The following is a 61991-nucleotide window of genomic DNA, read 5'->3' on the forward strand; positions in this document are numbered from 1 at the left end:
CTCTTGAGAGTCCCTTGGACTGCAAGGAGATCCAACCAGTCCATCCTAAAGGAGATCAGTCCTGGGTGTTCATTGGAAGGATTGATTGAAGCTGAAAACTCCAATACTTTGGCCACCTGATATGAAGAGCTGACTCATCTGAGAAGACCCTGATGCTGGGAAAGATTGAGGGGAGGAGGAGAAGGGGATGACAGAGGATGAGATGGTTGGATGGCATCACTGACTCAATGGACATGGGTTTGGGTGGACTCTGGGAGTTGGTGTTGGACAGGGAGGCCTTGCATGCTATGGTTCATGGGGTTGCAAAGATTCAGACATGACTGAGTGACTGAACTGAAACTGGAGTCAAGCTGCCAGAATTTGAATCCTAACTCCACCTGTGACCTTGGCAAGACCTACAATTGCTTAGCACTCTTTGCAATTTCCTCATTTGTAAAATGGCGATGTTGCAAATTAATTGTAATATACATTTGCTATACTGACCGAAAATATTCAAGTTTGCCACAGGAAACAAGAAAATAAGTGGGAGAGATGCAATTCATACATTTGTTAAGCAGAGACAAATAGATTAGTAACCCATGAGACATTTTAGACATAGAGTAGATATATGTGTGCAGAACATAAATCAGAAGGGACGAAAGAACAAGGTAGGCACTAAATATTTGTGAGGCACAGGGGGCACCTGATATCCATGATACAACAACTATACATCAGGCCCCTGAGGGGTTCACTAAATATTCATGGTACACTAAATATACGAGGCATGCAGTATTCATGAGGACCTAAATCAGCCACCCACAAGTGTAATGTGTTCTGCACCCATGTATCCTCTGGCCAGAAAATGAAAAATTAAAATCCCACCTGCTCATTGGGTTATAGCAAGCTTCAGGTTGCCTGTACAACTCTCCTATAAAGTATGTGTGTATATTTGGCTTCAGGCTTCTTTCATCCACAAAGCCCCTTTGCTCAAACTTCATCTCTGGTTCTCCTAACCACACTATCAGCGGGGAAGGCTAATGTGGATGTGAGAAACAGGACACGTGAAGATTGCATAACCCTGGTGTGGTTCAGTCTCCTGGCATCCTATCCTGAGTGTGTTAATATACTGCAGTGTATTAATATATAATTTATACTAATATAATTAATATGTCTCTTCTCTAGTTTCTTACTGTAAATATTGATTTAATAAATCATGTGATTTGAGTAATCTGAGACTTATCTGACTTTCTAGGAGCTCATTCATTATTCCTCTCATGCTTTAGTTTTTTTTTTTTAATAGCCTTATTTAAATATAATTCAGGATCATATAATTCAAACCTATTAAAATGTAAAATTCAATGTTTATTGGTATATTATACTAAGCTTTTTAAAAATTACATATATATAATAAAATTTGTCATTCTAATTGTACAATGTAATGTCATTAATTATTGATATGTTCACATGTCATCCAACTATCTCTATTTTCAAAACTTTTTAATAACCCCTAAAAGAAAATTTATAACGATTAAGCAAGAACTCCCCATTCCTCCTTTCCCCAGTCACTATAACCTTTATTCTACCTGTTTCTATGAATGCACCTGACCTAGATATTTCATGTAAGTGGCAGCACACAAAATTTGTCCTTTTGTATTTGACTTTCACTTAGCATGTTTCCAAGGTTCATCCATGTTGCAGCATGTATCAGAACTTTGTTTCTTTTTATGATCAAATAATGCTCCATTGTATGTATATACCATCTTTTGTTTACTCCTCCATCTGTTGATGGACATTTGGATTGTTTAAACCTTTTGGTTATTGTAAATAATGCAGTGGTGAACACTGGAATACAATTATCTGTTTCAGTCCCTCTTTTCAATTCTTTTGAGTATGTATTTAGGAGTGAAATTACTGGAATACATAGTAATTCTATGTGAAACTGTTAGAGGTTCCACCACCAAACTATTTTCCATAGCACTTGTGCCATTTCACATTCCTACTAGTAAAGTACTAAGGTTCCAATTTCTCAACATTCTGGCCAAAACTTATTTTCATTTAAAAAATTATAGGCATCCTAGAAGATGTGTAGTTGCAACTCACTGCAGTTTTGATTTGCATTTCTCTTTGACTGTGGTTCACAATAAACTGTGGAAAATTCTGAAAGAGATGGGAATACCAGACCACCTGACCTGCCTCTGGAGAAACCTATATGCAGGTCAAGAAGCAACAATTAGAACTGGACATGGAACAACAGACTGGTTCCAAATAGGAAAAGGAGTACGTCAAGGCTGTATATTATCACCCTGCTTATTTAACTTATATGCAGAGTACATCATGAGAAACACTGGGCTGGAAGAAACACAAGCTGGAATCAAGATTGCCAGGAGAAATATCAATAACTTCAGATATGCAGATGACACTACCCTTATGGCAGACAGTGAGTTCAGTTCAGTTCAGTCACTCAGTTGTATCCGACTCTTTGCGACCCCATGAATCACAGCACACCAGGCCTCCCTGTCCATCACCAACTCCCGGAGTTCACTCAGACTCACGTCCATCGATGAACAGACAGTGAAGAGGAACTAAACATGGCAGACAGTGAAGAGGAACTAAAAAGCCTCTTGATGAAAGTGAAAGAGGAGAGTGAAAAAGTTGGTGCATTTTTCTGTTTATTGAAATATATTCAAAAACTATTTACTAAGTACCCACTATATCTGTGGCTTCCAGATATAGTCAGTACTCTGTGGTGCTAGCGGTAAAGAAACTGCCTGCCAATGCAGGAGAGGTAAGAGAAAAGGGTTCTGTCTCTCTGTTGGAAAGATCCCCTGGAGTAGGAAATGGCTACCCACTCCTGTATTCTTGCCTGGAGAATCCCAAGGACAGAGCAGCCTGGCGGGTTACAGTCCATAAGGTCGCACAGAGTCAGACACAACTGAAGCGACTTAGCACTCACATGTACGCAGGCACCCACTATATCCAGCATATGCTAGGTGCTGGGTATACAGTAGAGAACATAATGCAGTTCTTGCTCTCAAGGAGCACTTTCGAAAGTTCTGAGACCTTTTGAGTGAGATGACTTTTTATTATTTTTCTGATGCAATTGAACATATAGCTCTGCTATAGAGATATTATGGTTTCATTACAAAAGGGAACAACAACAAAAAAAGTACCGCACAATTAAAGGTTTAAATTCTCTGGGAAAAGTCTTGACTCAATCCATTTGTTCATTTGTTTTATTTGTTTTTAAAGTCACGCTAATTATTTAAGAGAAGAAGAGAGGCTCTGCTGCTGCTGCTGCTAAGTCGCTTCAGTCATGTCTGACTCTGTGCGACCCCAGAGATGGCAGCCCACCAGGCTCCCCCATCCCTGGGATTCTCTAGGCAGGAATACTGGAGTGGGTTGCCATTTCCTTCTCCAATGCAGGAAAGTGAAAAGTGAAACTCAAGTCGCTCAGTCGTGTCCGACTCTTAGCAACACCATGGACTGCAGCCCTCCAGGCTCCTCCGTCCATGGGATTTTCCAGGCAAGAGTACTGGAGTGGGGTGCCATTGCCTTCTCCAAGAGAGGCTCTAAGCCCATCTAATTTTCTTGACTACTTTTACACATAAATTTTAAATTTCATGTGTTAAAAATAAGTATATTTTAGGATGTGAAGCTGATAATCTTTTAGAAATTCTTCCATGTTTAATCCTTTCTGTTACCCCTCTCACACTCAATGATGTCACTGAGGTGAATAAAAACTGACTCTACAAAAGAAAATTGAAAGGGTGAAAAGGACAAAGATCAATAGAGATATGAATAGAGATAATCATGTTTTAAATCTTATAATTAATTTAACATGTACAGTCCACAAAAAGATGTGGGCAGCAATAGAATCTCCCTGGTTTAAATCAAGAGAATTTGGGGATTAGAAATGACATTTAATAGAATTATTATTATAAGCATATCTTATTATTAAGATGAATGAAATTCACATTTTATCTGAGTTTCTGAACACATACTCAGCAATTACAAGAATGTTTAAATAAATAAATCATTGAAGTCCTCTACTCAAGTTAATCCCCTTTAATTAGGCAAGAGCTTAGTAGAAAAGATTAGTCTTTACAGAGCTATCAGTATTTGAAAACTAAATTCAATTTGACAAATTAAAGAGATTAAATTCAAGGCAAAGCACAGGGTAAGAATCTAGCAATCAGAAGATCTATTTGTGCATCTAATTCCTTGAGTAAACCTGGGCAAAATACTTTAAACCCTAAGCTCTAGATTGATGGGTGGATAGAGGGATGGATAGGTAGAGGAATGTGTGATAAAGCAAGTTAAATAAAATGTTAATTACAGAATATAGATGCTGACAGAATATAGATGCTGAGAATATGGATGTTCACTGTAAAATTCTTTCATCTTTTCTGTATGTATGAAAATTTTAGTAATAAACTATTGCAAATAAGAAAACTCCTCAGTTCCTTATAATTAGTGACAACAGGGTCATAGTCTCACTTTGACCATAAAAGATGGTTGTGTCTATGTGTGTGTGTATTTTACCTGACATGCTAACCAACTTGCAGTACCTGCACTACATTTCCCACATATTCCATTATTTTATCTCTAATTTTGGATGTTGGAATAGAAGAGACAGTGAAGATGGTATGGTATTCCTTCATTATTTTCATTTATGCCCACTCCACTGCAATTAGAGAGCAACCACAAGAACAATCAGAAGCTCCATGTCACGAATTTTATGAAATGATTCCAAGGTTATTGCTGTCAGTCCATCCCACCAGAACAATAGCAGAGTTCACAATCTGTGTGGAATATGGATGAACCATATTTCTTAGGAGAGAGGGGATAATGGAGAAAGAAAAGTTTCCTAAAACAAATACTCCTTAGTATTTAGTTGACAACTTATCCAATTTTATGTTTGTATTATCAAGGGAAACTGGGGTCTTTTCTCAAAAGGGAAATTCTATTACTAATTCTTAATCACTAAAGGAATTAATACTAGGAAGCAGGCTAGCTAGAAAGGTAGAAAACAATTTTAGTGTGAGTTAGGTGAAGAGGGCAAACCATGAGATATAGCCAGGTATGAAAGCTTCTCTGTGAGGCAGAGACTTTTTGGCTATTTCTGCTCACTATTAGTTCCCTAGGTACTAGAACAGAGCCTAGAATGCAGTTATTGTTGTTTAGTTGCTCAGCGGTGTCCGACTCTTCGTGACCCCTTGGACTGTAGCCCGCCAGGCTCCTCTGTCCATGGAATTTCCCAGGCAATACTGGAGTGAGTTGCCATTTTCTTCTCCAGGGGATCTTCCAGACTGAGGGACTGAACCTGCATGTCCTGCATTGCAGGTGGATTCTTTACCACTAGCCACTTGGAAAGCCCTAGCACACAGTAGGTACTCATTAAATACTGAATAAAGGAATTCTCCCCAGTTGACTAGATTGTAAGCCCATTTACAGCATATACCAGAGCTTGCCATTGATTATATTAAAAAGAACCAGGGAGTCTAGCCCGAAACTAAAACACCATAGTTTAAAATTAGAATGTCAGTAGGATGCAGCGTTTCTTATCATTCTTGTAGTACGACTCTTTCTTTTTCTCTTTCTCAGCTTGTTCATTCAGAAATTTTAACAGCTTAACACTTTGCATGAGATGAGGTATGTATTTTGAGAAAGAAGAAAGGGAACTTTTACTTTCAGCTACTAAGAGGACTAATATTTCCTAGTTGCAATTTTAAGACATTTAGGCAGTCATGTGTACATTACAGTTAACTGTTTTCTGTAGAATTTGCCTACCTTTATGTTGCTGTGAATTTTGGATGACTGGAAGAACTTTTATGAATCAGGAAGTATTAATGATTGCTATTCCTGAAAAACCAAAAAAGAACTGATAAATTTGTAAATTTTCACTGCCTGTTTGAGATAGAGCTGGTAATTAATCATCTATTCATTCAGTCAATCAACAGGTACTTAATGAGTGGCTATAATGCTTCAAAAGAATTGATTCCTTTGAATTGTGGTGTTGGAGAAGGCTCCCGAGAGTCCCTTGGACTGCAAGGAGATTAAGCTAGTCCATCCTAAAGGAAATCGGTCCTGAATATTCATTGGAAGGACTGATTCTGAAGCTGAAACTCCAATACTTTGGCCACCTGATGTGAAGAACTGACTCATTGGAAAAGACCCTGATGCTAGGAAAGATTGAAGGAAGGCAGGAGGAGAAGAGGATGACAGAGGATGAGATGGTTGGATGGCATCACCGACTCAATGGACATGAGTTTGAGCAAGTGCTGGGAGTTGGTGATGGACAGGGAAGCCCGGCCTGCTGCAGTCCATGGGGTTGCAAAGAGTCAGACACGACTGAGTTGATAATGCTTCAGGCGCTGAGCTAGGACTTAAGGATATGAAAACAGTGAGAGTGGATCCATCTCCTACAGGAGCTCACAGCCTAGTTGGAGAGAGAGAGATGAGGATATAAATCAACAGAGTGTAGTGTAATAGAAAAGTACTACAAAAAAGCAATAGAGAAATGGGGAACTTGACTAGTTTTCTAGTGTAACTGACTAAACAACATTAACTAATAACAGAATCATTTTAAACAATAATAGAATCATTTTTATATCAGAAGAGTTTTAAAAACCTATGAACCAACTATAGTATTTCACTTAAAAAAATAAACTAATTTTACATTACTATTTTGTTAGTGTGTTGGTACACATGGTCTTTAAAAACAAAACATGAAAAATGTGAAAAATGAATTATTATACAGGAGTACAAGCTTTAATAAATAGCATAATTTTTATACAATTTTGAGATAGAATTCACATACCATAAAGTTCACCTTTTAAAGTGTATATTTCAGTGTTTTTTTTGGTATATTCAATGAATTTATAGCCATTATAACTATGTAATTCCAAAATAACTTTACCCTGAAAGAAACCCCATTCTCATTAGCAGTCACTCCCCATTTTTTTAAAAACTCCTCCCAGCCCTAAGCAACTACTAATCTACTTTGCTTACTCAGGACATTCCATATCAGTAAAATCATATATATGGTATTTTGTGTGTGGCTTCCTTCATTTGGCACAATGTTTTCAAGATCTATCCATGTCTAGAATGTATCAGTAGTTTATTCATTTTCATGGCTAAATGAAATTCATATATATACACACACACACATATATATATGATGGTGAACATCTTCAGTTCAGTTCAGTTCATTTGCTCAGTCGTGTCTGACTCTTTGCAACCCCATGAATCACAGCACGCCAGGCTTCTCTGTCCATCACCAACTCCCGGAGTTCACTCAAACTCATGTCCATCGAGTCAGTGATGTCATTCAGCCATCTCATCCTCTGTTGTCCCCTTCTCCTGCCCCCAATCCCTCCCAGCATCAGAGTCTTTTCCAATGAGTCAACTCTTTGCATGAGGTGGCCAAAGTATTGGAGTTTCAGCCTCAGCATCAATCCTTCCAATGAACACCCAGGACTCATCTCCTTTAGAATGGACTGGCTGGATCCCCCTGCAGTCCAAGGGACTCTTAATAGTCTTCTCCAACACCACAGTTCAAAAGCATCAATTCTTCGGCACTCAGCTTTCTTCACAGTCCACCTCTCACATCCATACATGACCACTGGAAAAACCATGACCTTGACTAGATGGACCTTTGTTGGCAAAGTAATGTCTCTGCTTTTTAATATGCTGTCTAGGTTGGTCATAACTTTCCTGCCAAAAGTAAGCATCTTTTAATTTCATGGCAGAAATCGCCATCTGCAGTGATTTTGGAGCCCACAAAAATAAAGTCTGACACTGTTTCCACTGTTTCCCCATCTATTTGCCATGAAATGATGGGACCAGATGCCATGATCTTCGTTTTCTGAATGTTGAACTTTAAGCCAACTTTTTCACTCTCCTCTTTCACTTTCATCAAGAGGCTTTTTAGCTCCTCTTCACTTTCTGCCATAAGGGTGGTGTCATCTCCATATCTGAGGTTATTGATATTTCTTCTGGCAATCTTGATTCCAGCTTGTGTTTCTTCCAGCCCAGCGTTTCTAATGATGTACTCTGCAAAGAAGTTAAATAAACAGGGTGACAATATATAGCCTTGACATACTCTGTTTCCTCTTTGCAACCAGTCTGTTGTTCCATGTCCAGTTCTAACTGTTGCTTCCTGACCTGCATATAGGTTTCTCCAGAGGCAGGTCAGGTGGTCTGGTATTCCCATCTTGTGATCCACACAGTCAAAGGCTTTGGCATAGTCAATAAAGCAGAAATAGATGTTTTTCTGGAACTCTTTTGCTTTTTTGATGATCCAGTGGATGTTGGTAATTTGATCTCTGGTTCCTCTGCCTTTTCTAAAACCAGGTTGAACATCTGGAAGCTTGCGGTTCACGTATTGCTGAAGCCTGGCTTGGAGAATTTTAAGCATTACTTTACTAGCGTGTGAGATGAATGCAATTGTGCAGTAGTTTGAGCATTCTTTTGCATTGCCTTTCTTTGGGATTGGAATGAAAACTGACCTCTTCCAGTGAGCATCTTAGTAGTTGTTTATTGGTCATTTGTATGTCTTCTATAGAGAAATGTCTATTTATAACCTTTGGTGGTTTTTAATTGGATTATTGTTCTTTTATTATAGAGTTATAAGAGTTCCTTATCTATTCTAAGTACCTTATTATATATGAAATTTGGAAATGTTTTCTCCCGTTCTGTGGGTTGTCTTTTCACTTTCTTGATGGCATCATTTGCAGCACAAAAGTTTTAAATTTTGGTATAGTCTAATTTATCTTTTCCTTTTGTCACTTGTGCTTTTTTAGTGTCATATTTAAGAAATCACTGTTTTAATCCAAAGAACAGCACAATTTTTAAACAACAGGTCAAATATAATTGAGTACTCAAAACAAAGGTATCTTCACAACTACCTATGGTTGTTGGCTGCCTTGCTATCTTTAGATCATATTTATTTAACACTTTTATCTTTTTCAAAGTACTTCTTACCTGGAGACTCAACATAGCATTTAATCCAACAAATTATCACAGGGGCTAATATCAGGCCCTCTCATCCCCATGATTCAAGGATGATTAAAATAGTGTCTCTGAGAAAGACACTGAATACTTACCTACAGTATCTTGTGTATAAGTATTATGAAGAGGCAGTATACATGATGCTATCAGAACACTGATGAAGTAATTCTACTTGGCGTGGTATTGGGAGTCAGGGAAAGTTCACAAAAAGAGTTTAGCCAACTCAATAAATACTTATTGACTATCAATTCTATAGTAGATATTGTGCTAGGTTCCAGAATGTAGCAGTGAATAATTCTGATATGGTTGTAGCTTTCAAGGAGCTGACAGTCTAGAGCAGATGTGGCCTGTGAATGACCTGTAAACTAAGAATAACTTTTACAGTTTTAAAGAGTTATAGCACAAACAAAGAAGGATATAATAGCAAGAAAAATAAAACAGATATGCCCAGATGGTCTAAAATATTTACTATCTGGTCATTTATAGAAAAACTTTCCTGTCCCTTGGTCTTGAGCAGTGGTTCTCAAATTTGGCTACATATTGGAGTCACTTGGGAAGCTTTAAAAAATTACATAGATGCATGAGTCCCAAGCTGAGATTCTTACCTAACTAGTCAGTTGAATGGTCAGAGCCACAGGAATTTTTAAAAGCTTCCAAGTGGATTCTAGCATAGAGGTGATGTTGAGAAAAACTGTTCTAGAGCAGTGCTGTCAACAGAGTTTTCTGCAATGATCAAGATGTTATATAGAGTCAGTCCTCCCTATTCATGGATGCAGAAACTGTGGGTAGGGAAGACTGATAGTACTATGCCATTTTATAAAAGGGACTTGAGTATCCACAGATTTTGGTATCCATGGGGGTACTGGACCAATCTCTTGTAAATACTAGCCACAGCTGTACTATTCTGTCCAACATTGTAGCCAGTGGTGACATGGATACTAAGCACTTGAAATCTGGCTACAGTTGTTGACCTAGGAACTGAATTTTTAATTTTATTTAATATTAATTAATTTGAATCTAAAATAGCCACATGTGGCTATTGATCACTATATTGGCTATGGCAGCCGTAGAAGGAAGGCTGATATGAAACAAAGATCAAATGATAGCCATGGAGAGGTTATATGTTCTGTTCTAATTGTTTTACATATGACAACTTCTTTAATCCCCACAACAACTCCCTGGGCTAAGTATGATTATCTTCTCCATTATCCAAATGAAGAAACTAAGAAACAGAGAGGTTTAACTGAGAGTTTAAATAATTTGCTCAAGGTCTAATTGTTACTAAGTGGTAGAATTAACATTAGAACCCAAGTTATTTGGCTCTAAAACACATGCTCTTAATAATTCACAAAACCCATCAATTAGTTAAATAATATGTACACAAACATAGGAACCTGGAATGTTAGATCCATGAATCAAGGCAAATTGGAAGTGGTCAAACAGGAGATAACAAAAGTGAACGTCAACATTCTAGGAATCAGCGAATTAAGGTGGACTGGAATGTGTAAATTTAACTCAGATAACCATTATATCTACAGCTGTGGGCAGGAATCCCTTAGAAGAAATGGAGTAGCCATCATGGTCAACAAAAGAGTCCGAAATGCAGTAGTTGGATGCAATCTCAAAAATGACAGAATGATCTCTGTTCATTTCCAAGGCAAACAATTCAATATCACAGTAATCCAAGTCTATGCCCCAACCAGTAACACTGAAGAAGCTCAAGTTGAACAGTTCTATGAAGACTTACAAAACCTTCTAGAACTAACACCCAATAAAGATGTCCTTTTCATTATAGGGGACTGAAATGCAAAAGTAGGAAGTCAAGAAACACCTGGAGTAACAGGCAAATTTGGCCTTGGAGTACAGAGTGAAGCAGGGCAAAGGCTAATAGAGTTCTGCCAAGAGAATGCACTGGTCATAGTAAACACCCTCTTCCAACAACACAAGAAAAGACTCTACACATGGACATCACCAGATGGTCAACACCGAAATCAGATTGGTTATATTCTTTGCAGCCAAAGATGGAGAATCTCTATACATTGAGCAAAAACAAGACTGGGAGTTGACTGTGGCTCAGATCACGAACTCCTTATTGCCAAATTCAGACTGAAACTGAAGAAAGTGGAGAAAACCACTAGACCATTCAGGTATGACCTAAATCAAATCCCTTATGATTATACAGTGGAAGTGAGAAATAGATTTAAGGGACTAGATCTGATAGACAGAGTGCCTGATGAACTATGGACAGAGGTTTGTGACACTGTACAGGAGACAGGGATCAAGATTATCCCCAAGAAAAAGAAATGCAAAAAAGCAAAATGGCTGTCTGGGGAGCCCTTACAAATAGCTGTGAAAAGAAGGGAAGTGAAAAGCCAAGGAGAAAAGGAAAGATAAACCCATTTGAATTCAGTGTTCCAAAAAATAGCAAGGAGAGAGGAGAAAGCATTCCTCAGTGATCAATGCAAAGAAACAGAGGGAAACAATAGAATGGGAAAGACTAGAGATCTCTTCAAGAAAATTAGAGATACAAAGGGAACATTTCATGCAAAGATGGGCTCAATAAAGGAGAGAAATGGTAGGAACCTAACAGAAGCAGAAGATATTAAGAAGAAGTGGCAAGAATACACAGAAAAACTGTACAGAAAAGATATTCATGACCTAGATAATCACAACGGTGTGATCACTCACCTAGAGCCAGATATCCTGGAATGTGAAGTCAAGTGGGCCTTAGAAAGCATCACTATGAACAAAGCTAGTGGAGGTGATGGAATTCCAGTTGAGCTATTTCAAATCCTGAAAGATGATGCTGTGAAAGTGCTGCACTCAATATGCCAGCAAATTTGTAAAACTCAGCAGTGACCACAGGACTGGAAAAGATCAGTTTTCATTCCAATCCCAAAGAAAGGCAATGCCAAAGAATGTTCAAACTGCTTCTCAATTGCACTCATCTCACAGCAGCACACGCTAGTAAAGCAATGCTCAAAATTCTCCAAGCCAGGCTTCAGCAATACATGAACTTTGAACTTCCAGATGTTCAAGCTGGATTTAGAAAAGGCAGAGGAACCAGAGATCAAATTGCCAACATCCGATGGATCATCAAAAAAGCAAGAGAGTTCCAGAAAAACATCTATTTCTGCTTTATTGACTATGCCAAAGCCTTTGACTGTGTGGATCACAATAAACTGTGGACAATTCTGAAAGAGATGGGAATACCAGACCATCTGACCTGCCTCTGGAGAAATCTGTATGCAGATCAGGAAGCAACAGTTATAACTGGATATGGAACAACAGATTGGTTCCAAATAGGAAAAGGAGTACGTCAAGGCTGTATATTGTCACCCTGCTTATTTAACTTCTATGCAGAGTACATCATGTGAAATGCTGGGCTGCAAGAAGCACAGGAGTCAAGATTGCTGGGAGAAATATCAATAACCTCAGATATGGAGATGACACCACCCTTATGGCAGAAAGTGAAGAAATAAAGAGCCTCTTGATGAAAGTGAAAGAGAAGAGTGAAAAAGTTGGCTTAAAGTTCAACATTCAGAAAACTAAGATCATGGCATCCAGTCCCATCACTTCATGGCAAATAGATGGGGAAACAGTGGAAACAGTGTCTGACTTTATTTTTATGGGCTCCAAAATCACTGAAGATGGTGAAGTGCAGCCATGAAATCAAAAGACACTTGCTCCTTGGAAAAAGAGCAGTGACAAACCTAGACAGCATATTAAGAAACAGGGACATTATTTTGCTGACAAAGGTCCCTCTAGTCAAAGCTACGGTTTTTCCAGTAGTCATATATGGATGTGACAGCTGGACCATAAAGAAAGCTGAGCACCAAAGAATTGATGCTTTTGAACTGTGGTGTTGGAGAAGACTCTTGACAGTCCCTTGGACTGCAAGGAGATCCAACCCGTCCCTCTGTCTGACTCTTTGCGACCCCATGGACTGTAGCCTACCAGGCTCCTCCCTCCATGGGATTCTCCAGGCAAGAGTACTGGAGTGGGTTGCCATTTCCTTCTTCAGGAGATCTTCCCAACCCAGGGATCGAACCCTCGTCTCCCGCATTCCAGGCAGATGCTTAAACCTCTGAGCCACCAGGGAAGCCCAAAGGAAATCAGTCCTGAATATTCATTGGAAGGACTGATGCTGAAGCTGAAACTCCCATACTTTGGCCACCTGATGTGAAGAATTGACTCATTGAAAAAGACCCTGATGCTGGGAAAGATTGAGGGCAGGAGGAGAAGTGGACAACAGTGGATGGAATGATTGGATGGCATCACTGACTCAATGGACATGGATTTGGGTGAACTCCGGGAGTTGGTGATGGACAGGGAGGCCTGTCATGCTGCAGTTCATGGGGTCGCAGAGTCGGACACGAGTGAGCGACTGAACTGATACTGATGTGCACAAAGCATAACCTTCACAGCTGAAGGTAGCATGTCTAAGACCTACAGTGGACATTGTTAAATTTATCCACTGGCTTTGACATAATGAAAGGGAAACTAAAGAGAGGTAGCTTTTTCAAATTACTGTAATTTATTATGGAATTACTCAACATAATAAAAGAATTTCAAATACAAATTCTAATCTAAATCAATCTTCCAATTAAAATACACTACAATCAGGAATATATTTTAGTAGTAGAGGAAGAAGAGCACAGTATCTTAGCCTTTACAGGGTGCCTGCAATGGTCCATTAGTTGCTTTGCAGGTATGGATGTGCTCTCCATTTCCAGTGGTTAATTAGGTCATCAGCTTGGAGAGGCACTTTACAAAGGCTCTTTTCAAAGAAAGTTCAAGTGTCTGCAGACAGACTATTATGAAAGGCATGAAATAAATACTGGAGAGGATGTGAAGAAAAAAAATCGGGAAAGAAGAAATCTACCCTTGTGGATTCTTCTGGTTCTTCTAGGAATTAAGTTTACATGAGACAGGGGAAAAGTTTAATAACAAGAATACATGGGAGAGACACAGGAAAACAGTAGCATTTACCAGAGGGAAAGGGGGAGGGCAAAATGAATAAAGGGCGTCAGCTGTATGGTGATGGATGGAAACTAAACTTTTGGTGTTGAGCATGCTACAGTGTACACAGAAGTTGAAATATAATGTAAAATGTATACCTGAAATTTATATAATGTTACCTCAAAAACAAAAAAAAAGCCTGAAACTGAGCAGGACCCTGTGAGGCTCCTAGTTTTGGAAGCCTTTCTAGGTTCCCTGTTCCGTGTAGGGAACAGACTCCAGCTCCCATGACCTTCTGCTGCTGCTAAGTCGCTTCAGTCGTGTTCAACTCTGTGCAACCCCATAGACAGCAGCCCACCAGGCTCCCCCACCCCTGGGATTCTCCAGGCAAGAACACTGTAGTGGGTTACTGTTTCCTTCTCCAATGTATGAAAGTGAAAAGTGAAAGTGAAGTCACTCAGTCGTGTTCGACTCTTAGCGACCCCATGGACTGCAGCCTACCAGGCTCCTCCAGACCCATGGGATTTTCCAGGCAAGAGTACTGGAGTGAGGTGCCATTGCCTTCTCTGACCATGACCTTCACTGAGTCTCAAAGGGTAGATTCAGTTCAGTTCAGTCGCTCAGTCGTGTCTGACCCTTTGCAACCCCATGAATTGCAACATGCCAGGCCTCCCTGTCCATCACGAGCTCCCGGAGTTCACTCATGTCCATCGAGTCAGTGATGCCATCCAGCCATCTCATTCTCTGTCGTCCCCTTCTCCTCCTGCCCCCAGTCCCTCTTAGCATCAGGGTCTTTTCCAATGAGTCAACTCTTCACATGAGGTGGCCAAAGTATTGGAGTTGCAGCTTCAGCATCAGTCCTTCCAATGAACACCCAGGACTGATCTCCTTTAGGATGGACTGGTTGGATCTCCTTGCAATCCAAGGGACTCTCAAGAGTCTTCTCCAACACCACAGTTCAAAAGCATCAATTCTTCAGTGCTTCTCTTTCTTTATAGTCCAACTCTCATATCCATACATGACCACTGGAAAAACCATAGCCTTGACTAGACAGACCTTAGTCAGCAAAGTAATGTCTCTGCTTCTTAATATGCTGTCTAGGTTGGTCATAACTTTCCTTCCAAGGAGTAAGCATCTTTCAGTTTCATGGCTGAAATCACCATCTGAAGTGATTTTGGAGCCCCCCAAAATAAAGTCAGACACTGTTTCCACTGTTTCTCCATCTAATTCCCATGAAGTGATGGGACCGGATGCCATGATCTTCGTTTTCTGAATGTTGAACTTTAAGCCAACTTTTTCACTCTCCTCTTTCACTTTCATCAAGAGGCTTTTTAATTCCTCTTCACTTTCTGTCAAAAGGTTGGTTTCATCTGCAAATCTGAGGTTATTGATATTTCTCCCAGCAATCTTGACTCCAGCTTGTGCTTCATCCAACCCAGTGTTTCTCATGATGTACTCTGCATAGAAGTTAAATAAGCAGGGTGACAATATACAGCCTTGAAGTACTCCTTTTCCTATTTGGAACCAGTCTGATTTTCCATGTCCAGTTCTAACTGTTGCTTCCTGACCTGCATATAGGTTTCTCCAGAGGCAGGTCAGATGGTCTGGTATTCCCATCTCTTTCAGAATTGTCCACAGTTTATTGTGATCCACACAGTCAAAGGCTTTGGCATAGTCAATAAAGCAGAAGTAGATGTTTTTCTGAAACTCTCTTGCTTTTTTGATGATCCAGTGGATGTTGGCAATTTGATCTCTGGTTCCTCTGCCCTTTCTAAAACCAGCTTGAACATCTGGAATTTCATGGTTCAAATAGCTGCTAATGAGGGAAGGGAGAGGATGCAGACAAAAGGGAGGATCAGCCAAGAAACAATATTGCAGCCTTGGGCAGGGTCTTGGTTCCACCTCACAGGAAACACATAAAATCTTTGAGCTCTGTACAGAACTAAAACCTAACAAATGGAAGATGCCAGTATTCTCATTCCAGAGAAGAACATTTGAGGCCAGATCAAAGGAACCAGAAGAGCTCATCAAGCAATTACCCAAGACCAGATTAAAGGAGATTAAACTGAACTGAGTTTAAAGGAGGGCAAGTCCTGCACACACCCTAATCTTATTAGTAACCCCACCCTTGAACCACTGTATAAAGTTCAGTTCAGTTCAGTTGCTCAGTTGTGTCCAACTCTTTGCAACCCAATGGAGTGCAGCACGCCAGGCTTCCCTGTCTATCACCAACTCCCAGAGCTTGCTCAAACTCAAGTCTATCAAGTCAGTGATGTCATCCAAGCATCTCATCCTCTGTCATCCCCTTCTCCTATTGCCTTCAATCAGGGTCAGCATCAGGGTCTTTTCAAATGAGTAAGCTCTTTGCATCAGGTGGCCAAAGTATTGGAGTTTCAGCTTTAACATCAGTCCTTCCAATGAACACCCAGGACTGATCTCCTTTAGGATGGACTGGTTGGATCTCCTTGCAGTCCAAGGGACTCTCAAGAGTCTTCTCCAACACCACAGTTCAAAAGCATCAACTCTTCAGCACTCAGCTTTCTTTATGGTCCAACTCTCACATCTGGACATGATGACTGGAAAAACCATAGCTTTGACTATACAGACCTTTGTTGGCAAAGTAATGTCTCTGCTTTTAATACACTGTCTAGGTTTGTATAGCTTTCCATCCAAGGAGCAAGTGTCTTTTAATTTCATGGCCGCAATTTAATTTTTGGCTGCAATCACTGCAGTGATTTTGGAGCCTAAGAAAATAAAGTCTGTTACTGCTTCAACTTTTTCCCCTTCTATTTGCCATGAAGTGATGGGACTAGATGCCATGATCTTAGTTTTTTGAGTTAAAAAAACAAAACTAGAATAAACCACAGTCCAAAATATGTGTGAGTTTTAAGCCAGGTTTTTCACCCTCATCAATAGGCTCTTTACTTCCTCTTCATTTCTGTCACAAAAGTGGTATTATCTGCATATCTGAAGTTGTTGATATTTCTCCCAGCAATCTTGATCCCAGCTTGTGACTTATCCAGCCCGACATTTCGCATGATGTATTCTGCATACAAGTTAAATAAACTTCTGGCTATAGGTTTTACAAATAGGCAAATTAGGAAACCCTAATATTGATCCTGATTATATATAGTGAGAATTTCTAGGATATGGAGGCAGCTCTTGTGTTGATACTGATCAGACATTATGACCATATCTAAGACTCAGAATCATAATCATAATACTCTTCTCTTCTCTCTGTCTCTGTCTCTCTCTCTCACACACACATTATAATTACCAAGGGAGTATAGGGTTGAGAGAAGTAGGTAGTTGATATATATGAAATTAAAAATGTGGTAGTTCCAGCATGTAGTTTTTTAGATTGTGAATCATACCCACTATAGTTAAAAAAAACAAAACTAGAATCAACCACAGTCCAAAATATGTCTGAAGACCACTGTGTAAACAAGAGTGGTTTAGAGACCTTCAAGACCAGCATCAGTGATACAAAAAGCAAGAAGGAGGTTTTGGGAATTTCAACATAATTAATAAAGAGCTGTATTCAGAGCATTTTGGATAAATGTGCCTCTGGGGGTCAGTGCTTACACAATGCTTTAGTGTGGGTAAAACTTTTGCTGCTATCTTTTGCTCAGAGCAAGTGTAGTCAGCTGCCACACCTAAAAGATAAACTACTGGCACACTCCATCCAGAGCATATTATGATTCTTCCCATAATTATCAAAGGCAGGGTTTGCTTTACAAAACAACATCTATAGATGAGCTGCTAAGGGATCTCAAAAACAAAGATAAGGACACAAGCAAAAAACACGGATTAATATTTAAACAACAGTTATCATGTAAAAAAACAAAATTAATAAACAGAAAAGTTAACATGGAAGTAATAGAATAAATAATAGCAAGTTAAAAATATTTTAAAATAACTATAACTAATATTCTCAGAAGAAAAAGAAAAGTTATCAAACCCATAAACAAGGAAAATGCTGGCATAAAACAAAACAAATGATAAGTCCTGGAAACTACATGAATAAAAGGGAATAAAAATAAGGAATGCCATGGATATCTGTAGTAGCATTATGCAACAGAAGAAAAGAAAAAAATGTGTGTTAATACACTAAACCAAAAGATTCTCACAAAAAAGTACAAAATGAAAAAGAAATAGAAATTTTGATAAAGCAATAATAGACATGGAGACTATATCCAGAAGTTCAACATCCATGTAGCAGGAATCCTATAAGAACAGAAAGGATAGAGAAGAGCAAGTAAATAAATCAATAATAGAAGATAATTCCTCCCAAGTGATAAAGATACTAGTCTTCAGATGGAGAGAGAAGTGCTAAACCAGGTAAACAAAGAAGACATATATAAAATGCATTGGAGTGACATTTCTGAACACAAAGAATTTTAAAAAGGATTAAAAAAAATCCCAAAAGTTTACATAAAGAAGAAAATAGCAAAACAAACAAACAAACAAACAAAAAACCCAGTATGTTCAGTTCAGTTCAGTTGTTGTGGAAACCAAAACTCGAGAAACCAAGCACCATACTCGGAGAGTTGGAGAATTCAGGTTTATTATGCCGGCGGGCCCAGAGGAGTTAACACTCCAAGCTCTGAGCCCTGAACAAAGGGATTACAGAGTTTTTATAGACAGACTATAGTGGACAACACTAGCTGTTAATAGGCTGGTTTAAACTAAGGGGTTTCTCATGCGAGGGAACATCAGTCAAGATGTCAGCCTGGACAAGCATGATTAAGCAGGTTTGCAGGGGCTGGGCGATTGCAAACAGCAGGACAAGGGTTAGTGAGATAAACTCCAGTTCTGAGTATTGCAAGCCCCCACTTTCTGAGATTACATGACCTGCATGACCTACGTGATCTAGACTTAGCAAGGGGCAAGCTGAGTTAAAGAGGCAGAAGAAGAAGGAGGTTATGTAAAATTTTAACTTTTCCTCTTCATAGTTACTCAGTCATGTCTGACTCTTTGCAAACCTGTGGACTGTAGCACGCCAGGCCTCCCTGTCCATCACCAAGTCCTGGAGTTTACTCAAATACATGTCCATTGAGTCAATGATGTCATCCAACCATCTCATCCTCTGTCGTCCCCGTTTCCTCCCACCTTCAATCTTTCCCAGTATCAGGGTCTTTTCAAGTGAGTCAGCTCTTCACAACAGGTGGCCAAAGTACTGTAGTTTTCAGCTTCAACATCAATCCTTCCAATGAACACCCAGGACTGATTTCCTTTAGGATGTACTGGTTGGATCTCCTTGCAGTCCAAGGAACTTTCAAGAGTCTTCAACACCACAGTTCAAAAGCATCAATTCTTCAGAGCTCAGCTTTTTTTATAGTCGAACCATCACATCCATACTTGACTACTGCAAAAACCATAGCTTTGACTAGATGGGCCTTTGTTGGCAAAGTAGTGTCTCTGCTTTTTAATATGCTGTCTAGGTTGGTCATAACTTTTCTTCCAAGGAGTAAGCATCTTTTAATTTCATGGCTGCAGTCACCATCTGCAGTGAATTTGGAGCCCCCCTCCCCCAAATAAAGTCTGTCACTGTTTCCACTGTTTCTCCATCTATTTGCCATGAAGTGATGGCACTGGATAAGATGATCTTAATTTTTTGAATGTTGAGTTGTAAGCCAACTTTTTCATTTTCCTCTTTCACTTTCATCAAGAGGTTCCTTAGTTCCTCTTTGCTTTCTGCCATAAGGGTGGTGTCATCTGCATATCTGAGGTTATTGATATTTCTCTTGGCAATCTTGATTCCAGCTTATGCTTCATCCAGAGCAGCATTTCTCATGATGTACTCCACATATAAGTTAAATAAGCAGGGTGACAATATGCAGCCTTGACATACTCCTTTCCATATTTGGAACCATTCTATATTTAGTTTTAAGCATAGACTCTTGAGAGTCCCTTGGACTGCAAGGAGATCCAACCAGTCCATTCTGAAGGAGATCAACCCTGGGATTTCTTTGGAAGGAATGATGCTAAAGCTGAAACTCCAGTACTTTGGCCACCTCATGAGAAGAGTTGACTCATTGGAAAAGACCCTGATGCTGGGAGGGATTGGGGGCAGGAGGAGAAGGGGACAACCGAGGATGAGATGGCTGGATGGCATCATGGACTCGACGGACGTGAGTCTGAGTAAACTCCGGGAGATGGTGATGAACAGGGATGCCTGGCATGCTGCGATTCATGGGGTCGCAAAGAGTCAGACATGACTGAGCGACTAAACTGATTGAACTGAACTGATAAACCCAGTGAAGTTTACACTTAAAGGTAAATAACAGTGGATACATAAGGTCAAAATAATTTTTATGATTATTTAGAACTAAAATTTTTGGAGATATAAAATTGAGATACAAAGGAAAGTAATTGTAAAGTTGCAAAGTTATTGTCTAAAATAAAGGAATATACAGATTCTAATGAAATTTAGATTTTGATTTTTATAAAAGGATTATAAATGTCTGTATTGAGAACCAACCAGATACACAGAAAGAGCATATTCACCTTTGAAAATACAAGAAGAATAATAAAAGAACAGATCAAATCATCAACACAGGTAAAAGGAAGCAAAGAAAAATGACAAATAGAAAACATAAAACATGATAGCAGCACTAAGGAAAAAATGTACTAGTAATTACAATAAATATTAACAGTTTATTTTACTCTAATAATAGAAGTCCCTGTGAATGAAAAAATTTTATACTTTTAATTTTGAAATAATTTTAATATTACAAAATGTTTCAAAACTAGTTAAATAATTCTCTTATAGATTTACCAAATGTTAACATTTGAAACACTTTGGTTTTTCTGTCTCTAAGTTTTCCCTGAAATGTTTCAGAGTAAGTTGCAGACAGGATGATCTTGCACAATTTTACAAAGGACCATCTTACTGGAACAAATGGTGAATATCGAATAAAGTGTACATTGAGATAATAATATATCATTGATTGATAATTATACTGTGGTTACATAAAAGCATCCTGTCTGCAACTATTCTTCCCCATGATTTTTTGGAGAACTTCTTTACTTTCAAATACCACAAGATGTTCCAGAATCATTTTATATTTTTACCTTCCCTAGAACTGGAATCAGTATCTTCTTTAAGGAGTCCTTGTTCTTTTATTGTAGAATCATGTTTAGAAATCAAGATCTGGGCACTGGGTGTGCTCATTAGTACTAGAGTTATGTGTATTTCTATTAACTCTCAGTGGACAAAGCTGAGATATATATGTATGTATTCATATACACATACATACATCCATATTTCTGTATCTATCAATCTATCTTTCAAAAACCATGAAATAACACTGATGATACCTCTAATTCAAACCCAATACCATAGGGTTTGTCATAGGCTTCCCTCTTTCCTTTTTTTAAAAAAAATTATTTATTTAATTGGAGGCTAATTATTTTACAATATTGTAGTGGGTTTTGCCATACATTGACATGAATCAGCCATGAGTGTACATGTTTTCCCTTCCTAAACCCCCCCTCCCACCTCCCTCTCCATCCCATCCCTCAGGGTCATTCCAGCACACCAGCCCTGAGCACCTTGTCTCATGCATCGAACCTGGACTAGTGATCTGTTCCACATATAATACACGTTTCAATGTTATTCTCTCAAATCTTCCCACCGTCGCCTTCTCCCACAGAGTCCAAAAGATTGTTCTATACATCTGTGTCTCTTTTGCTGTCTCACATATAGGGTCATTGTTACCATCTTTCTAAATTCCATACATATGTGTTAGTATACTGTATCGGTATTTTTCATTCTGACTTACTTCACTCTGTATAACAGGCTCCAGTTTCATCCACCTCATTAGAACTGATTCACATGTATTCTTTTTAATGGCTGAGTAATATTCCATTGTGTATATGTACCACAGCTTTCTTATCCATTCATCTTCTGATGGACATCTAGGTTGCTTCCATGTCCTGGCTATTATAAACAGTGCTGCGATGAACATTGGGGTACATGTGTCTCTTTCAATTCTGATTTCCTCAGTGTGTATGCCCAGCAGTGGGATTGCTGGGTCATATGGCAGTTCTATTTCCAGTTTTTTTAAGGAATCTCCACACTGTTCTCCATAGTGGCTGTACTAGTTTGCATTCCCACCAACAGTGTAAGAGGGTTCCCTTTTCTCCACACCCTCTCCAGCATTTATTGTTTGTAGACTTTTTGATAGCAGCCATTCTGACTGGTGTGAAATGGTACCTCATTGTGGTTTTGATTTGCATTTCTCTGACAATGAGTGATGTTCAGCATCTTTTCATGTGTCAGCCATCTGTATGTCTTCTTTGGGGAAATGTCTGTTTAGTTCTTTGGCACATTTCTTGACTGGTTCATTTATTTTTCTGGAATTGAGCTGCAAGAGTTGCTTGTATATTTTTGAGGTTAATTCTTTGTCAGTTGCTTCATTTACTATTATTTTCTCCCATTCTGAAGGCTGTGTTTTCACCTTGCTTATAGTTTCCTTCATTGTGCAAAAGCTTTTAAGTTTAATTAGGTCCCACTTGTTTATTTTTGCTTTTATTTCCATTACTCTGGGAGGTGGGTCATAGATGATCTTGCTGTGATTTATGTCAGAGAGTGTTTTGTCTATGTTTTCCTCTAGGAGTTTTATAGTTTCTGGTCTTACATTTAGATATTTAATCCCTTTTGAGTTTATTTTTGTGTGTAGTATTAGAAAGTGTTCTGGTTTCATTCTTTTACATGTGGTTGGCCAGTTCTCCCAGCACCACTTGTTAAAGAGATTGTCTTTTCTCCTTTGCATATTCTTGCCTCCTTTGTCAAAGACAAGGTGTCCATAGGTGAGTGGATTTGTCTTTGGGCTTTCCAACTTCATTAATTTGATTAATATGTATCTTGGGGTGTTTTGCCTTGGGTTTATCCTGTCTGGGACTCTCTGGGTTTCTTGGACTTGGGTGGCTATTTCCTTCCCCATTTTAGGGAAGTTTTCAACTATTATCTCCTCAATTATTTTCTCATGGCCTTTCTTTTGGAGGGGGAGAGGGCAATCAAGCCAGTAATCACACTACTAAGTAAAAATGGGTACTGAAGATTGGATTCTTAAAGGTACAAAATTGATAACAAATATCAAGGCTGAGCGCCGAAGAATTGATGCTTTTGAACTGTGGTGTTGGAGAAGACTCTTGAGAGTCCCTGGGACTGCAAGGAGATCCAACCAGTCCATTCTGAAGGAGATCAGCCCTGGGATTTCTTTGGAAGGAATGATGCTAAAGCTGAAACTCCAGTACTTTGGCCACCTCATGAGAAGAGTTGACTCATTGGAAAAGACTCTGATGCTGGGAGGGATTGGGGGCAGGAGGAGAAGGGGACGACAGAGGATGAGATGGCTGGATAGCATCACTGACTCAATGGACGTGAGTCTGAGTGAACTCCGGGAGATGGTGATGGACAGGGAGGCCTGGTGTGCTGCGATTCATGGGGTTGCAAAGAGTCGGACATGACTGAGCGACTGAACTGAACTGAACTGATCAAAAAGCAAAGATTAAAAATCTAGAGTAGAGGTTAGACTCTCAAAACTACAATATTTAAAAAAAAAGCAAAACAAAATCACAAAGATTATAAAAAATATATATGAAGTTTGCCTTAAAAATAGGGTCTTTTTTTGCAAGGTAATAGTAGGTTATACAAATGAAAATTAAAGGAGTAATAGAGGACTTAAATTTTTAAAAAATAAAAAATAAAGTAAATTTTAAAAAATAAAAAATAAGTAAATTTTAAAAAATGTTAATAGTAAAAATATATCTAGGAATTTCTCTGGAGCTTCTGTGGGCAGTGTGGGGTCAGTTCAGTTTCAGATCGTTCCTTGTTCCAGCTTATACTTCTCAAGATCCATAGGCCTCTTCCAATGTAGTTGGTGCTAACTACAGGGTTTTAATCTGTTGCACCTGTCACTTCCAAAGTGGTTCCCTCTTCATTTTGACTTCTTCTGCTTGCAAGTCTCTTCAGTGTCTAATTTCCGCCCTGACACAAGGGGGCAAAGGTGGTCACTTACTTAGGCTCACTTGTTCTGTCATGCTGCGGGGAGGGAGGAACACTGCAAACAAATATCACTGGCGTGTGTGGGGAGTGCTCACAGTGTCTAGGCCACACTGGGTTTGCCCCCACTCACAGCTTGTGTGCTTTCCCAGTCTACACTTCTTAGGCTCCAGGTTGCTCTGCAGGGGGTCTGTCTAAAGCGGGGACCTGGGTTGCGTGCACTTTCCAGGTCTAAGCTGCTCCACAAAGGTGCATACTCAGTTGGGCCTGCATTTGTGCCCTTCGCAGGTCCGAGCAGCTCAGGTGACCAGCTGCTTGGCCAACACAGTCTCCTTAGGTGCGGTGTGTCTTATCACCTCCCCCGTTCCAGCCGCTCGGTTTCCCGGGTGTGCCGTCTCAGATGTGCTGTGTCTCTTCTGGGGAGCTGATCTCTGGCTGCAACCCTCCCAGCAGATGTCATCCGTCCAGGATCCCAGGAAGGCTTGGCTGGCAACTGGGAGCCTGCTCTCAGTTTGGTGGAGGATGCCACCTCTGGGGCTCAGTTTGCCCCTTTCTGGCTCTAGCTGCCGCCCTCCTGCCTCCCTGCCTCCTGGCAGGGGATGGGCTGGTCTGCTGCCAGCTAGCTCTCCTCTGGTATTCACTTAGTCCTTTGTTCTGTGAGTGGCCTAGCAGTGTCTTGGGTTAGGGCTTTTGGCAGGAAAGTTCTCTCTCTCTCTCTTTTTTTTTGTTTCTCTCTCTCTCTGGTTACCCCACAGTTTGGGTTGCTATCTCAAGTTAGCTCCCTCAGATTGCCCTCAGGGTGTTCAGTCCTGGTCCTTACCCTAAGCAATGCAGCCAGTGCCTCCCTGTTCAGCCCCCGCTTGCTGGTGGCGGATGCTACTTCTCCGCTGGGAATTGCTGTTAGGCACATAATCTGAGGGTTTTGTTTATTTATTTATTTATTTTTCCTCCCAGTTATGTTGCCCTCTGAGATTCCAAAACTCCCCACAGACCTGCCAGTGAGAGGGTTTCCTGGTATTTGGAAACTTCTCCTCTTTTATGACTCCCTTTTCGGGACAGATCTTCATCCCTAATTCTTTTTGTCTCTCTTTTTATCTTCTATATTTTGTCCGACCTCCTTTCAAAGACAGTGGGCTGCCTTTCTGGATGCCTGGTGTCCTCTGCCAGCGTTCAGAAATTGTTTTGTGGAATTTGCTCAGCGTTCAAATGTTCTTCAGAGAAGGCAATCGCACCCCACTCCAGTACTCTTTCCTGGAAAATCCCATGGATGAATGAGCCTGGTTGGCTGCAGTCCATGGGGTCGCTAAGAGTCAGACAAGATTGAGAGACTTCCCTTTCACTTTTCACTTTCATGCATTGGAGAAGGAAATGGCAACCCACTCCAGTGTTCTTGCCTGGAGAATCCCAGGGACACGGGAGCCTGGTGGGCTGCCGTCTATGGGGTCACACAGAGTCAGACATGACTGAAGTGACTTAGCAGCAGCAGTTAAATGTTCCTCCTTTGAATTTGTGGGGGAGAAAGTGGTCTCCCAGTCTTATTCCTCTGCTATCTTAGGACCACCTCCCCTCTTTCCTTATTTGTAATTCCCCTCTCCAACAGTGAGAAACCCAGCTCTCATTAAGGACAATATATTTACTTATATGCTCAATCTCAGAATACATATGTTAATTGCAGAATTGCTAATCCATCAGTTCAGTTCAGTCCAGTTGCTCAGTCATGTCCGACTCCTTGCAACCCCATGAACTGCAGCATGCCAGGCCTCCCTGTCCATCACCAACTCCCGGAGTTCACTTAGACTCATGTCCGTCGAGTCACTGATGCCATCCAGCCATATCCATACCACCATGAAAATCAAACCTATCAACAAGAGTACAATATTTGTTTCCAACTCCATCTTTATTCTTAATTTATGTTATAGCAACCTAACATGTCATGGGGGAGCTCATATGTTTGGTTCAAATGTTGAAACTCATGATGATCATCTTTTTATGTAAGAAAAACAAAACTGTATTATTCAAACAGTTGAGGAAATCTCAAGGCAAGAGGCAGGGAGAATGGCTCTCATGGAGAAAGTCCAGGACTGAGAGAGACTGAATAGCAGTGTGCAGGCATTTTATAAAGAGAAAAGTCCCACTGGCACAAGATTTAAAAGAAGTTCTTGTCCAGGGCAATTAAGAGATAGCAAGAGGATCTTGTGAAATGGGAGGACTAGGGGTGATGGGGGCAAGCTTTACCAGAAGGCTGCAGGAGTTTACAGACAAAGGGCAGAAATAAAGTTCAGAGGTTACTGGCTCTAAGTCATACATCATTGGGAGTCCAAATTTCTTTCCTGGAGTTTTCATAAGGTATACAGTCAAAATACAATTTTAGTTGCTTATGTTAAGTCTTCATATCTCTCTCCACACACACTTTTGTTATTCACTATGTTATACTATTTGTTTGAAATAAAATTAGGTTCATTTGCTTTGGTTTGTATTACATTTTTTTTTTTTGCTTTTCCCCATCTTTGTTGATTTTATTTATTTTTAAGCATGTGAATATTAACATGGTTATAAAATTCAGAACTATACAAAAATGTATATTTAGAAAAGTATGTTACTCTTCCATATTCTTTCCACTCTTTTCCATATCCTTTCCTTTCTACTTTGCTCCCAACTATACTTGTAAGTAACCAATCTCATTAATATCCTAGCTTATTTTTTATATATCTTTTTTTACATATATACATGTATATCCATATATGTATAATGAGCACACACACACTTTATATATGTATTATATATATATATATATATATATATATATATATATATATACTGATGATTTTGGTTTCAGTACTGATCTAGACCACAAACAAACAAAAAATATGGTGTCAGTCTAGGAGCTCAGCAAAAAAGCCTTTTACTCAAAATAAGTTTTATCATCAAAACCACTTCCCCACAGAGGTACGCACTCCAAAATGAAGTGAAATATCCAAACTTTTAACACTCATTTTTAATCAATTCCAGTGACATTACCATAGATCTAGGTGTAAACAAGTTAATTATGAAATCAGCATCATCTACAAAAACAAATTTGTCAAAAATGAAGAAGGTCCATAGGACTCAAGATCCAAGTTTCTTAAAAACTTAGATAAATTAAAAAATTAGATAAAAATTCTTTGCAAAGGGATTAAGAGAATTTGGAGAATTAATATTTTCTGAGAGGTTGTGTAAAACATACTTATAAAAATGGCATAAAAGTGAATTTAACAGTCAGTGCACATGCACACTTCATTCACATCTTCAAAAATAAAAGGTATTCTAACACTATAAAACTGAATAAGAATACTAGCTTCAACAGCAACTGTTAAGCACTAGAGTGACATAAGTTACACCAGAATGGGCAAACATTGCCCAAGTAAAATTCTATTGTTAAAGCTGAAACAGATTTAAGGTCATTCAAGTTCAAGCATGGGATACAAATCTTTTGGAGCCCAATCTATTTGGGTTTGAAATACATGACCTTTCTTCTAGCTTGTGGTCATAAACTTCTGTTTTACAAAATTGAAAAGGAAAATACAGAGGAAATTAATACAGTAGATGTTATTTTAAATAAGCTTAACATCCAAAGCTATAATTAGGATGAATTATAGAAAGCCACAGAAGAACGGTACAAAAAAGATCTTCACGACCCAGATAATCACGATGGTGTGATCACTCACCTAGAGCCAGACATCCTGGAATGTGAAGTCAAGTGGGCCTTAGGAAGCATCACTATGAACAAAGCTAGTGGAGGTGATGGAATTCCAGTTGAGCTATTTCAAATCCTGAAAGATGATGCTGTGAAAGTGCTGCACTCAATATGCCAGCAAATTTGGAAAACTCAGTAGTGGCCACAGGACTGGAAAAGATCAGTTTTCATTCCAATCCCAAAGAAAAGCAATGCTAAAGAATGCTCAAACTACTGCACAATTCCACTCATCTCACACGCTAGTAAAGTAATGCTTAAAATTCTCCAAGCCAGGCTTCAGCAATATGTGAACCGTGAAATTCCAGATGTTTAAGCTGGTTTTAGAAAAGGCAGAGGAACCAGAGATCAAATTGCCAACATCCGCTGGATCATGGAAAAAGCAAGCGAGTTCCAGAAAAATATCTATTTCTGCTTTATTAACTATGCCAAAGCCTTTGACTGTGTGGATCACAATAAACTGTGGAAAATTCTGAAAGAGATGGGAATACCAGACCACCTGACCTGCCTCTGGAGAAACCTGTATGCAGGACAGGAAGCAACAGTTAGAATCGGACATGGAACAACAGACTGGTTCCAAATAGGAAAAGGAGTACCTCAAGGCTGTATATTGTCACCCTGCTTATTTAACTTATATGCAGAGTACATCATGAGAAATGTTGGGCTGGAGGAAGCACAAGCTGAAATCAAGACTGCTGGGAGAAATATCAATAACCCCAGCTATGCAGATGATACCACCCTTATGGCAGAAAGAGAAGAAGAACTAAAGAGCCTCTTGATGAAAGTGAAAGTGGAGAGTGAAAAAGTTGGCTTAAAGCTCAACATTCAGAAAACGAAGATCATGGCATCTGGTCCCATCACTTCATGGGAAATAGATGGGGAAACATTGGAAACAGTGGCTGACTTTATTTTTCTGGGCTCCAAGATTGCTGCAGATGGTGATTGCAGCTATGAAATTAAAAGACGCTTACTCCTTGGACAGAAAGTTATGACCAGCCTAGATAGCCTATTAAAAAGCAGAGACGTTACTTTGCCAACAAAGGTCCATCTAGTCACGGCTATGGTTTTTCCAGTGGTCATGTATGGATGTGAGAGTTGGACAATCAAGAAAGCTGAGTGCTGAAGAATTGATGCTTTTGAACTGTGGTGTTGTAGAAGACTCTTGAGAGTCCCTTGGACTGCAAGGAGATCCATCCAGTCCATCCTAAAGGAGACCAGCCCTGGGTGTTCATTGGAAGGGCAAATGTTGAAGATCAAACTCCAATATGTTGGCCACCTGAAGCTAAGAGCTGACTCATTTGAAAGACTCCGATGCTGGGAAAGATTGAGGGCAGGAGGAGAAGGAGACGACAGAGGATGAGATGGTTGGATGGCATCACTGATTCAATGAACATGGGTTTGGATAGACTCTGGGAGTTGGTGATGGACAGGGAGGCCTGGTACACTGCGGTTCATGGGGTCGCAAAGAGTCGGACATGACTGAGTGACTGAACTGAACTGAAAGAAAGCCAAAACATTAAATTTGTAAAACTTGTTTGTTGCTTGTTGGAACCAGCCCTACACCAGGAGTTGGGTAATACATACAATTATTTTTAACTAGATTACTTTACATTTCTCTAACATATTCTTTTCATCAGTGCATTGTAAAACTTATCAGAAACTCTACACACGTATTATATTATTCCCTTATAAAGCAGCACAATTTACCCCTACCTGCAAAGCCATCACTCTCAAATGACTGAGTAAAAGGAAATAAAAAGTAGAGGAATAACATATTAAGGAGAAATAATGGGAATTAGAAGATTCATGCAGTTCAGCTCTTTTAAACAGCCAGCCAGCTTACTAGCAACAAGAGATGGTTTCCACTGAGGAAGGCCCTGTGGAATGGGAATGTGGTCACCAGTGACCTCTGTCTTACCAGAGGCTGCAGTAGGAAGTTGCTGTTCTTCATTTTTGCTTTAGCCATGTTGTAATTCCCAGAATAAAAATATTTTATTTCCTTTCCACAATTGTTTCCTTAAAAAAATTTGAACCTCCAGGCTTTTTCCCCAGATGAGGATACTTTGCTTTTAATTTTGCCTCTTCAGCTCTCCCTGAACTGGTCACTTTATCTTCCATTTCCTTTTGCTCCTCCGCGGAGGTTGCCTCAGGGCCTTCTGCAGACATACTGCTTGCTACCCCTTACCCCACTTCTCTGGCTTTGCAATGCCCTGAGATTCTAATACTTTTGACCCAAATACCTTCTTTTGCTTGAACACATCAAAAAATGTTAGTCTTTTTAAAAAACTGAAGTATAGTTGATTTACAATGTTGTGTTAATTACTGCTGTACAGCAAAGTGATTCAGTTATACATACATACATATATAATTCTTTTTAAAGAATATTTTTAAAAAAGAATGTATATGTCTTTTCAAGTTTCTTTACACAGGAAGGATAACATACTATTTTGCATATTTTTTTAACTTAACAATATATCCCAGAAATCACTCCAAGTCAGTTCACAGAGTTCTTCTTCTTTTTTTTTTTTTTTTTTTTGCATCTGCCTAGTGTCCCCCGTGTGATGTATCGTACTTTATTCAGGTAGTCTCCTGCATGAGCATTTAGTTTGTTGCCAGTATTTTGAAATTACACTGTAACAAATAACCTTTGCATATATATTTTTATATTATTGTAGGTCTATTATCAGGGGTAAATTCCTAGGAATAGGATTACTTTGTTAGACAAATGCATATGTCTTAATTTTGTTAGATATGAATAGTTCCAAATCTCCATCCAGAAGGACTGTACTACTTTGCATTCCCATGAATACTATATGAGAGTCACTGTGTCCTTATATCCTTGCTAATAGAATGTATTGGTATACTTTTTATTTTTACTATCAGATGGAAATTTTAATCCATCTATACTTTTGTTTTGTTTACAAGAGACCTGCCAAAATAAAATAAAAATAAGTAGAAGAAGATACTAGGAAAATGCTAAGAAAATAAAGCACATGTATTAATATTATATAAATAGAATTCAAGGTGAATAATTAATGGGACAAAGAGAAAGATTATGGTAGTTTTATCCCCAATAAGATGAAATAGTCATGAACCTTTAGGCATCTAACAAGAGAACTTTGAAATATATAAGCAAAATGTAATAGAAATATAAGGAAAAAGTTAAAAAATCACCATCATGATAGAAGACTTTAGCTTAATTCTCTTAACAGTTAAAAGATCAAGTAGACAAAAACAAGGAAGTATCTTAATTGGGGTTTACTGAGTGCTCACTTCGGCAGCACATATACTTAATTGGGGTTACCTAGAAGGTAGACTTTGAAAAAAGGATTGGGTCTGGGTAGTGTATCCGGGAAGTGATCTCAAGAATCACTTTCCAAAGAAACAGAGTACAACTGCTGTGGGCAACTGGAGTTCAATCCTTCCAGAAACTCTGAATAGCTGTACAGAACAGGCCTTGGAATTGTCCCATCACAGAACAGAGAAGATGGAGCATTTATTACTGACTTTTGTCCTCATTTGGTTGAGAGGTGTCCTTCATTCCTGGGACATTAATGCCCCATACTTTCAGTTTGCAGCTGTAGAGTTTAGTAGCCTCCTATAGCCTCCAAGAAAGCCAGAGCAGAGAACTGCTATGATTTGTTCTTGGTTCAGGATATTAGCAATGATACACTGAACTCTTACCATGCTGAACTGAAATCAGATAGATCCAGGGATCTGGCATGGTGCATCTTAAGCATTTGTTATGGTAGAATTACTGAAGATTTGAATGATGAGTAATTTCCTATGGTGTGTTATGGGTTCACTGTTGGTAAGGTAGAATGAAGCTGTATCTGATGAACCTTGTATGTGTGCATGCTAAGTTACTTCAGTCATGTCCAACTCTTTGTGACCTTATGGACTATAGCCCTCCAGGATTCTCTGCCCATGGGATTCTCCAGGGAAGAATACTGGAGCGGGATGCTATGTCCTCCTCCATGGGATCTCCTGAACCCAGGGATTGAACTCGCGTTTCTTGTGGCTACTGCATTGCAAGCAGATTCTTTATTTCTGAGCCATAAGGGAAGTCCGAACCTTGTATATCAGACTTAAAAAGTAAACTTTATCACTTTATAATGGGAAGTCAGTTCATGCTTTAAGCTGTGTTTTCCGTATATAAATCTTATAGAGGATGGTTTGCGGAAAAGCAAGGATGAAGGCAGACTGACCAGTCTATTGCAATGTCCCAGAAGACTGAGGTGGATAGGATTTGATCTAGGACAATGAGAATGGAATAAAGAAGAAAGATTTCTGAAACAATTTGGAGCTTAAAAAAAGAAGAGTTGGGAAGAAGAGTTGGGAGAATAGGTGGTGAAGGTAATCAGTTAAACTTGGAAAACATTGAGTTTGTCTTTGCAGCATCTTAATGAGGTACATAGAAGAAATATAACAATGTGACAGATAAGAAAGTTGGTCCCTGTATGAAGTTGTGACATGTCCCAAATTACAGAGCTATTTAGTTTCAGGCTGAGGACCAGAACCTGGGTTTCCTAATATATTTCTAATCTTGTGTTCTCTTATTCTAGCAGTATGCCAAAACAAACAAATGACACAGGTTATGAATGGTACTAACTGCTCTTCCATCTACCTGTAAAGAATGTTTTACTCATTGCAACACATGACTGCATGATCAAAAACCATTAAAAAAAGCTGAATGTAAAAAAGCTTATATCTTACAGTCTGAAAATCAACAAAGGTGCTGAAATTTCTCATAAAAAATGAATATTGTAAAGCAATGTTAAAATGGAGACTATTAATTGGGACTGTAATATAACAAAACCATTTTAACAAATCAGAATGTATATACATCTGAGTAGCCTAAGAGAAAAATAACATTTATTCCATGGACACCACTAACCTTTTAGTCCTTTTGAAAATCGCTTCTAAGCCAGTTTATGAGTCATATAAGGAAAATTAAAAAGGAAATTTATAGTCATATCTCATATACAACTGATGGGAAATTTTTAATCAGTATGCAGCTAGTACTTATGGTTATAAAAGCTACAGATATGGGAACCAACTCAATGAAAAGATTAAAGTGCACAATTAATTCTGAGTGAATTAGCAAATACCTAGTCTGGGTCAATGATAAATTGTGTTACAAGAAGTTGGCACCGAACCTAGCTGAGTAATGTGCTTAAATAAAGCTTCATGGTATGATGGCAGATGGAAAGGGCAACTGAGCCATACAAAACCCCTGCAGGCTGACCTTGTGAGATGAAAAATCCTGAAAGTAACCCTTAAAGCAAGTAGGCTAGGTTTGCTGAATTTTTACAGATACCATCACACCAGAGATCAAAATGAATGGGGTGTTGTACTTAATCAGCATAGATTGTGATCTTAATGTCCTCACTGTGATGCCTTTTGCCTTACCAACAATAGTGGGCAAAACATTTTTTGAGATATAAAGGCGCTGCTACACTGGATCTCTCTTGGACACAATGAAAATGAGTTGGGATTAGATAGAGGTGATGGCTGCACAACACTGTGAATGTACTAAATATTATTGAATTGTACAGTTTATTGTTTTTTAATTTTGGCTGTGCTGGGGCTTTGTTGATGCACAGGCTTTTTTTCTAGTTTTGATGAGTGGGGGCTACGCTCTAGTTGTGGTGCATGGGCTTCTCACTGCGGTGGCTTCTCTTGTTGTGAAGCACGGGCTCTAGGGTGTGTGGGCTTCAGTAGTTGTGGCTCATGGACTCTAGAGCACAGGCTCAGTAGTTGTGACACAGGCCTAGTTGCTCCGTGGCATGTGGGATCTTCCTGGATCAGGAATTGAACTCATGTCTTCTGTGTTGGCAGGCAGATTCTTTACCACTGAGCCACCAAGGGAACATGAGTTGTTCACTTCAAAATAGGTCATCTTATGCAAATTTTTCCTGAAATTTAAAAATAAATTACCACTTCATGAATGCTTGCTTCTGATACTTTGCTTGGCCTTATATACAGCATCTTGCTCTCCCAACAAGCTTCTGAGATAAACATTATTATCTCCAGTTTTGGGATGAGGATTCTGAGGTTCAGTTCTGAGGTTCAGTGTTTTGGCTAAGGGAGTTTAATAGAAGAGTTGGGGTACAAACTAAGCCTATCTGATTCTAAGATTTGAACTCTCAGGTTTGAATATTTAGAGAAGTCCATAAAGGGGGTGGTCAGTCATGTTATATGTAAATCTTGGAAGTAATTTAACTAAATATGAAAAGAGGAATATGCCTGTCAAAACTTCATTCTTTCTTCACCTACAAAAGTAGTACAATCCTGTTGAAGGGAGATTTAGAAGTATCAAACAAAGTTAAGACATTTGCATTTGTCTTTTAACAAAGTAATCCTCTTGGCTGGCAAAGAAAATGCACAGCCTAAAAGTAGAGAAAAAAAGTTTTTATTTGGTAGACTTACTGAGGACTTAAGCCTGGGATAAGCCTCTGAGGGACTGTTCCAAAGAGGTAAGAGAGGAGCCAGTATATATAGGAGTTTTTGCTGGGGAAAAACAAAAACAAACAAACATACAACAAAAAATAACATGTAGTTGAACATTAAAAGATTACTGTTAATCGCAGAAACAGGCATCTCAGTTAATGATTATAGTGCTTTTCTATGTATCAGTTCAGTTCAGTCATTCAGTTGTGTCTGACTCTTTGTGACCCAATGGATTGCAGCATACCAGGCTTCCCTGTCCATCACCAACTCCCAGAACTTGCTCAAACTCATGTCCATTGAGTTGGTGATGCCATCAAACCATCTCATCCTCTGTTGTTCCCTTCTCCTCCTGCCTTCAATCTCGCTCAGCATCAGGGTCTTTTCAAATGAGTCAATTCTTCACATCAGGTGGCCAAAATATTGGAGCTTCAGCTTCAGCATCAATCCTTCCAATGAATATTCAGGACTGATTTCCTTTAGGATTGACTGGCTTGATCTCCTTGCTGTCCAAGGGACTCTCAAGAGTCTTCTCCAACACCACACTTCAAAAGCATCAATTCTTCAGCGTTCAGCTTTCTTTAGAGTCCAACTCTCACATCCATACATGACTACTGCAAAAACCATAGCTTTGACTAGATGGACCTTTGTCAGTAAAGTAACGTCTCTGCTTTTTAATATGCTGTCTAGCTTGGCCATAGCTTTACTTCCAAGGAGCAAGAATCTTTTAATTTCATGGCTTCAGTCACCATCTGCAGTGATTTTGGAGTCCAGGAAAATAAAGTCTGTCACTGTTTCCATTGTTTCCCCATCTATTTGCCATGAAGGAATGGGACCAGATGCCATGACCTTAGCTTTTTGAATGTTGAGTTTTAAGTCAGTTTTTTCACTCTCCTCTTTCACCCCCATCAAGAGGCCCCTTAGTTCCTCCTTGCTTTCTGCCATAAGGGTGGTGTCATCTGTATATCTGAAGTTATTGATATTTCTCCCTGCAATCTTGATTCCAGCTTGTGCTTCATGCAGCCTGGCATTTCACATGATGTACTCTGCATATAAGTTAAATAATCAGAGTGATAATATACAGCCTTGACAATATCCCTCCTCCAGGGGATCTTCCCAATACAGGGATCAAACCTGGGTCTCCTGTGTTGCAGGTGGATTCTTTACCATCTGAGCCACCAGGAAAGCCCAGGAATACTGGAGTGTGTATCCTATCCCTTCTCCAGGGGATTTTCCTGACTCAGGAATTGAATCAGGGTCTCCTGCATTGTAAGCAGATTCTTTACCAGCTGGGCTACCAGGAAAGCCCTTTCTATGTATGTGAAGATGCAAGAGTCTGGGCTCACTGAAATTATTCCTCTGATATTCACCTTCACTATCTAGGGCCAGTATCCTGTCTTTCTTCATCCTGAAATCCCCTCAGGGTGCACTGCTTGGGGGCTCTAGTAGCTGATGGCTGTATAGCTGCAACATCCTTGGCTTACTGAAATGGCAGGAGACATTCTTTGTTCACAATCCAGTGTTGCAGAAAAGAGAACTAATGTAAGGACTTCTCATGAGGAGGATTTAGTTACTGGAACTGGATTATAAAGTAGAAATGTATTCCTAAGAAACTAGGTAAGAGCTCATTTATTAGATCAGAATATTAGGTCAGAAAGGGGCTGGTAGGAAAGCTGACTTGCTGAGTGACTGGGCTGTGAGTCCAGGTTTCTTAATGTTTCCCCCTGCCTGATAGTCAGATGGCTCCTAGAGATGAGCAAGGCTGAGCCTGCATGTCTTCACCAAGTGGCAGAAGCTGTAGGAACTAAAATGGAACTGACCTTTATTCCTAGATGCTCACTTCAAGGAAATACTTTCTATAAATGGCCAGTTCCTAAATTTCTCCCAGGGAAGAGAATCCATAAGATGGCCTCAAATACTTCAGCTTTTTTCCTGCTGTATTCCCTCTGGGTATTTGCAGTGACTGATGGAACAGAACAATAATATCATGTGCTTCCTATATAGGTTCTTCCATCTGACATATATAATCTAACTTAAAAATAGTCAATAAAACTGTGAATTCAGGGAGTTATTACTTCTCCAAGTTTCAATTCTGAATATAATATTTTCCTAAATAAATAGTACAGACATAAAGAATAGGCAGAAAGTACACAAGGTTTTGGAGACAGATTTGGATTCAAAATCAGTCTCTATTTACCAGCTTGAACGAGTTATATATTCTCTTTGAGCCCTAGTTTCTTTCTTTGTAAAATGTAGATTCTGTCTGCCTCAGGGTTATATGTTATTTTTAAATGATATTTTATACCACTATACAACAGTGCCTAAGATATGTACTCAATAAATGATAGTTTCTCTTCCACTCCCTCTCATAAAAATAATGTTAGAAGCTCTCTGATTGTAGTGGAAGATCTCAACAAGAAAACAGAGAAAGTGGGGTGGGAGTAGATAAAATTTCTGAGAAAGAGAAAATCAGGCTCTGACATTCAGGAGCTGGCCTGACTTTCACAACTAGATCTTGCTTTCTCCTATTGAATGTAAACACTCTTACAGATCATGAACATCAAATAAGGCCATTCTGCAAATACAATCTATCAATATCAAAAAAGAAAAAGACCACTATGTAACCATGTTTGAATATACACTAAATGTAAACTTGGTCTGAGCCACGAAAATAACTATTTCCCACTTTGAGCTAATATTAGTGACTGCTGCTTCTCTACCATTTATAGCTTTACCCTCAGGCTAGTCTTCCCTTCTTCTATGTAAGATTTATTGAGATATCCAATCATGAAATAACCTCTGCTTCCTGACAGCATCAATATGCAATGGAAGGACCTCTTCCTTGAATCCTTCCCCAAATCACCTAAAATGTTAGTCGCTCAGTCATGTCTGACTCTTTGAGATGCTATGGACTGTCAGGCTCCTCTGTCCATGGGATTCTCCAGGCCAGGATACTGGAGTGGGTTGACATTTCCTTCTCCAGGGGATCTTCCCAACCCAGGGATTGAACCCAGGTCTCCTGCATTGCAGGCAGATTCTTTACTCTCCAAGCCACCAGGGAAACCCAAATCACCTAACATGAACCCATTGCCTATGTTCTAAGTCCTTTCTAGACTCTTTTAATGACGTGCCCCATGGGTCCCCCATGACATTCATTCTCTCTCCCTGCAAGAAGCAATAAAACCAATTTCAAATATGTTCCCAGTGACCTTTGGGTGGAGGGCATTGTCAGAACTGATTATGCAGTATCAACTCCAAGGTCTGAATAAACGAAAAAACACCTCCATTTTGGTCTTTCAATATAAGTTCCTTTCCCTTCTTCCCTCAGCCCACACTTTTAAAATTTATTTATTGCATTTAATCTAAATATTATTAAGCTATATCAGGCTATTTAATCTGTACAGAAGATATTCAAAAGCTTCCTTGAGCTTAGCTGTAGCTTCCTGATTCTTTGCTTATATAACGGATGTCTGGGTTAGTGATTAAGAATGAGGGCACACGATGAGTAAGTAACTGTATCTTAACAATTAAGTTTAAAGCTGTAAGTATTGTTTTCACATTTTCAGCAGTAGCTTCTGATTAATCAAATCAGTATGTCACAATCAACATGTCTTTTATTGTGGTAAAAATTATACAACTTAGTTATAGCTATACCAATCACCAATTTCCATCCCCACCAACAGTGTATGAAGTGAAGTGAAGTGAAGTGAAGTTGCTCAGTCGTGTCCGACTCTTTGCGACCCCATGGACTGTAGCTCACCAAGCTCCTCTGTCCATGGGATTCTCCAGGCAAGAATATTGGAGTGGGTTGCCATTTCCTTCTCCAGGGGATCTTCCTGACCCAGGGATTGAACCCAGGTATCCTGCATTGTGGGCAGACGCTTTAACCTCTGAGCCACCAGGAAAGCCCCAACAGTGTATAAGGGTTCCTTTTTCTTGGCATTTGTTATTTGTTTCTTTGATGATAGCCTTTCTGACAGGTGTGAGGAGATAGCTCATTTTGGTTTTGATTTGCATTTCCCTGATGATTAGAGATGTTGAGCATTTCCCAATTCATCCCACCCTCATTTTCCCCATGCTATCCATAAGTTTGTCTTCTACATCTGTGTCTCTATTTCTGCTTTGCAAATAAGCTCGTGTGTACCATTTTTCTAGAATCCACATATATGCATTAATGAATAAGTAAACTATAGATGTAGAGCATTTAGACAGTTACAGATCAATAGAACAGACACAAAGTTCAGTCTTGTTCACTTTAAGGGACAATGCATACTGAGTTCCTTCAGTTAGTGCACTGATCCTGGTCTGCTCTTTGTCTAGGCTTTCTTTTTTCCTCCAAAGAATCTGTAATCTTGCTCTCCCTCTTTTGCTAAATTTCATCTGAACTCTATTTTAATGCAGTCTGAATCTATTTCAGACTTAAGACCATTATTTTATCAAATTTTCGTTTTGCTTTTCTTCATCATGTATTTCTTCTGACTGAATTTCCTCTTAGAAGTGTGCTTAAGAACATATACATTGGAACCAGTCTGTCTGCCTGAGTTCATAATCCCAGCTCTACCAGTTATTAGCCATATGACTCTGGTTATGAGTCCTAACCTCTCTGTCACTCAGTTTCTTCATCTGTAAAATAGAGATATTAATAGTTTTGAGGATTAAGCAAAATGGTGTTTGCTGTGTATAAGTATTTGTTGCTATTATTTTTAGTATTATTATTAACATGAGCCAATTCTCTATTAAGAGAGAGACAAAGGTATCTAGGTAAAAAAATTTGTATTAGAGGTTGACAGGTTATAGCTTTAAGGGTATCCAGTAAGGCAGAAAATAGGAGTCTTTTTCTAATTACATTTTGTTTCCCATCTTGCTCCCAACTGCAGCTAGCCAAGTGGCATGTGGCTGAAGTGCAAGTATTCACTACTAACTTCTTTGTAAGCTACCTTAAACTGTAATTGAAATTACCTTATTTTTCATTTTGAAAGACTTATCCTATAAGGCACCTAAAATGGAATTGTCTATGGAATAGCCACAATTACTTGGTGTTGCAATAGCTATTTTAACATTTTTAAATCTTGTGTGTTAGTTGCTCAGTTGTGTTCAACTCATTGCAACCCTATGGACTGTAGCCAGCCAGGCTCCTCTGTCCATGGGATTCTCCAGGCAAGACTACTCGAGTGGGTTGCCATTTCCTTCTCCAGGGGATCTTGCCAATTCAGGAATCAAACCTGGGTCTACTGCATTGCAGGCAGATTCTTTACCGTCTGAGTCACCAGGGAAGAGAGAAGCTTACAGAACATAGAAATGAAAGCCACTTGAATTTTGTGAGGGGTAGTTCAAAGCTTCTTCAGAGCTTCCCAGAGCATCTTGCATCAGAACATGAACTGTGCAGAGAATTTCAAGTGCTGATCTACCATAACCTAACCCTAGCTCTAACTCTATAAGGTCATGGAATTAAAAACAAAGTATAGGCAATGCATTCTGCCATAATACTCGTTTTCAATAAAATACTACTGTATTTGGTTGTAGTCTGTTTCTTTAAGACTCACCCCTGTTGGCGGGAGAAGCAAAACATTCATAAAAGGGGCTTGAATCTACATTCTTATTTCTTCAAGTTGTGTTCCTGAACCACCCTATCAACCACACACCAAACTCCACTCCAGCTAGTTATGTTGTCTGATGCTCACCTTGATATCTGTAGCCTCTTACTAACTCTAGTTCCTATAATTTCTTAGGTACCTTGGTGTTACTATTCCTTCAGCAACTGCCCACTTTGCCTCCTGGATCCCTGCTTTCCTCCTCTCTCCTGTCTCACATTGCTCAGAATAATTACCCAGGATCTAACCTTCTTGGCTAGACCTCAGGATACGTTCTCATTAACTGACTGCCACAGTCACTCCTGGTTAAGTACAGCCAAGCACTCTTGGGAACTGCCCTTTTGTATGGCTCTGGTCTCAGAGGAGTCAATACCAGATAATTATCATTTCGGGGGAGATATAATATTACCCAGCTTCCCAGGTGGCTCAGTGGTAAAGAATCCACCAATGAATGCAGGAGACACAGATTCATTCAATCCCTAGGTCAGGAAAATCCCCTGGAGAAGGAAATGGACCCACTCCAGTATTCTTGCCTGGTCATCCCATGAGGTCACAAAAGAGTTGGACAGGATTTAGTGACTAAACAACAACAAGAACCTTTTATTTGAATAAAGAGAGAAATCATTTCACAGACATTCACTCAAACACAATGGAAAACATAAAAGTGTATGCATATGTGGGAATTTGTGTATGTATATGTTAGCTGCATGGAAGTGGGGCAGCAAAAATTACTCTCAATGAACATTAGTACCAAGCACACATTAGGCATTCAATGAAAATCTTATTGAATTGATGCAAACAATACAATTTTCAACACACAGACTCGGATTTCTATTTCGCTAAGTAATTAGTGAACACAGATCATTCAGTTCAGTTCAGTTCAGTCGTTCAGATGTGTCCGACTCTTTGCAGCACCATGGACTGCAGCACACCAGGCCTCTCTGGCCATCACCAGCTCCCAGAGTTTACCCAAACTCATGTCTATCGAGTTGGTGATGCCATCCAACCACCTCACCCTCTGATGTCCCCTTCTCCTCCCGCCTTCAATCTTTCCCAGCATCAGGGTCTTTTTCAATGAGTCAGTTCTTCACATCAGGTGGCCAAAGTATTGGAGTTTCAGCTTCAGCATCAGTCCTTCCAATGAATATTCAGGACTGATTTCCTTTAGGATTGACTGGTTTGATCTCCTTGCTGTCTGGGGGACCCTCAAAAGTCTTCTCCAACACCATAGCCAAAAGTATCAATTCTTCAATGCTCAGCTTTCTTTATGGTCCAACTCTCACATCCATACATGATCACTGGAAAAACCATAGTTTTGACTATGGGCATTTGTCAGTAAAGTAATGTCTCTGCTTTTTAATATGTTGTCTAGGTTTGTCATAGCTTCTCTTCCAAGAAGTGAGCATCTTTTAATTTCATGGCTGCACTCATCACCTGCAGTGATTTTGGAGCCCAAGAAAATATAGTCTGTTACTGTTTTCATTGTTTCCCCATCTATTTGCCACGAAGTGATGGGACTGGATGCCATGGTCTTCGTTTTTGAATGCTGAGTTTTAATCCAGTTTTTTCACTCTCCTCTTTCACTTTCATCAGGAGGCTGTTTAGTTTTTCTTTGCTTTCTGCCAAAAGGTGATGTCATCTGCATATCTGAGGTTATTGATATTTCTCCTGGCAATCTTGATTCCAGCTTGTTCTTCATGCAGCCTGGCATTTCACATGATGTACTCTGCATATAAATTAAATAACCACAGTGACAATATACAGCCATGACGTACTCCTTTCCCAAGTTGGAACCAGTCTGTTGCCCCATGTCTGTTTCTAACTGCTGCTTCTCTACCTGCATACAGATATCTCAGGAGGCAGGTAAGGTGGTCTGGTATTCCCATCTCTTTAAGAATTTTCCACAGCTTGTTGTGATCCACAGTCAAAGGCTTTAGCATAATCAGTGATGTAGAAGCAGATGTTTTTCTGGAATTCTCTTGCTTTTTGTGTGATCCAATGGATGTTCAGCAACTTGATCTCTGGTTCCTCTGCTTTTTCTATATCCAGCTTGAACATTTGGAAGTTCTTGGTTCATGTACTATTGGAGCCTTACTTGGAGAATTTTGAGCATTACTTTGCTAACATGTGAGATGAATACAATTGTGCAGTAATTTGAACATTCTATGGCATTGTCTTTCTTTGGGATTGGAATGAAAACTGACCTTTACCAGTCTTGTGGTCACTGCTGAGTTTTTCAAATTTGCTGGCATATTGAGTGCAACACTTTCACAGCATCATCTTTTATTTTTAATTTTTTAATTTTTATTTTTACTTTATTTTGCTTTACAATACTGTATTGGTTTTGCCATACATTGACATGAATCAGCCACGGGTGTACATGAGTTCCCAATCCTGAACCCCCCCCCACCGCCTACCCCATATCATCTCTCTGGATCATCCCCGTGCACCAGCCCCAAGCATCCTGTATCCTGTATCGAACATAGACTGGCGATTTGTTTCTTACCTGATTGTATACATGTTTCAATGCCATTCTCCCAAATCATCCCACCCTCTCACTCTCCCACAGAGTCTAAAAGTCCGTTCTATACATCTGTGTCTCTTTTGCTGTCTCACATACAGGGTTATCATTACCATCTTTCTAACTCCCATATATATGTGTTAGTATATTGTATTGGTGTTTTTCTTTCTGGCTTACTTCACTCTGTATAATCGGCTCCAGTTTCATCCACCTCATTAGAACTGATTCAAATGTATTCTTTTTAATGGCTGAGTAATACTCCATTGTGTATATGTACCACAGCTTTCTTATCCATTCATCTGCTGGTGGACATCTAGGTTGTTTCCATGTCCTGGCTATTATAAACAGGGCATCATCTTTTATGATTTGAAATAGCTCAGCTGGAATTCCATCACCTCCACTAGCTTTGTTCCTAAGGCCCACTTGACTTCACACTCCAAGATACCTGGCTCTAGGTGAGTGATTACACCATCGTAGTTATCTGGGTCATGAAGAACATTTTTGTATAGTTCTGTGTATTCTTGCCACCTCTTCTTAATCCCTCTACTTCTGTTAGGTCCATACCACTTCTGTCCTGTATTGAGCCCATCTTTGCATGAAATATTCCCTTGGTATCTCTAACTTTCTTGAAGAAATATCTAGTCTTTCCCATTCTATTGTTTTCCTCTACAGAAAGTGGAAAATAGTGACTCAAACAAATTGGAGGTTTATTTATTTATTTTTCTCATGGAAAAGTCTAGAAGTGGGCAGTCCAGGACTGGCATGACTCACCACCATCCTTAGGGTATGGCTGTAATGTCAGCTCACCCACCACTTTAAGAAACATCCTCAGAAGTTGTAACAAACAGTTTCTCCTTATACCTTTGACCAAAAGTGTGAAATATAGTCATGTATATGCCAGGGAGGTTGGGAAATACTGCTCAAAAGTTGGGGCTCTGCTAGTTTTAAAAAAATGGATATTGGGTAAGGAATTTATATTTTGTTCTCTAGTTCACTCTAACTTCCAAACTTCTGTGCACATCCTTCTTCCCATTATGCAACAAACTCATCCACCTCCCACGAGAGGAAGTATCTCATCTAATTGGGTTATGTGAAGTCCTCTCCATCATGTTTGCATATGGCAGAGGATATCAAAGCAAAAATTCCAATCAGAAAAAGAAGTGCAAAACTCTAAATCCTAACAAATATTGTCATTCTCAACAGGAACAGAGAAGTAGAATAAATTCAGCAGTGGAATAAATTTTTTGGTTAGTTACCTGCCAGCCCTTGAAATCTTTGAAATTGTCCTGGAGGAGTTCTCTTGTCCATTGCCCTCCATTTTCCTTGACCCTGCTTCTCATAGTTCTTCCTTGGCCATTATCCTTCTGGTTACATCTGAGCTGGGCTTTGTCAAGGATGTCCTTTCTGGAGGCCACATGGCTTTGGGCACCTTGTTTCTTATTGGTGCAGGTTCAAGACCCTGGGGATTGTTGTGGGGTTTAACAACCACAGACTATTCCAGTCAGGTTTGGGATTTTGGGGGGCAATATATTCCTCAAAACTTAGTAGATTTCTACCATATTTATTTCTAACCAATTTATATGTGAATCACCTCAGCCAAGGATCTTTCCTAGACTAGTTATACTCAAAGTCACTCAGACTGTGACAAGGTAAGATGTTTATACCAGAATGTAAATTAACACACTGCCCCATTTACTGAGGAAATCTTGTCATTAAAAAGTCAGCTGAGCCTACTATACAGAGTGAAGTAAGTCAGAAAGAGAAAAACAAATACCATATATTAATGCATATATATAGAATCCATAAAGATGATACTGATGAACCTATTTTCAGAGCAGCAATAGAGACACAGACATAGAGAACAAACTTGTGGACACAGCAGGGGCAGGAGAGGGTGGGATGAATCGACAGAGTAGCATTGAAACATATACATTACTCTATATAAAATAGATAGCTGCTGGGAATTTGCTGCTTGACACAGAGAGCTCAAACCTGGTGCTCTGTGATAACCTAGAGGGGTGGAAGGTGAGAGGGAGGTTCAAGAGAGAGGACATATGTATACTTATAGCTAATTCATGTTGATATATGACAGAAACCAACACAATATTGTATCCTCCAATTAAAAAACATTTTTTTAAAGCCAGCTGATCTTAGTGTCAAAGCTGATTTACATTCTGTTCAAGGTTCTTATTTCCTCTCAGACCAGTGCCAAAAATTCATTAACCGACAGCCAGTCAGTGGACCACACTTGGGAGGAACACTGGTCTAGACAAACTTTTTAAACCTGAGAATCTGGGGCTTTTAGCTGCTTATCTTTTCACTCTATCCATTTTACTCTTCTCCTTTAATTTAACAGCCTCTACCTTCAGGACATATGAAACAATAAGTTTTGTTGAGAATAAAACACTATTAATTTGATCAGAGAATTTGTCCAGCAGAGCATCAACCTTATTTATCCCTAATGCTGCAGCTTTGTGCTCACCACTGTCGATGGCTTCCTTTGGCGTACAGAAGCCTTCAGTTTTTTCAACCTTGCAGGGCTCCAAATTACAGGAAGCTCAGTAAACTTCAGTTGCAGGCCAGAGACTAAAAGCACCTTTCTTGGTACATTTACTTTTCTTTCCATTTTTGCAGCTTGAATTCATCGCTTTTTTTATGGGAAAACCATAAGAAAGTGGTTTAAAACCACAAGAAGGAGCCAGTACATGGCAACTTCCAAGACTTCCTACCATTTTTCTTAATCCTAGAGCCTTGGTTGATATTTGGTTTATACTGAAAGGTAGAGCAGGCAAAAGCTTGACTACAGTCACAAGCTTTCCATATTGAAATGAGTGCATTTATTTTCCCACTGACTCAATTCAGCCAATAACACATTTTAGATACTGCAGCACCATTCTGATACCAATTACTGTATAGGTAAGGATTCTTATAAATAGATAAATGATTTCACTCTAGTTAATTTAATAACTAAACTCAGCTGAGTTTATTAAGGGCTATTAGATGATCCTCAGAATCACTGTGAGACCTGAAGGAGCAAACTGTAGACTAGATTTCTAGAAACAACTCCCTACACCTAACTATTGTTGTTGCTGTTTAGTTGCTCAGTTGTGTCCAACTCTTGCAACCCCATAGACTGTAGCCCACCAGGCTCCTCTGTCCATGGGATTCTCCAGGCAAGAATACTGCAGTGGGTTGCCATTTCCTTCTCCAGGGGATCTTCCCAACCTAGGGATTGAATCTATCTCTCCTGCATTGGCAGGTGGCTTCTTTACCATTGAGCCACCAGGTAACTGGCTTAGTAAGGGAGCTGCTATTAACCCAAGCCCCAGAACTATGCTGTTTCTTCCATAATTTCTAGACAGCTGCCTCTCTTCTGGCTAATCCCAGAAGACTAAAATGCCTTTGCCAGTGTATTTGCCCAAAATAAAATCTCCCTGCTTGTGGTGATTGCCATGCATTGATCATTTCCTTCTTCCAGTTCTTATTACATGCAGAATCCTAGTTCCAAGGATGAGAAATAAAGATTTTAGTTGGGAGAGTGTTGAATGAGTCAATCTACAGTATCTGTCAGAGCTGATCTTTCCCTTCTGTTTCAGAGAAAGGGATGCTTCTTCTTCTTTTCAAAGTTAGTATCTTCTTGAATTTTTCAGGACCTAACTCCATCAGCTGTTGCTCAATAAATGTTCAATCTCCTCTCCACTGTCTGCTTTCTTTCTATCCCAAATCTTTCCTCACCTATACTTTCCTATCAAGGTTCTTGCTTTCTCTTTCTCCTTAACTGCAACAACATCAAATTTATTAAAAAAAAGACAATCTATATAACCTCTTCAGTCCACAACAATCTGAACAGCTCTGCACAGCCAAATACTTCTCAAAATTATGAAGGAAGAGAAAGGTTTGATCTTGCCCGAGTTAGCCAGAATGCAGATAAAAATACGAATTTGCTTCATTTATTAGCACATAAACTTATTTATGTTTAAGAACAAAGTAAGATTCCCCCACAAATTTTAAGCTTAAAGCATATGAAGTGTCACTGGGGAAATATGCAAGGAATCCTTTCCTTCTCTCCTGGCCCAAGTTTTCTGGTCTTTAAGAACAAACATTTCAGTGAATATATTTGGATACACAAAGTACATCATAATGGTAACTAGACTTACTGTGGTGATCATTTTGAAATGTATAGAAATACTGAATCACTATATTGTATGACAGGAACTAATTTGCTGTAGGTCAATTACACTTCAAAATCAGACAAAAAAACTCACAGAAAAATAGATGAGATTTGTAGTTACTAGAAGCAGGCAGGTGAAGGTAGGGGGAATTGGATCTTCATCCCAAAGGTCAAAAAATGCAAACTTTTAGATAAAAGATAAAGAAGTACTAGGGATGTAATGTACACCATGATAAAATATAATTATTAATAATACTGTTGTATGTTATGCATGCATCCTAAGTTGCTTCAGTCCTGTCAGACCTGTGTGACCCTATGGGCTATAGCCTGCCAGGCTGCTCTGTTTATGGGATTCTCCAGGCAAGAATACTGGAGTGGGTTGCCATGTCCTCCTCCAGGTAATCTTCCCAACCCAGGGATTAAACCAGTATCTTTTACGTCTCCTGCATTGGCAGGTGGGTTCTTTACCACTAGTGCCACCTGTAAAGCCCATTATATGTTATATATGAAATTTATTAAGAGAGTAAATTCTAGGAGCTCTCATTACAAGGAATTCTTATTTGTTCCTTTAATTTTACGTCTATATGAGATGATGAATATTCACTAAAATTATTGTGGTAATCATTTCATGATGTATGTAAGTCAAATCATTATGTTGTATACCTTAAACTTCTACAGTGCTCTATGGCAATCATATCTCAATAACACTGAAAGGAAAAATAAGAATCAAAAGATGAAAAATATTGATAAATTCCAAAATATGTATTCACATCAACCATCTCCCAACCTCATATTTTCTGGCTATTAAACATTGTATAATTCATTCAGATAACTTTTAAATATAAGGGAAAACACAAATCTAAATGTGAGACAACTTATCCCCACCTTTCCAAAGTACCATATTTCAGGGCTCCCAGAGACAAACTGCTCATAAATATTTCCTGCCTAAGAAATTAGGAAGCCCTCCATTTGTAAGCTATTGAATACAAGGGCTATGTGATTGGTTGCTTCTGCAATATAACCACTACTAGCATAATACAATAATTGAATAGGATGATCAGTCATGAACTCTGTAGCCGAAATAATTAGACAGAAATAGAACCATGACTGAAATGCTAAACTTTATATTCAGTTCAGTTCAGTTCAGTCACTCAGTCATGTCTGACTCTTTGCGACCCCATGAATCGCACCACGCCAGGCCTCCCTGTCCATCACCATCTCCCGAGTTCATTCAAACTCACGTCCATCGAGTCCGTGATACCATTCAGCCATCTCATCCTCTGTCGTCCACTTCTCCTCCTGCCCCCAATCCCTCCCAGCATCAGAGTCTTTTCCAATGAGTCAACTCTTCGCATGAGGTGGCCAAAATACTGGAGTTTCAGCTTTAGCATCGTTCCTTCCAACGAACACCCAGGGCTGATCTCCTTTAGAATGGACTGGTTGGACCTCCTTGCAGTCCAAGGGACTCTCAAGAGTCTTCTCCAACACCACACTTCAAAAACATCAATTCTTCAGCGCTCAGCTTTCTTCACAGTCCAACTCTCACATCCATACATGACAACTGGAAAAACCATAGCCTTGACTAGACGGACCTTTGTTGGCAAAGTAATGTCTCTGCTTTTCAATATGCTATCTAGGTTGGTCATAACTTTCCTTCCAAGGAGTAAGTGTCTTTTAATTTCATGATGGCAGTCACCATCTGCAGTGATTTTGGAGACGAAAAAAGTAAAGTCTGACACTGTTTCCACTATTTCCCCATCAATTTCCCATGAAGTGATGGGACCAGATGCCATGATCTTCATTTTCTGAATGTTGAGCTTTAAGCCAACTTTTTCACTCTCCACTTTCACTTTCCTTAAGAGGCTTTTTAGTTCCTTTTCACTTTCTGCCAGGCTCCTCTATCCATGGGATTTTTCAGGCAAGAATATTGGAGTGGGTTGCCATATCCTCCTTCAGGGATTGTCCCAACCAAGGGATCAAACCTGCATCTCCTGCATTGGCAGGCAGATCTTTATCACTGAGCCACCAGACAGCCCTCTTTTACTTAGCATGCTGTTTTCAACATTCATCCATGTTGTAAAATGCATCAATACGTTCTTTTTTATTCCCTGATAATATTCTATTGAAAGGACCATATGCATTTTAAGGAAAACACTTTCAACTTATACTAGATATACCAATGCTATAAAAAGAGCTAATTTTTTCAGTGAAAGAAATAATCAGTTTACAATAAAGACAGTGCGTTCATAAGTATACCAGGAGTCTAATCAATTAACAGTGGTGAATAAAACCTATTTTTGATGAAAAATAGAGCAGAAATTATAGTAATGGTTGTGCATCTCTGTGAATATAACAAACACCGTTGAATTGCAACTTTACAATGGAGAATTGTATGCTATATGGATTCAGTTCAGTTCGGTCACTCAGTTGTGTCTGACTCTGCGACCCCACCCTCAATCTTTCCCAGCATCAGGGTCTTTTCAGATGAGCCAGCTCTTTGCATCCGGTGGCCAGAGTATTGGAGTTTCAGCTTCAACATCAGTCTTTCCAATGAAAATTCAGGACTGATTTTCTTTAGGATGGACTGGTTGGATTTACCTGCAGTCCAAGGGACTCTCAAGAATCTTCTCCAATACCACAGTTCAAAAGCATCAATTCTTCGGGGCTCAGCTTTCTTTATAGTCCAACTCTCACAGCCATACATGACTACTGGAAAAACCATAGCCTTGACTAGATGGACCTTTGTTGGCAAAGTAATGTCTCTGCCTTTCAATATGCTGTCTAGGTTGGTCATAACATTTCTTCCAAGGAGAAAGCGTCTTTTAATTTCATGGTGGCAGTCACCATCTGCAGTGATTTTGGAGCCCCTCAAAATAAAATCTTTAACTGTTTCCACTGTTTCCCCATCTACTTGCTATGAAGTGATGGGACTGGATGCCATGATCTTAATTTTCTGAATGTTGAACTTTAAGCCAACTTTTTCACTCTCCTCTTTCACTTTCATCAGGAGGCTCTTTAGTTCTTCTCTTTCTGCCATAAGGATGGTATCATCTGCATAGCTGGAGTTATTGATATTTCTCCCAGCAGTCTTGATTCCAGCTTGTGCTTTTTCCAGCCCAGCGTTTCTCATGATGTACTCTGCATATAAGTTAAATAAGCAGGGTGACAATATATAGCCTTGACCTACTCCTTTTCCTATTTGGAAACAGTCTGTTGTTCCATGTCCAGTTCTAACTCTTGCTTCCTGACCTGTAAACAGATTTCTCAAGAGGCAGGTCAGGTAGTCGGGTATTCCCATCTCTTTCAGAATTTTCCACAGTTTATTGTGATCCACACAGTCAAAGGCTTTGGCATAGTCAATAAAGCAGAAATAGATGTTTTTCTGGAACTCTCTTGCTAATGATCCAACAGATGTTGGCAATTTGATCTCTGGTTCCTCTGCCTTTTCTAAACCCAACTTGAACATCTGGAAGTTCCTGGTTCACATATTGTTGAAGCCTGGCTTGGAGAATTTTGAGCATTACTTTGCTAGCCTGTGAGATGAGTGCAATTGTGTGGTAGCTTGAGCATTCTTTGGCATTGCCTTTCCTTGGGATTGGAATGAAAACTGACCTTTTCCAGTCTTGTGGCCATTGCTGTGTTTTCCACTTTTGCTGGCATATTGAGTGCAGCACTTTCACAGCATCATCTTTTAGGGTTTGAAATAGCTCAACTGGAATTCCATCACCTCCACTAGCTTTGTTTGTAGTGATGCTTCCTAAGGCCCACTTGACTTCACATTCCAGGATGTCTGGCTCTAGATTAGTGATCACATCATTGTGATTATCTGCATTGTGAAGATCTTTTTTGTACAGTTCTTCTGTGTATTCTTGCCGCCTCTTCTTAATATCTTCTGCTTCTGTTAGGTCCATACCATTTATGTCTTTTATTGGACCCATCTTTGCGTAAAATTTTCCCTTGGTATCTCTAATCTTCTTGAAGAGATCTCTAGTCTTTCCCATTCTATTGTTTTCCTCTATTTCTTTGCATTGAGGAAGAAATCATTGAGGAAGTCTTTATCTCTCCTTGCTGTTCTTTGGAATTCTGCATTCAAATGGGTATATCTTTCCTTTCCGCCTTTGCCTTTCACTTCCCTTCTTTACACAGCTATTTGTAAGGGCTCCTCAGACAGCCATTTTGCTGTTTTGAATTTTTTTTTCTTGGGGATGTTTTTGATCCCTATCTCCTGTACAATGTCACACATCTCCATCCATAATTCATCAGGCACTCTATCTATCAGATCTAATCCCTTAAATCTATTTCTCACTTCCACTGTATAATCATAAGAGATTTGATTTAGGTCATACCTGAATGGTCTAGTGGTTTTCCTTACTTTCTTAAATATAAGTCTGAATTTGGCAATAAGGATTTCATGATCTGAGCCACAGTCAGCTCCTGGTCTTGTTTTTGCTGTCTGTATAGAGCTTCTCCATCTTTACCTGCAAGGAATATAACCAATCTAATTTCGGTATTGACAATATGGTGATGTCCATGTGTAGAGTCTTCTCTTGTGTTGTTGGAAGACGGTGTTTGTTATGACCAGTGCGTTCTCTTGGCAAAATTCTATTAGTCTTTGCCCTGCTTCATTCTGTACTCCAAGGCCAAATTTGCCTGTTACTCCAGGTGTTTCTTGACTTCCTACTTTTGCATTCCAGTCCCCTATAATGAAAGGACATCTTTTTTGGGCGTTAGTTCTAAAAGGTCTTGTAGGTCTTCATGGAAACATTCAACTTCAGCTGCTTCAGCATTGCTGTTTGGGGCATAGACTTGAATTACCGTGATATTGAATGGTTTGCCTTGGAAACGAACAGAGATCATTCTGTCATCTTTGAGATTGCATCCAAGTACTGTATTTCAGACTCTTCTGTTGACTATGATGGCTACTCCATTTCTTCTAATGGATTCTTGCCCACAGATTATATCTCAATAAAGTTGTTTTTGGTAAGATATAACGGATGAAAGTCTATTCATCAGAAAGGGAAAAGAAAGAAATAGCAATGAGCTGGAAGCCAAAGCCATAAGCTTCTGTGAATTGCTCTTTGGTATTCTACTCCACATAATATATTCTTTAGGAATTATATTAACCATATTCAATGTAGAGAGAGTCACGGGGATTAAGACTATATAATATCCTTAGGGACTTCCCTGGTGGTCCAGTGGTTAAGAGTCTGCCTTGCAATGTGGAAGCCATGGGTTTGATCCCTGGTCAGGGAACTAAGATTCCCACATACTGTGCAGCAACTAAGCCTGCATGGCACAAGTAGAGATCTCCCATGCTGCAACTACTTAAGGCTGTGTACTCTGTAGCCCACTTGCTGCCAACTACTGAGCCTGCACACCACAATCATAGAGACTATGCACCACAGTGAAAGATCCGGTGTGCCCCAACTAAGACCTGATGCAGCCAAATAAATAAATAAATATTTTTAATAATATATCCTTAAATAATAACAAAAACTTGATTATCTGATCATCTTAACTTTTCTATACTCAATAAATATTATTTTACTGTTCATTATGTACTGGGCACTATTCTAGTAAGGATGATCATGGTATATATATATGGTGTATATATATATATATATATATATATATATATATATATAGAGAGAGAGAGAGAGAGAGAAGCTTCTCTGGTGGCTCAGACAGTAAATAATCTGCCTGTAATGAGGGAGACCTGAATTTGATCCCTGAGTTGGGAAGCTCCCCTGGAGAAGGGAATGGCTACTCACTGCAGTATTCTTGCCTGGAGAATTCCATGGACAGAGGAGTCTGGCAGGCTACAGCCCATGGGATCACAGAGTCAGACACAGATTCAGTTAGACTGAATCATTTTGCTATATAGCAGAAAATTAACACAGCACTGCAAATCAACTATACTTCAATATAACAAATGTTTTAAAAATAAAAGACTATGTTTGAAGACAGGATATTTTAAATCAACTTAATGAAGTTAACCATTTCTTACATATACAGATTGTATTATCAGGAAAAATTATGAAAGATCAAAATTGACAAAAACATATTAGCGGCTCACCTGTTGATTTTACCCATCAAGGTTATCTCTTCTTTTCACTGTCTTCAAATTATCTTATAATTTAAGTTATAGAACCTGATATCACTGCAAATGATGTTTCTATATGCAAATGAATTCTGTCCAGAGGAGAGATAGTTGATTTCCCTTTCCCTGTGGAAAAAGCCAGCTTTGAATCTATTCACAAATTCAGTTTATAAGCTATTTCTGTCCTTGAATTTGCCTTGAACCAATAACATCTTTCTGGCTCTTTCATTAGTTAAAATCTTTGACATATATTCATTTTATATTTAAACGACAGTCATGATTTTTACCTTTTAAAAAATATCCTTTAACACTATCTTTTAAATTCCAAAGAATTTCTTAAAATGCTAGTTTGTGCAATGCTATTATTTAACCATAGCATAAGATTTTTGTGCATGTCATCACCCAAATTTTACAATGTTGATTATCTGTTTAGCAACAAGTATTTTGCTACTTCCTTGCTTGATACATTTAAAAACTGCCTACTCCTTTTTAAAATTTTTGAATCATGGCATATATGCTTGAAGTGAAGTCACATCTGTGCAGTAATGACAGCATTAAAACCTCTAAAGCAGGCTTTCAAGAAATCAGTGTTATTTGGACCCCTAACTAAGATTCTGTACCCTTACATCTAACATCAGGATAATGGCAAGAAATGTTAATTCTCCCTCACAGTTCATTATTTCAAATGTGCTTCAGTAATCAGTCTCTAAGAGAAATGTGGGGAATCTGGGTATTTAAATACAGGCACGTTATTTTTTTTTTCAGGCTGAAAGCTGAATTTCCTAAAGAAATAAATCAAATGCAGCTTTTTAAAAATTGGACCTATTATGCTAAGTTGATGTATCCTCACAGAGGAAGAGAACAAAGCACTTGGAACTAATAGAATTGGCTGAACATTGGATTTTTTAAAAGCCTTGGCCCATTTCCTGGCTGACCTCTCCCATTGTATAAGGTAGCATTAAATCGGAGTGGCATTTGAGTAATACAGACTCACATATCCTGACATATACTAGTCACAATCATAATGTTTCACATAGTGTCTATTACAGTTGTATTCAACTTGAAATGTGTAGAACACGCACTCACAAATAAAATTTAATGTTGGATTATTTTTTGAAAATTGATTGGAGTAATAGAAGGTAACTGTTCCCTAGAAACAATAGCATTGCTTAATTTATGAATACTAACATTAGCCAGCAGAATCAGACAAAGCAGCCATGAGAAAATTTAAGCTGACAGAAACATCATATTGTTGAACACCATGTTATTATAACTAAGAAAACAAAACGAAAATCACTCAATAATTCCTTTATCCTAGGTAGTTGTTATATGGGGCTTTTGGTTTTGTTTTCTTTCTTCATTAGTACCTTACAATCTGAAAACAGGAACATAATTATCTCTTAGATCTCATCAATTTTCAAAGAAGTCTAGCAATGCCTTGAAAACATTCACTTATCAAGTCACCAACAGAAATTATTAGGATGCATATATCTTCATCATTGTTAAGGGAAGGTGCCTGATAAAGTCATGGATTATATTCACAAAGCTGTTTGGTGTCCTTTAGATAGAGATGCTTATGTATATAGATATTAAATCATGGCCATGTCTCCTGAAGGAGTAAGAAGTTAGGGACTGAGGTCACAAAAATAATTAAACCATGATTTCTGCCCTGGAGAAGTTTATAGCCTAGCAAGCAAGATAGAATATAACAAATTAATTACAATATAAAATATACAATGCAGACAAATATAGAGTGCTATGGGAAAGTGCAAAGAAAGAATTGATTAGGATGAAATGAAGAAAGGGATAATGAAAGTGGCAGTAGAGGGAAACAGGAGGTGACTTTTGGAGAGGATCAAAGAATTACCAGGCAGAGAAGATAGAAAGGGAATTATCATCAGAAAGAACAAATTTAGTAAAATGTACACCAACTTTTACAAGACATATACATTTTCTTTTACTGGCATTACATAAACTATATATTTTATTTGGCACCTTGATATAAAATGATGAATTTGGTTTCCCACTTCAGCACATATATAAGCAAGGTGCTTTTATGTATTGAATATAAGATTAAATAGGTATATATTCCAAACCAGAACTAGTCATAGTCACAGTCACTTTAGTATTTCAAAATGATGTTAATATAGTAAGCATTGGGTTTTTAAAAAATTATTCCCAAGATAACAACTATGTTACAAATTTTCCCAGTATTTCAAAAGGTCATAAAGTGAGATTTAAAAAAGATGACTTTACTTTCCAAATGTCTCATCTAGATAGATGCTGTCTAGTGAGTTTTGGTTTTAGGGCAGCACTTCTAAAGTGGATCGTGCTTAAATTTCATACCTGGGGTGCTTATTACACACCCTTGGATTCCTGCTTAATGAAATCAGAGTACATTGAGATGGGAAGTAAGAAACAGGAATTTGTACTTCATGAAAATTCCTCAGGTAATGTTTAGATATTACTACTTTTAGAGAATTCAACCTAAAAGTGAAGCTAAGATAGATTTGTTTCCTAGAGTACCACAGAGCTGAGAAGAAATTGCAAATTTAATTGTCTAAGAAAATTGGAGACAGGTTTACCTATAGATAAAACTACAGGTGTGAGAGTATAAACAAAAAAGCTCAGACTTGTTTAATTTTAATTTCTTTCTTAGTAAGAATAAGAATTCACAAAACACATATTTACTCAAAAATGTTTCCTAGAATTTTAAGAGATAAGTGGATTCCTATGACTATATAACACCATGTGGCAGTTGCAGGTGTGGGGAAGGAAAAACTTTTCTCTAACTTCTTGGGCTTAGTATCTGAGGACATGTGAATTAAACTGATAAATGACAGATTAGCAAGAGGGGAAAAAAGCAGAGTTTATTTACATGAGAAATGTGCATAGGCAAGGGAGTGCTTAGTGATGTAATCAAAGGCATACTTACAGTCTAGGGCTTATATACCTAACTTGCTGCTGCTGCTGCTAAATTGCTTCAGTCGTGTCCTACTCTGTGCAACCCCATAGACGGCAGCCCACCAGGCTCCACCGTCCCTGGGATTCTCCAGGCAAGAGTACTGGAGTGGGTTGCCATTGCCTTCTCTGTCTACCTAACTTAGTAGAGGGGAAAAAAGTGGGGAGGAAGGGCTTCCACAGGAAGAGCGAATAGGTTCTTTTAGAGAAGACAAATGAATTTCTAGACCAACAAAAGACAAGAAAGTTTGTGATAGTCTTGCTTATGCAGCTGATCTATGAGTGGTCTTTCTGTGTTCTTCATTGCCATGAAACTCCCCCAGAGAAATTTATGGTAGGTTTACTCTCAATCTCTCTCCTGGGAGCCAAAGCCTCCCCTAAAAGGAAATTTATGGCAATCTTCATTTCTCAGGAGTTTCTGCCTCTAGTCAGATATGGGAAATTCTGAGATGGCTTCTTTCTGCATCTGGTGAATCTTTATGTTTAAAATAATCTTTATGACAACTAGTGGTAGAATTCTTGCCTGCCACACGGGGGCCTGGGTCCAGTTCCTGGCCCATGCAGCCACAGCATCCCCTTTGGGCTTCCCTCCTAGCTCACTTGGTAGTCTGCTGGCAATGCAGGAGACCAGCATTCAATTCCTGGGTTGGGAAGATCCCCTGGAGAAGGAAATGGCAACCTACTCCAGTATTCTTGCCTGGAGAATCCCATGGACAGAAAAGCCTGGTGGGCTACATTCTATGGGGTCACAAGAATTGGACACCACTGAGCAACTAAGCACACACATGGGGTTCTGAGTGTGTCCATACTCAGAACATTCAGAAGCCCATTCAGAACATAATGTGCTCAAGTACTAAAAGCCAGAGCAGGTATTTTTGCTCTAAAATAGGCAAATAGAGCAAGAGTATATACAAATAATTGGGCAAAGCACATTGTGGTATCAGATACTAGTAAAACTTTCTTAAGTCTGAGTGCAGACCTATTTTCCTGTCCCTCTGTTAAGTAATACTGACACCAGGAATGCTTTCTTGTCCTTAAACTGGGACTAGACATAAAAATTTAGCTCCTCACTACAGGAAATACTTGTTCTTAGAAGGTATTGTGCATTAGTCACTCAATTGTGTCCAACTCTGCGACCCCATGGACTGTAGACCTCCAGATTCATCTGTCTATGGAATTCTCTAGGCAAGAATACTGGAGTCGGTAGCCATTCCCTTCTCCAGGGGATCTTCCTGACGCAGGGATCAAACCCAGGTCTCCTGCATGGTAGGCAGATTCTTTACCATCTGAGCTACCAGGGAAGCCCCTCTTAGAAGGTAAGCCAGCTAAAATAGTTGTCAAGATTCACTTCAAGATCCTCATTCTTGCTGTGTTCAGTAATCCCAAGATATTTTATCATAAACTCTGTCAAAACTATAGTAAATTCCTGCCTTGCAAATTACCTTAAAATCACCCATTCCTGGGTCAGACCTACCTACTGATCCGGAGAGACTCCTGCAAAGGCAGGAGGCAACTGCAACTCACCCTGGGGACTGAGACATGAGTGGAAGCCATCTGGGGAGTTCTTTCTACCATGTGAACAATGCTGCTGGCTAGTTCCATTTTGGAATCCTCCCTCTAGCTTATGGGTATCAGGACCCAGCCCCAGCCCCATTCAATAGCCTGTAGGCACCAGTACTGAGAAGCCTCAGGGCAAGCAACTAACTGAGCAGGGATACAGCCACACCCATCAGCTGACAGGCTGCCTTAAGATCCTTTGAGCCCACAGCTTCTCTGGACACAGGCTTGTCCACCAGAGGGCCTCACACAGCAGTGCACAGGCACTACAGAACTCAGCAGCCAGAGATTCTAGGAACCGACTCCACCCACCAGTGGGCAGGCACCAGTCCCAGAATTCCAGGCTCTGCCCACCAGCAAGCTTACTCTAACCTTGGGACCAGCCTCATTAATCAGCAGATAGACACTAGCCATAATATAAACATAGCCCTATAGCCTATGGACCCAGCCCACCCATTCATTAGCAGGCTAGATCCTATTCTGTGATGAGTCAAGCCCTGGTTTTATCCCCAGCAAGCTAACACAAGTGTTGGGAAACCCTGGACCCTGCAGCTAGCTGTATCAGGAACTGGTCCCACCCACCAGCAGTCTGACACCAGCTCTGAGATGCCTGATTGCTGCAGCCAGACCCCAGGACCTGGCTCTGTCCACTGGAAGTTGACACTAGCCACAGAATCTGGTTTCACCCACCAGCTGGAGGGCACTAGACCCTGACTCTGCCCATCAGTGAGCCAGCGCTAGCCCTGGGACCTGGGACTCCTTCCCCAAGGTATTGCAGCCAGCTGCTTCATGATCCAACTCCACCAACTGGCAGCCTTCACAGAAGACAGGGCCTGGCAACCAGTAGAAGTGGGGGCTAACTAAGCCTACCAGACCACCCACAGTAGTCAACCTGCCACAACAAAGGATCCATGCAACCCACATAGAGGACACCCCTAGAGTATAGAGATCTGGTGATGAGAGGGGAGTGTGTTGCTGGGATGCACAGGATGTACCCTCTAAAATACTGCTTCTCTAAGGTTGGGAAATATAAGCAACCTACCAGATAAATAGAAAAAAAAGAAGAAAAAATCAGCAAGTTAGGCCAAATGAAGCTACAGGGGAACATGTTCTAAATAAAGGAACAAGATAAAACCCCAGAAGAAGAACTAAGAAAAATGGAAATAGGCGATCTGCTTGAGACAGTGGTAATGATAATGATAATTATGGCAATGATAACAAAGATGATCAAATAACTTGAGAGAAGAATAGATACACAGAGTGAGAAATTGGAAGCTTTTAACAAAGAATTAGAAAATACAAAAAACAATCAAACAGAGACGAAGAATACAATAACTGAAATGGAAAATACACTAGAAGGAATCAGTAGTAGACTAAATGATACAGAAAAAGAGATCAGTGAGCTGGAAGACAGAGTAGTGGAAATCACTAACACTAAACAGAAAAAAAAAAAGAATGAAAAGAAATGAAGACAGTTTAAGAGACTTCTGGGACAACATCAAGCACATTAATATTTGTATAATAGGGGTTCCAAAAAGAAAAGAGAGAGAAAGGGGCTAAGAATTTGAGGACACAATAGCCAAAACCTTCCCTAACCCAGGAAGGGAAACAGATATCCAAGTATTGTAAGTACAGTGAGTCCCAAACAAGATTAACCCAAACAGGAATACATCAAGATACAAGTTAATTAAAATGGCAAAAGTTAAAATAAAGAGATAATGTTAGAAGCAGGAAGAAAAAAGCAACAGGTTATATACAAGGGAACACCTGATAAATCTATCAGCTGACTGCAGTAGAAACTCTGTAGGCCATAAGAGAGTAGCACAATTTAGTTTAAATGATGAAACGGAAACTCTGTAACAAAGAATACCCAGAAAGACTCTGTTTCAGATTTGATGGAGAGATCAAAAAGTTTTATAGACAAGCAAAAGTCACAATAGATCACTACCAACTAGCTTTACAGAAATGTTAAAGAGACTTCTCAAAACATAAAAAAAGGCCAAAACTAGAAAGATGAGAATTATGAAAGGAAAAAGCTCATCAGTAAGGGAAAATATAAAATAAAGACAATAAAGCATCCATACAGAAAGCTAGCAAGAAGGTTAAAAGAGAAAGGTAGAAAAATTATCTATAATAGTTCAGGTCAGTTCAGTTCAGTCACTCAATTATATCTGGCTCTTTGCCACCCCATGGACTGCAGTACACCAGGCCTCTCTGGCCATCACCAGCTCCCGGAGTTTGCTCAAACTCATATGCATTGAGTCAGTGATACTATCCAACCATCTCATTCTCTGTCATCCCCTTCTCCTCCTGCCTTCAATCTTTCCCAGCATCAGGGTCTTTTCCAATGAGTCAGTTCTTTGCATCAGGTGGCCAAAGTATTGGAGTTTCAGCTTCAGCATCAGTCCTTCCAATGAATATTCAGGACTGATTTCCTTTAGGGTTGACTGGCTTGATCTCCTTGCAGTCCGTGGGACTCCCAAGAGTCTTCTCCAACACCACAGTTCAAAAGTATCAATTTTTTGGTGCTTATCTTTCTTTATAGTTCAACTCTCACATCCATACATCACTACTGGAAAAACCATAGCTTTGTCTAGATGGACCTTTGTTGGTAAAGTAATGTCTCTGCTTTCTAATATGCTGTCTAGGTTTGTCATAGTTTTTCTTCAAAGGAGCAAGCATCTTTTAATTTCATGGCCACAGTCACCATCTGCAGTGATTTTGGAGGCCAAGAAAGTCTGTAACTGTTTCCATTGTTTCCTGATCTATTTGCCATGAAGTGAGAAACATCTATTTCTGCTTTATTGACTATGCCAAAGACTTTGACTGTGTGGATCACAATAAACTGTGGAAAATTCTGAAAGAGATGGGAATACCAGACCACCTGACCTGCCTCTTGAGAAACCTATATGCAAGTTAGGAAGCAACAGTTAGAACTGGACTTGGAACAACAGACTGGTTCCAAATAGGAAAAGGAGTACATCAAGGCTGTATATTGTCACCCTGCTTATTTAACTTCTATGCAGAGTACATCATGAGAAATGCTGGGCTGGAAGAAGCACAAGCTGGAATCAAGACTGCCGGGGGAAATATCAATAACCTCAGATATGCAGATGACACTACCCTTATGGCAGAGAGTGAAGAGGAACTAAAAAACCTCTTGAGGAAAGTGAATGAGGAGAGTGAAAAAGTTGGCTTAAAGCTCAACATTCAGAAAACGAAGATCATGGCATCTGGTCCCATCACTTCATGTGAATTAGATGGGGAAACAGTGTCAGGCTTTATTTTTTTGGGCTCCAAAATCACTGCAGATGGTGACTGCAGCCATGAAATTAAAAGATGCTTTCTCCTTGGAAGAAAAGTTATAACCAACCTAGATAGCATATGGAAAAGCAGAGACATTACTTTGCCAACAAAGGTCTGTCTAGTCAAGGCTATGGTTTTTCCAGTGGTCATGTATGGATGTGAGAGCTGGACTGTGAAGAAAGCTGAGTGCTGAAGAATTGATGCTTTTGAACTGTGGTGTTGGAGAAGACTCTTGAGAGTCCCTTGGACTGCAAGGAGATCCAACCAGTCCATTCTGAAGGAGATCAGCCCTGGGTATTCTTTGGAAGGAATGATGCTGAGGCTGAAACTCCAATACATTGGCCACCTGATGCAAAGAGCTGACTCATTTGAAAAGACTCTGATGCTGGGAAAGATTGAAGGCGAGAGGAGAAGGGGACGACAGAAGATGAGATGGCTGGATGGCATCACTGACTCAATGGACGTGAGTCTGAGTGAACTCCAGGAGTTGGTGATGAACAGGGAGGCCTGGCATGCCGCGGTTCATGGGGTTGCAAAGAGTTGGACACGACTGAGCGACTGAACTGAACTGAACTGAACTGATGGGACTGGATGCCATGACCTTAGTTTTTTGAATGTTGATATTTAAGCCAGCTTTTTCATTCTCCTTTTTCACTTTCAAGAGGTTCTTTAGCTCCTCTTTGCTTTCTGCCATTCAATATCATAGTAATCCAAATCTATGTCCCAACCACTAATGCCGAAGAAGCTGAAGTTGAATGGTTCTATGACGACCTACAAGACCTAGAACTTACATCAAAAAAAGATATCCTTTTCATCATAGTGGAAAGCAAAAGTAGGAAGTCAAGAGATACTTAGAGTAACAGGCAAGTTTGGCCGGGCCTTGGAGTACAAAATGAAGCAGGGCAAAGGCTAACAGAGTTTTGCCAAGAGAATGCATTGGTCATATCCACAATAAGCAGTTAAGAAATACATGAAACAATTTTATATAAAATATTATATCAAAAATAATAATTGTGAAGGGAGGAGAGTACAAATGAAGCATTATTAAAGTGTGTTTGAGATTAAGAAATCAGCAACGATATAGATTGATATACTTAAATCTCATGGTGACCACAAGCCAAAAATTTATAATAGATACACACACACACACAAGCGAAATGAATCAAAGCATATCACTAAAGATAATCATCAAATCACAAAAGAACAAAAGAAGAAAGGAGTAAAAAAGAACTTATGATTAATAAAATATCAATAAGAACATATCAATACATTACTATAAATGTAAATAGAAAAATGCTCCAGTCAAAAGACATAGAGTGGCTAAATGGATACAAAAGCAAGACATGTATATATGCTGCCTAAAATATACTTCAGATTTAAAGACACAGATTGAAAAAATAAAAAAATAAAAAAAATAAATAAAGACACAGATTGAAAATAAGTGGACAGAAAAAGATATTCCATGCAAATGGAAATCAAAAGAAAGCTGGGGTAGCAATACTTATATCAGACAAAACAGACTTTAAAACAAGACTGTTGCAAAAGACAAAGAAAGACATTACATAATAATCAATGGATCAATTCAATAAGAAAATACACAAATTATAAATGTTTGTACCCAACATAGGAGCACCTAAAT

At 39.3% G+C, this 61991-nt stretch overlaps 1 pseudogene; it reads right to left on the reverse strand.

Annotated features, from left to right (window-relative positions):
- Nucleotides 1–29193: 29193 nt before the first annotated feature.
- LOC120881398 lies at nucleotides 29194–30151 on the reverse strand (annotated as a pseudogene).
- Nucleotides 30152–61991: the final 31840 nt, after the last annotated feature.

Source organism: Oryx dammah, unplaced genomic scaffold (genome assembly GCF_014754425.2).
Source record: "Oryx dammah isolate SB20612 unplaced genomic scaffold, SCBI_Odam_1.1 HiC_scaffold_23, whole genome shotgun sequence".
NCBI classification, from domain to species: Eukaryota; Metazoa; Chordata; class Mammalia; order Artiodactyla; family Bovidae; genus Oryx; species Oryx dammah.